Raw genomic sequence first — 72,089 nt, 5'->3', positions numbered from 1 at the left:
GGAAGTGGCATTGGGGGACCTTCAGCCCATCTGCTTTTTCCAGCCCTTGTCTTGACTCTAAGCACCCTTAGCAGGTGTCCTGTGATGTAGCATCGCTGTATCAAAATCAACGTATCTGAGAGAGCTCTGTCTTGAGCTTGGGCTGACTGGAGCTGTTCTTTCCAAACCAACCTCTCCATTTAAGAATAAGATTAGTTAAAGAACTATGAGCAAAGTTTGGTGAGAAAGCTATCATTTTCATCTTCCTGGATACTAGGTGATGCTCAAATTCCAGGCCCAGCCAACTGGAGTGAGAGCACCGTTCACTGGGCATCTCGGAGCCTTGGACCTTTTTCTGCATTTCTGTTGTTCTTTCACACCTTTAAATGGTACCCACCGAGGATCGAAATGTGCTTTTTAGCATTTATTGGATATATTGGCTAAAGGCTTATGTTTCTGCTCCTTGATTTTAGAACAGATGGTTAATGAATGTGCTTGTGTGTGCACGTGTGTGTTCAAACAGCTTTCTCTAAAATGTGAGCCCGAAATTAAATAGCTTCATTTAATTTATCTGTAGCTCTCAGTTATGTCATTACTTGTGCACCCATAGCTCTCCAAGAGGGCCATGATCTCTCAGATAGTTTTTAATTTCTCTACTATATTTAAATCTTATTTAAATACATGGCAAATATTATGTATATGGAAATATAACAATTCCACTCGGCTTCTGCAAAAGGCATCCACCAGAGGAATGATGTCACATACGGTCTTCCATCTTCCCCATTTCTTCTCCATTTTCCTCTCACTCTTCATGATCAGAACTGCTTCTCTATAGGTTTATTAGGAGAAAAAAAAAAGGACACAGTATGTCCTTCATACCTTCTTTCCCACTTGTACTTATCAGCATGAACCAAATTTATTGTTTTTATAATTCTAGTACCAAGGGACAGGATAATTTCAGCATAATGGACTATGTTTTATTGCTCCGTCCCCCAGGACTTGATCTAGGCTGCAAAGTTTCTAACAAACTGTTATCTGGACTGACAGGAATGTAGGATTTAAAAGCCCTTTAAAACCTCACTGGGAGAACCAAAAGCATCCCTGGTGACAAATATAGGAGAAGAGAAATACGTTTTTATTTCACATTTACATGCTTCAAGGTAGTATTATAGAATGATATATTCTTCCCAAATGTCAATATGACATTGAGGTGTGGCATACATTGTAGCATGTATTCTGTCACACTTCAGACACTTTTAGGATTATCACAGAGATGGGGGGATGTACATAGATAAAGAGACAGCGAGAGAAGAGCAGATAGGTAGTCCCTCACGGAAGATATGATAAGTCCACCTGAATAGAAGCGCTCACCTGAAAACTGGCCAGGAGGCATGTTTGTGGGAGAGACTTCTCATCATCCTGTCCTTGATGCACCCACGCCACTTGTACCTTGAGATCTCATCACCCACACAGTAAACATTTTCTAATATGTTTTCTTCTCTACGTTCCTGCCTAGGAAGGCGCAACCTGTGAGGGCTCTGTTCTTCTGGTGTTGATTTTCCGTAATTCAATTTTTGTCTTGGCAAGTGTTATCTGCAGGTTTTTTTTTTTTTTTAAACCTAAACTGAATACTCAGTGGTGGGAAGCCATCCAGAAACAACACAGCAGGCACCAACCAACACGAGAGCCGAGTACGCCTAAAATGAGTGAATTCAACCACTGGAGGGCGCTATTGCAGTATTTTACAATTGCCATTAAGAGTGGGAAATAGGCGACACCAGCTCAGCTGCCATGGCAAATGAAAAAAGTTACCTCCACAGTTTACTAAGTTTCTGTTGTATCTCCAGATCTGTTATATCAATTATACCAAATGCACATGAAAGCTAGTATTGCCTATATAGAGCGTATTCCAAGTTAGCTATCCCAAATTGGTAAGGTATAAATGTGGGTGGAACCAGCAGGACACTCCCTGTCTATCATACATTTTCATAGCTTTAAACCGTCTCACTGTGTAGAAGATGATGTATATATTTAAATGCAGGATTATTTAGAAGTGACTTTCTTTTTTACTTTTAAATATTCCTACTCTTTCTAAACAAGACATGGGTTGGTAACTTAACATAAGAATAGTGACAGACACTGTGTCTTATTCACACTGATACCCCCAGCCTGGCTCCATGCCTGGCATTCAGTATAGTTTACTGAACAAAAACATAAATGAATGAATTCATGAATAGATGAGCGAATGAAAGCTAATGAAGGAAATCACAGGGAAGTTAGTACAAAAAATTAGAGAAGATGTACTCTAATGAAAAGCTCTCCCTCTGCAACAATTTTAACACATGAAAGTCATGGGGATCCTTGCTACAAAACTAGTTTTATTTATATAATTCTGTAAATGTTTCTCTCGAAAAACGACGGCAGAAACATCACAAGATGGGGAAGTTGGTACAATCGCTGCGACAATCTATAGTTAATTAAGATACTTATCTAAGATTAAAAAATATAATCATTAGGGCAAGGAGAGATGTTCACATTCAGGGAGCTGGCGAGGATGGGCTAAACAGAAAAGCATCAGTTTACGCCACGTAACAGACAAGCCCCAAATCTTAGTTCCTTAACACAACAGAGGGGAGAAATTATAAAGAGTTTTCTGCTTTACGTCTTCCCGTGCTGGAGTCTGACTGATGCAGCAGCTACCATCTCGAATGTGACCAGTCACCATGACAAAGAGAAAGACAGCTCATTGCGATGGCAATTCAGTGCTCTGGGGCAGAAATGCACCATCTTACTGTGCATCTAGAAGAGAAAGGAAGCTCAAATACTTCACGAAGGACGACTGACCACCACATTTAGAAAGTAAATCCTGACTGATTTCCATTAAAACAATAAAATCCTGTATACATCTTAAAAGCATAATGAACTAAGATGTATTTAAACCCTAGAAACTTCCTTTTCTTGGTTTGTAAGTAGGTAAAAGGCACCTGAAGGCTCAGCACGGACTCTCGCGCCTTCTGTGATGCATGCAGTGCGGGAGGGCCGAGCGCAGGCAGGGTCTCAGTGCCCACAAAGAACGTGCAACTGCGAATACGGGGACTTAGGGTGCACAGGTTTTTGCAGACTACAAGGGCACAGGCATTCCTCTAAGGGACAAGAGTTTAAATGTTAATACAGATGCTCAAGGCTTTCTAGAAGGGAGAGTGCTATGTGTGTGTGTGTGTGTGTGTGTGTGTGTGTGTGTGTGTGGTGTACATTCACAATTCACCTGGCTGCCCTTTCAAGGAACCGAGAGAGATTACGTACAGCCCAGTAAAGAGAGAGAAGAGGGTGGCCTAGATTGTAAACTCAAGGAACTTCTGGAAGGATATTTACATATTGAATATTGACTATCTCTTCGCAGGAGTCCAAAAAGATTGTTGAGGAGACAGTGTGAAGGGGACAGGACTTATGATCGGTGAAGGTTTCCAGCCTCCACCCACCCCAGTGAGGAGAACGAGAGCCCGCCCCCTCCCCCGCCTCTGCCTTCTGACAGACTAGTTCAAGGACTCTCAAGAGGCTGAATTAGGAAATGGGCCAAGAAGGACTGAAGCTAAGAATGCAAAAGAGGAGATGGAGAGAGAGTCTACGGAGAGAAGGAAACGTAAGTAGGAGGGTGAAAAAGAGACAAAGTCCGGGGTGGCGGGGGAGAAGAGAGCAAGTGTGAGAGGAGAGTAAGTCGTAGGGTTTGGAGAAGAAGAGGGTTTATTCTGTGACCTTTCGCTATGTGCTGGGAGGGCAGGGTTGCAGGCGAGGGGCTCCATGTAAAGTGATATGAAAAAGGATTGTGAGAAAGAGAAGCAGAGGACCTGAGAAGCATCCCCTGGGTTTATGCCTTGCATTCCCTTTATTGTTTTCCAGAGGCTGAATGTTTTCATTACTTTTGGTTATTTGGACATGCTTGTTTGAATATTACTCTCTAAGGTTTGCATGGGGTTTTTTTTGCTCATTTCTTTTTTTTTTTTAACATCTTTATTGGAGTATAATTGCTTTACAATGGTGTGTTAGTTTCTGCTTTACAACAGAGTGTATTTTAAAAATACAGATAAGAAACTGCTCTCCTTAGAAATGCACAAATTAATATGCCAGAGTACACTGAAGAAACATCGAAGTTTTGGAGTCTTTTGTCAACCGGAAAAAAAGGTTGTTTGCCAGCATCTTCTTAAAGGCTCTCCTTTTGCAGACAGGAAAGAGCCCCGATCGTTTCTGCAACGCTCTTCACCGTTCCTGGCCTCTGTGTCAGTTATCAGTCTATTGCCTCATGAGTCCGAACACACCCTTGAATATAGTGCTTTATGACCACGAATTCCTTTCAGCATGTCTCCTTTGCAGTTAAGCAAGCGGAAGAGGCTTCTGGCAATTTCCAGCGCAGGTCGGGAGGCAGGCCACGTCTCCCGCTGTGGAAGGAGCCTGCCCAAGCCGCGGGGCCAGACCACAGTCCCTCTGCAACCTGGCCGCTGTGGCCTGGTGAGAGCCTGCTCAGGACCCCGTGCATCCCACCCTCCGAAGGCCTCTGCCCCCCTGGCATCCAGACCCGCAGTGCACCCATCCACGACCTGCTCCCCACCTGCACTTGCAGGGCTGCCTGCTGTTTCCCCCAAATCCACTCCAGCCAACCTCTCTGCTACTGGGCGACCGAGGCACCCTTTATCCAAGAAGTCTGCACTCCTTCCATATGCAGCCTTCTTTGGGTTTTCTCCCTCAGCCCTTTGGTACTAGATAGAGTTTCCTTGTGTCTTACAGTTACTCTTTAATTAGAGTTAAAATTCTTATACTAATGTCGACTGAAAAAAATGCATAATCTGAAAGTCGAGAATTATATTTTATTTGGCTGACAAAACTGAGGACGTAAGCCCAGGAGGCAGCCTCTCAGATAGACTGCTCTGCAGAGGTCAGGGAGGGGCCGGGATCTATAGGAGGTCTTGCAACAAAGACCAGGTAGTCACAGTTCCAAAAGATTACTCTTAATTAAAGAAGACCAGACATCTCAAGTTAAGAAATTTAGTGCTTTTCTATGTATGGGAAGATGCAGGTCTGGTCTCACTGGTACCATTCCTTGGATATGCACCTCAGCTCTCTGGGGCCAGTATCCTGTGCTTTCCCATCCTGAATCCCCGCAGGTGCATCGTCTGGGTGGCTGCACAGCGGGCAGCCCGTTTGTCTCCATGCTGAGTCCCCTTAGGGCTCAGAGTCCCCGGGGCAGCTGTAGTGGCTTGAGAGCTGCAACATCCTTTGGTTACGGACATGGCAGGCAGCATTTTTCCCTTCCCTTGTTTAACCCACTCTGCGGTTTCTGTCTCCCAAATAGACTCAGGCTGCTACAAAGCCTTCCAGTGGTTTGGTGGGCCAGCTCCACTCCTAATACCATGTTCCTCGAGGGAAAGTGTGACGGGCTCGCCACTTGGAAACATCCATTTTATGAGTGACGAGAAATGGGCAGATAGAACTTACGTAGAACAACAGGGGTCTAAAATAGGTTCAAAATTAGACGTTAGATGGCTAAAGAATTCCCTTTCGTCCACCATTGAGTAAACAGTAAGGGATGAGTCTTAGATCCATAGCAAACCATGTTCTATGGAAGTCAAAACACAGAGATGAAATGACATATCCAAACACGTGATTGGGCTTTGAGTTTGAGTCTTGTGACTTTCACTAAATCCCGAGTCTGGAGGACACACCTCCGTGGCATCAGTATGTTTGTCAGCCTGTCACCCATTCCTAGGAAGTACTCAGGCTCTGGTTCTTTTTTCTCTAGGCATCCTGTCACCGTTGCTTCAGAAATTTGATGTTTCACCCTGAAAGGTTAACAGCAAAAAGTTCAAATGTCCTTTCTCACCCGCATCCCCATCACACACACGCACAAATGTTTTGTTGTGTTTATTCCTACACCCTATCATTTTTTTTTCCCCTTCTCTCATTTGAAAATACCACCATTGCTTTTGAAAATCAGGCTATAATTTACTAAATTCAAAAATGTCTTAATTGAGGGTCTTGCATCCTCCCTAGTCCGTATCTCCTGGGCAATTATCTGAGGGGTTTCTCCATGTTTGCCATGCACATGCCTAAGATTAGAATTTACATGAACAGCTCCCAAGCCTACGAGTCCCAAACTGAGAAGAGACCACAGTTACATTAGCTCTTGATAGATAAAATAACATCCTATCGCAGATACTTTTGAATCAGATTTGTCATGCTCTAGAGGGCCCATTTCCTTCAAAAGTGCAAAACCCAGAAGGCCAAGGAATGGAAGGAGAAAGTGTGATCTTGAGTGTGAAATATCTGATGGCAATGACACGTTAAATATTCATACATTTCAAAGCAAATGAAATTTCCCTAATCATCACCTGGTGGTCACAAACTAATATGTATCTTGTTAATCTCTTAACAAGAACGGGAACAAATATAAATTTGAAACATACTAGTCGAGTTATTGTCTGATCTGCTTTTCTTAAACTTGTTAAAGAACATAACAAAAAAAAATTCAGCATAGGAGAAAAAATAAGCATTTATAAGCAAACATAGGCTGAGTCAAACCCTGGAAGATACTATCAATTGAAAAATATTTAAATGCATTTTCAGCAAGATGTATGATGTGACAAACGGAAATCAAGTTACCTGAAAGGCACCAGATGTCGAAATCAAAAAACCTACTGCTAAGAATGTCAAAAATGGAAAAATATTAAACACAGCAGAGCCAGGTGAAATTCCTGTGTTAACGTATTTGTCAATCACTAGTTTCATACCAACCACAAATCTCTGTTCTTTCAAAATTCTCTACAATTCTGACTATTTTTTCTGAAATTTTACTGTTGTAAAAATTTCCACATAGTCTGTGGGCAGCCTATTTTGAAGTTCCCATCCATTCACTAATTTTTTTTTTTTTTGGTACATTCATATAAGCTTCCTCCCCCAAAGCCTCGTTCCTTACATCAGTCACTTGGAGACAACGGCTTGGCCGTCTTCCCCACTGTCTCCTAAACTGCTCCTAAACAAGCTCCCCTGCCTCCTCTGTTGCTGTTGCCCTGGTCCTAGTTCCAGTAGATTCTGCAGTTGTCTTTTCCCTCCCACCCAGTCCTCCAAATTACCTCCAGAGTTATCTTTAACACTCTGATTGTGTCAATTCCCTGTCAAAATATACAAGTTCAACATATAAAAATGAATGTGATAATACTTCCATGTACCAGCAACAAACAATTTGTATGTGTGATCAGAACTTCCCAGGCTCATGGTAGATTTGTATGGGAATGGAAAAGACCAGGAACTGCTAAGACTCTCTCTTGAAGACGAACTAGGTGTGAAGAGATACACTACCAGATATCAAGACTTAACCATAAAGCCATGAGAATTAGGAGAATGCGGCCTTAGTGCCAGGATAGACAAGTTAACCGGGGAAGCAGAATAAGAAGGCCAGAAATGAACACATGGGTATCTGAACACTTGAGTTACAACTGAGATGGCAGGACAGGGCAGAGGAGAAATTGTGTTCTTTTCAATTAATGGTTCTGGAGCAAATGTGTCTCCATATGGAAAACAATGAAATTACAGCTTTATTTCATACACATACATGAATTAACACCTGGTGTGTTACACACTTAATGTAAGAGACAAATCTGTAAAGCTTTTAGGAGCTGATATACGAGACTATCTTTGTGACTTCAGGGCAGGGAAAGTTTTCTTAAATAAGATATAACGAGCAACCAGAAAAAAAAGACACATATTAATAAAGAAGAAGAAAAAAAAACCCAAACAGGAAAAGCTATTGCAACACATAAAACTAGACAAACTTTCATATTCAAAACATGTTTTACAAAGCATTGAAAAAGGTCACACGATAGAAAAAAAAAAGAAAACTTGAACCAGCACTTCACAAAAAAGAAATCCAATGGCTAAAAACATATTTAAAAATGCTCAGCCTCATTAATAATTAAAAAACGCAAATTAAAATCGTAAGGAAATTTTACCACACACCCACCAGACTGGCAAAAATTAAAAGTCTGACAAAATCAAGTGCTGACAGGGATATGGAACATTGGAAACACTCCTGCTATTAGCCTGCAGCCGAAGTGGTCACGCCACTTTAAAAGATACTTTGGCCTATTCTACTAAATTTGAAGAGACATTTATCTTATGGCCCAAAAAGGGCACTCCCTCGAAAAATGTGTGTGCACGTGCACAAGGAGATGTGTAAGAACAGTCACAGCAACACTGCCTGTAAGACCCGAACGTTGGAAACTACGGATGTGTCTCTCCACACAGTAAGTTCTCTGGCGTATGCGTAGAATGGAATACTTGTCAGTGAAAATGAATAGACTACAGCTACACAAAGCAAGGAATAAAGAGCATTAGGCAAAAAAACCAAGACAAAAAGGAATATATAGAGAATGACTTCAATTATATAAAATTTGAAGCAGGTAAGATTGAACTGTCGTGTTTCGGGATACACACATAGATGGTTAAACTCTGCAGCGGCGGTAAAACTATCCAGTTAAGCAGGGACTTGACTGCATACAGGTCAGGGTTGTGGTTAACACTGGGTGTGAATGGGGTGGGACGCTGGTGTGTGAGCAAGCCTCCTCTTCGGACCTGAGTGTGCTCACAGAGGTGTTTGCTTTATAATTTTTCAATAAACGGTACCTCTAGGTTTTGTGCACTTTTCTCTATACGACCTATATTTCACAGTAGCACCAGATTATGAAAAAGTACTTGCTCACTCGACAAACGTGAAACAACACACACAAATCTATCACTGACAGACCCAATTGGGTCAAGCACATGTCTAGCTGAGGAAGAATTTTCCCCCGTTTTGAACATTTCTTGTTTACGGACCTTGCATTCCTTGTGTTGCCACGGACTAGAAATGTTTTTCCTTATCTCTATATTGGGCTCTCAGAATTTTTTTTATTATGGACTCTATGTCTATTCCCATGCAACTGATATTCAGAGAGAATCCAGATATGCTGAGTATTTTTAAAAAGAAAGAGAGGATAAAAGTCAAATGACTGAGATAACGTTCATGTCAAAAGGAAAGACAGCAGTTGGCAGTGTCCTTCTGACCATGGCGAGAAACTCGGGGGAGTTTCTGCTGGTCAGCCTCAGACACGAGAGGCCGCCGTCCCGGCCTCCACCCACCCAGGGCCTCTGCCTGCTGCCCCTGCCCCACCTTCCTCCTCTCAGCTCTGCCCTTCGGAGCCTTGCCGGTCACAGCGCGGTCCTCAACCAGCTCTTTCCAGCAAGGCCATGGGGGTAGGCATGGCCTATGTTGTTACTGATCGTTTATGATTTTTAATTCGATTTTGCGTCTGTTACCTTTTGCTATGAACAGCCCACCCCAGACTTGGTGACTTAAAGAGACAACCATTTATTGAGCTCTAATTCCGTGAATTAGCTGGGCAGTTTCCTCAGCTACTTTTAGCTGGACTGGCTAGTGAGGCAGCCAGCAGCCGCTGACTAGGATGACCTCTCTCATATGTCTGGCCCAGACGGCAGGACACCTGGCCACGCATACGTCATCGCCCTGCGGGCCAACCCGGGCTTCTTCACCTGGCAGTCAGAGCTCCGAGAGCAGCAAAGGCAAGTAAGTCGCATCTGCACGTCTGCAATGTCCCCTTTGCTCAAGTCCATCATTCAAAGCCAGGTGTGCGGTCCAGCCCAGGACCAGTGTGGGGAGGTTACGACCAAAGGATGTGAATGCAATCGATGGAGACTCTGGCCATCTCTGCCGTCCACACAGCAGCAGAGTGCCTCTCCTAGGTCACGCAGTCAGTGTGTAGCACTGGAACCATGGCCCACGGCTCCCCACGTCCAGGGCAGTGTTCTTTCCACCAGGGCAAATAAACACAGGGAGGGGGGACCGGCGAAGGTGACTAGGGAGTCACACTTTATTCAATTCAGGGGTTTCGGTGGTGAAATTAACTGAGCAACTGCTACGTGATTGCTCTGCTTTAGGTAATGTGAATCACTGTTAGAGTATTCAAATCACCAGCAACAACAGTGTGAAAATAGACATTCACCTCATCCTCTCATATCCGTTCACCCTCTTCCCATCTCCCAGGGTCACCATCGCAATATAACTTTCCAGACCTCCAACAGCGATCCTTTATTTCTCTTGCGAGTACACGCAATATTTAACCGAGCTTCGCAAAGCGGATGTCCTCTAAATTTGGTTGACTAAATGATCGGTAGCACAAAGAACACGTTAAAGTATCAAACTGTTGCCCCGGGAATGTTTATTTTGTTAGTAGCACTGTTAATGCTTCAGAGTGTTCAGTCCCAGCAGGCCAGGAGGCTTCCTCGTTTGTAACTTCCGTTTTTCATTACAGCCACTTCACCCTCAGGCACTGCAGTCCACCATTTGGAAAAGCCAGCCAGCCAAAGGGGGTGGGGACCATGTCTAGCTCGGCTCACACCCCTGCACCTACAGCGCTTTATCCTTGAGCAGACTGTTAACTCTGGGGTGCAGCATCCTCACCTAGTGCCTGCCCCGCAGGCTATGGGAAGGATTGAACGGGATCGATCTACATGCAGCACGCTTGTCACGGAGCCTGGCTCCTGCGGACACTCTGTAAATGATCATCTGTCCCATCGTTAATCATCTGTCCCATCGTTAATCCCTTGATCATCGTAAGACAAAGATTTGATTTAAAGAGTGATTTGTTCACAAACTACGATAACAGGGGACACTAGAAGATCTATCGCTAGGTAATTCCCAGATTTTTCATTTGTTTCCTGAAGTCGATCAAATCTCTCACAGCAAACCAGAGATGCTATTTCCTGGCGTCCTCCCCTGAACGGATCAGCTCGCCCCCACCCCCGTTTCCATCACCTGCGTCTCCCTGACCCTATTCAGGGGACAGATGTTGCTGACCCTCCTTCACTCCCAACAGGAAACGGCACTGCACTCTTCTCAGAGTCACTGACCATCTTTCTACGTGTATTTAAAAGCACCACAGGGGTGAAAAAATCTTGCTGATAAAGATGCAGCCTAGTTCTTTATTTTTTTTAAAAAGTCATCTTTCTGAATAAAGTTTAGAGATTTCAGTGCTAACACTTTTCTTGAAAAAAGTCGTGTTTTCTTGCAGATGTAAGGAAGAGAAGGCAAACTCTTTGCCAGGGACGAGTCTTCCTCCTCCTTGGGCCCCGTTGTTTACAAACAATAATATACACACATGCCAGGAGGTGAAGATATTACAGTAAAACAATAAATGGCTCCTAAAAACCTCAAAGTGCTTTGAAGACATTGCTGTTAGTTTCCCTGGTCACCACTTAGCAATAAAAATCTCAGATTCACAGAATTCAAGTGAGATCTCAAGAGTCAGGTGGCAATTGCAAAGTAATGAGGTCCCAGTGGTTTATTTTCTGAAAATTATTTTGGTCATTTCCACGAAGGGTTATTTTGAAAAATGAATACCCACAGTTCAAAACCTTTGTAAGCTATTCTGAAGAAGACTTTTCAAAGAAACTAGACACGTCTGAATTTCCTTTCAGCGTTATTTGAAAAATTGACTGGAATGGATCAGAGAAAAAATGTGGAAAAAATAAAGCAAGATATGCAAAAAAAAATTGTTAGAGCTGTGTCCTCCTAACACATAAGCAATAGATGTGACCTCGTAAAGAGATGGGGATTCAGACGGTCTTCTACGTAAAATCGCTTGGGTGTACCAAAAGGTCTATTCCAATGAAAAGTATTTTCTTCAACAATTCCTACCATGTTTCTCATTCGTTTACATTAATTCACCAACTCCTATGATAATGACTCTGGGAGGGGTAACACAGTAAGTCACTGTTAGTGTGAATATTTTCAGTGAAAATTAATTCATCCAAAGAAAACTAAACAAACTACTTTTTTTTTTTTTTTTTATGTCAGAGGGTGTGGAAAGAAGAATTCAGAGCATACCTGCTGGGACATCAAGTCCTAAGCAGGCAAGTAGGAGGATGTGGACACAGGGCATATTGTAGAACAAGATGCCCAGTCTGTAGCTAGGCAACTTTCTCTAAGCCTCAACTTTCTCCTTGTAAAATAGGAATAATTCTGTCTTGCTTAGCGTACAGAGTTACTGTGAAAATTGAATTCAATAATATTCTTGAAACATTCCAATGTTTCATTCAAATATAGAAAATGAAGGAATGGGTCCTAGGGGCAGAGGGTCACAAGGACAAAAGCCTGCATTATGATGGGAAAGATTGATGACATAAATAAATGAATGTGTAGATAAATAATACAAGAGATGTCAGTTACTACATCCTGCTTGAAATTACTCTGGGAAAACAGTGTAGATATTTTATTCAAGGACATGATATAAGGAGGAAAAAAAGACAAGTTGCTGCATTAAATGAAGATTTTCTAACATTCCTAAAGAACCCTGGAGACATGAAAATCAGTCTCTTCCCTTGATCTCTCCTTAAAGAAAAGGCAACTGCTAAAAAGAATGTGGTGGATTTTCAAGCCCTGACATGCACAGGTGCCCATGAGATATGAAATGGAAAAAAAGCAAACTGCTGAACCTTTTCGTAGATTCCATTATTTATATGTATGTTCGTAAATGCAGATAAAAAGATCTAGAGAACACACTGAACTATTAACAGTCCTACCTTGAGGGAGAAAAGTGAGAAAGGAAATTACACTTGTATAACATTTGGAAAGTTTCCAGCTACGCACTGCATGATTTCAAAAATTTACTGTAAAAAATAGTGTGATAGATATCCTGACTGACATATGCACATTTTCTTACCATGGGGGATGAGGTCAGCTGAGTCCTAACTAAGTAGGAATCAGTCAGATGAAACAGCAGACAAAAGTCGTTTATGGCGGACAGAGAGCCTGTGCAAAGGTGCAGGGGCCGGGGAGAGGGGAGGTTCCCAACGTGCGCAGTAGTTCGGTAAAAGTGAATCCCAGGTAGATGCGAGAGAAGAGTGGGAGGGGTGGTGGAAGGCTGACCCACGCGCCCAGTGTAAGATGTTGAGGAATCTGAGCTTTATTCCGAACCCCTAGAAGCCATTGATGGACTGGGGGCACGGGAGTTATATGCTCTTGTTTGTGTTTCAGGGAGATGCCTCTTGCAGTGGTGTGGAGAGTGGCCAGGGTGGAAGAAAGGCAATTAGGAAGCACCTGCCATGAGAAAAGACAGAATTATTGAAGGCTTGAACCAAATAAACTAAATATAACTGAGAGTGGTCAATTAGACTACTGGCTTTTTGAAACTGAAGTTTAGGAGGGAGAGCTGTTCACGAGACACGGCTTTAAGAATCATCAGAGTGAACAGCATAAACCAGATTTTCCCAATTCCATTATTCGTGTTTCCTGTCACAATCCAAGAAAAACCCATATTATTATTTACTGAATAATTTTTTATTGACTCACATTAACCCTCATCTCGAAGCAGTGAAATCATAGGTGGGATGGACCACGTTTTTCTAGTACACGTTAATATAAGTACATAACAAAATTAAAATAGTGTCCTTTTTGTATAGCATCTAAATCCTTCTCAGATACCACCAGTGAAAACCGTACTATGCTTTAGGAAACACAGGATCAGTTGTTTCCAACTCTAAAAAATTATGAGTCTATGATATGTAGTCAAAACCTTCCTTTGAAAATTGAGCCCCAGACAATTTATTAGTAATTAGCCCAAGACTTGGCTTAGATCAGATGTGGTCTCTGGACCTAGTTACTCAGAAATGCAAATTCTTAGACCCTATTGAATCAGAAACTCTGGAGATGTAAGGCTATATCTGTGTTTAGAAAGTCTTCCACGTGAATCTGACGTCCTGACCCTGAAGTTTGGTAACTGCTGCTTTGGACCACCCTCAAGATTTCTCCAGCAGAGACACTGAGGCACTTAAGAGAATCCAAGTCAGTGCTCTTACATCTAACAACACTCTGTAACTCTTTGTATTATCAGTATTCATCCTCTGCATTTCCGAACTCACGCTCCACTCATTGACAACCAATAAATACACCGACTGAGGATTAAGATACAGGGGTGGTTTCCAGATCTCTGTGTCCTGTGTATCAACTTGGTGGTACTCTACACCACAGCTCCTACCGTCACGATTCTGCTCCACCTGCCCGTCACATACTATTGATATTACGTGCTTAAAGTTTTTCTTTAAATAAATTTTCTTTTTCCACTTTAATACATTAACTTAAAAGAAAAAATTATATTACTGCCACCACCAGAAAGTCAGTATCACGCCATAAACAAAAGCTAACTATAAAAATAAATACTATGTTATTAAATTATATCTTTGCCTGTTAAAAGTTCTGCTCTTGAGAGTTGCATTCTCTGTCACCAAGTGTGGTTAGCCTGTCTTACGGAGCTGTTCAAGTTTCACGTCTAACTGGATGTAATCTGCATAGAAAAAGCATTGAAATGGACATGACATTCTCGTCACAGGATTCAACTTCAGTTAACTGTATGAGCATGAACCCCCTAAAATCGTCTCCCATTCCAGAAGTGGCTCACGTCTCATACTTCGGGAAATGCTGTGTTAAACCATATGTATACGATAAACACTGAGAATCCGTAGATTTTGACCAGGGAAGGTCCACAATAAAACCCTCATATTCAAGAGGTAAACAGAAAAAGAAGGGCAAACCGTGGAGACCAGACCACCACACCTGGACGGAGCTGAGAAGGAGACCCAGCAAGAGCAAGGGCCAAACACAAGGACCCGCCTTCCAACCAACGGCAAGTCCTAAGCGATGACACAAGCAACTTTATTTTACCAAAGTCCATGCTTTTATAAAAAGCACTACCAATGATACAGGAATTTTAAGAAATTCCTGAAAGAAATCAGGTGACGTCAAATGCAAGGCAAAACAAAACCATTCCCCACGTGCACAGTGAAAGAGGCCTGACAGGTTTACCAAGGGTTAACAGGGATTATTTCTAAGTCGAAACCATTATATATATACCCCACTTTGCTCACCTACATTATAATTAAAGTTATCTACATTATTTTCACTATAATAAAAGTTGTATTGTAAAAAGGAATGTTTTGTGATCTTGAACCAACTTTTTAATTGAACATGCATATTCATTATTTATTGTTGAGTATCAAATTACCCCAAAACATAGCGTGTTAAAGCAACCACAGTTCCTGTGTGCTGGAAATCTGGACACGGCGTAGCTGATTCTCTGGTCTCTCGCGAGGCCGCCGTGAAGCTGTTGACCCAGGGTCTGCAGGCTCGACCGGGGAAGGGTCTGCTTCCAGGGCCACCAGCAGTTGTCGGCAGCCTTCAGTTCTTTGTGGGCTGTTGGACTGAGGTCCTCAGTTCCTTGCTGTCCTCGTCTGGAGGTGGCCCTCAGTGCCATGGCTGGGGGCCTCTGCAACAGAGCCTCTCTAAATCGAAGTGCACGAGCCGACAGGGCCATGGAGAGAGGCTGCTAGGGAGAGAAAGGGCCTGATATTGCATAACCTAATCATCGAAGTGACGTTCCCCTGATGTTGCCATGAAGAGCAGGGCGCAGGGACCATTGGCAGCCGTCACAGAGGGTGCCCCGAGGAATCTTAACCCACCCAAATAATTACCTTTAGGCCTGGCTAGACGCTAAAACCTCACGCACGCTTTTCGTTTTACATATGAGCAAAGTGAGACCCGGCGCGACTCTGTGGTCCACTAGAGGCCAGCCTAGAGTGAGGATCAAGGTCTCCTGAGTCCCACCTGGGTATTCTCCATCCACACTGCAGTGGCTTCTCACCAGCAACATGAAGTCTCCGTGCTGCTTACATGGCGTTTAGTCAAATAGTGCCTGAATGACGGTTCAACGTTCTCGAGTGGCTGCCTTGCCTCCCCCGACAAAATGGCATCTAAGCAAGACCCATGTTTCCTACATCCTTATTTCCCTTGTACAGGAAGTTCTAGGAGCCTCCTACCTACAGAAGGGACTTAGAGAACAGTTTGCTGACTGAGAAAACTCAAAAACCGCAAGGAAGCAGAAATGTTGGAGTAGGAAGTGGTATAATTTGCTGTAGAGTCGTGTAACATCCTCAAGCTGTCAGATAAAAATTTCCTTAAGTAATTTTTACGGGACAATGTGGGGATCAATGAATTAATAGGTGCAAAGGTCAGCACTGCCCGTCTAGGAGAGCTCACCTCGAGGAAGCGTGGAGACCGAAGCTCACCCCCTCTCGGCCTTGGCCCTGGGCTGGTTGGCATTTCCACTCCTTTCTCTCTGCGTTTGCATGGGGAGAACCTCAGCTTACTTTACACGATTGTGAAAGACAAAACTGACAGAGCGGGCTTCCCTGGTGGCGCAGTGGTTGAGAGTCCGCCTGCCGACGCAGGGGACGTGGGTTCGTGCCCCGGTCCGGGAAGATGCCACATGCCGCGGAGCGGCTGGGCCCGTGAGCCATGGCCGCTGAGCCTGCAGGTCCGGAGCCTGTGTTCCGCAGCAGGAGAGGCCACAACAGTGAGAGGCCCGCGTACCGCAAAAAAAAAAAAAAAAAAAAAAAAAAAAAAGAGGGCAATCCTCTAATAGAAAGGGCAGAAATAGAAAGAGCTTCAGGTGCATGCTTGACTGTTATGTAGTTCCTTGGGAGATTGGGTCATACCCTGTCATTTTCTGGAGACGAGTTGACATCATCCAGACCTTCAGAAGGCTCTGTTTATGTTTAAATATCCATAGTCCATCAAAAATCACAGAAGCTGGGACTTCCCTGGTGGCGCAGTGGTTGGGAATCTGCCTTCCAGTGCGGGGGACACGGGTTCGAGCCCTGGTCCGGGAGGATCCCACATGTCGCGGAGCAACTAAGCCCGCGAGCCACAACTACTGAGCCCGTGCGCCACAACTACTGAGCCTGCGCTCTAGAGCCCGCGAGCCACAACTACTGAAGCCTGCGCACCTACAGCCCGTGCTCCACAACAAGAGAAACCACCACAATGAGAAGCCTGCGCACCGCAACGAAGAGTAGCCCCCGCTCGCCGCAACTAGAGAAAGTCCGCATGCAGCAACGAAGACCCAACGCAGACAAAAATAAAATAAATTAAAAACAAAACAAAAAAAAACAAGATTACTCTTTAAAAAAAAAAAAATCACAGAAGCTGTTGATGGTACTGGACGGGGCCTGCCATCAGAGAGACAAACTGAGGATCAGGCTTTCATGTGTCCTGCCTGGCTGCTTTCAAGTCATAAACAGCAGGACAGAGGCTGATGAGCCTCAGGTGTCAAAGGGAAACACAACTGTTTGGCTGCCCTGCGAAATTCTCATAGGAAAGAAAACAGAAAAATTCAGTGTGTGATAAGGAAGAAAAGCTGAGGAAAAGGGAAAGTATTAAGGCTGATCTTTTTATCTTCCCGTCTCCTGAAATCACGTTGTCTCAAGCCCAGATCACTGCACACCTAGGCAATGGTGAGACTGGTCCAAACCCCTCATTCCCACGCCTGGCTCTCCCCATGCAACCTCCCTCCCAGGCTACCAAATACTCTGAGCATCTGAAGCATCGCTGTGATAGCTTTTCTTCTTTGCTGCAAAGTCTCTAATCCTCAAGTGGTCCCCGTGGTCTAACAGTTAAATTCAGCATTCATGGTCCCCAACAGTTCAACCCTATTTGAGGCCTGGTCCGACACCGGGAAATCAGCCATGCCTTCCCTCCTTACGGAAAACCACCCTCTGTGTGTGTGTCATAAACCGCTGTTTGATGTGGACGCTTCTACTGTAGCCTTTGGGGAGAGAGCAGAGACCAAGAGAAGGCACCGCAGACAAAGTTCCATATGGATCACTCAGCAACATCTTCTGGAGGAAAGAATCAATGGAAATTAACTAGTACTATGGCCAAGTGAAAGATTCTTGCATTCAACACAGGATATCCCATGAAAATGGAAAATTCCCCAACTAGTTAGGGATGTCTATCATGTTTATGAACTATGAGAGGATATAAAATTCGAATCCGCTCACTTTTTGCTTCTAGTAATAAAATTGAGCCAAACAGAAGGAGAAAACAAGCGATCGGTGGGAAAGAAAACTCAGCCATCTAGGGATGTCTCTTTTGTTTATTTGCATTCTTATGCAAACTCCACACAGCCTCTCTGCAAATCCTTGCATCACAGAATTATGAACCACACTCCTCTGAAGATCACTCACTGTGTTTCCTCACCATAGATGGAGCCTGGGTTTTCCCTGGGGACACAATGTCCCTCTTAAACTCTTCCAGTGAAAGTGGACAGATCTCTGAGCCACTGAACAATAGGAAGGGATTCACGCATATTTTAACACCCACCTCTGGCTTCTGTGATGGCTGTTGTCTTGTTTAGGCTTATTAAGGTCTTTTTGTGGATTTATGTCAACCTCTTCTGTCACCGTTGCTCTGTCCCTTGACCTCCAGAACCCTCTGTCACTTGCCTGGATTTTCTTGTGTACGTCTCCCACCCAGTCCTTGTATTTTACTCTTGGGCCTTCATTAATATATTTGGAACTACCTTTTGGACTGGAAATAGAGAAAAGTGATCTGCAAAAATAAAAGAAGAGTAAAACAGATACACAAAGGGGGCTTCCTGCGTCTCCACAGCACTCCAGTCCACTATCGCCCTCCAAAGGCCACGCAGAACCCCCACTCTTAGAGTCAGGAGACCCTAGTATCCTCCTTTAACTCAAGTTAGTTCAAATTGAGTTCCTATTCTAACAGAACAACACTTTTCAGGGATTATTTATTTGCCTAAATTGAACATGACTTTACTTATGGCATGAAATCAATGTCTTACAAGGTCTTTGTCTCATCTTTCCCTTTAGCAAGATGAGAGGTTGTATTTAACTGCTTCCTGGAGCTATCAGAAGGAACAAGGAATCAGTCAGGATGCTGTCTTGGAGGAGAATGTGGGCAACTTTCCCCCGCTGTGTGGCCCAGGGTTCTTTCAGGATCACTGTGACTCTCTAACTGGAACATTCCTCACCAGCTCTTTAACTCAGGGCGGAGAAATCCCACTAGCTTTGGATTTGAAAATCTAGTAAGGCTGAATCCTCATTCCTTCGAGCTAGCACAGGGTGAGGGCTTGGAAGTGGCTCCCCCTTAGGTGGGAATGTTCAGTCCAGATCCCCATAACCCTTATTCCAGGCTGGAATTCTGGGCTTATCCCACACCCGGAGTCCCAGGCACCACTGTCAGGCTGTCTGTGTGCTTGTTCTTCCTAGAACAGAGCTAAGAGAAAAGTGAAGTCTTTCTTACACAACAGTCTCTATTAAAAGTTGGAAAATGAAAGCTACTAAGAGGAGTATTTCACAGAAACAAAACTAATTCTTACGCTTGTTCCACGTCATCATTGGGTTATCTGTCTAGCACCTAAAGGCGTTTGACATTGTGTCCTCTGACTTGGTTTCTAAAGATAATTTGAGCTACTGTCATGATATTCAGCTTGGAGGTTCATCGCCCAGAAACTCTGCAGCAGATGGCTCTCTCATAAAGCTACAGTGGTCTGGGGGTCAAATTCTGTTCTTCATTCATCTTGATCTTTGTTGCCTTAGCAAGCTGTTTTCACATTCTTGGTAGTTGGTGGTAAGTAATTTATTTATAATAGAATTGTGTGTATTGATACTCCTTTCTGATGATATCAATGATGAATGCAGATTAGACTCTTTAGTGAGGAAGCATTAGTCATGAGCTAAAATGAAGTCATGCTTATTTTAGCAACTATAGGGCTTGTTAACTTTCAAGAAATGTGGCATAGGCTTGTTTACAGAATTCTGAAACCTCCTTAGGTTGAGCAGTAAAGCATATTGCATGTGCAGTTTCATGGATTTAAAAAAATCAACAACAACAAAAAAAACAAACAAGAATTTATTCTGCTTCAGCGCAGGTCCTAATTCTGCCACAAACTTGTTAGTCTTTGGACAAGTTAATTAACTTTTCTAATTTTTCTATGAAGTCGGGTTAAAAATAGTTGAATAATCTACTCTCAGAACAGTGGGAACTACTATGTAAAATGGTTTATAAAGCCATATATAACATTTTACAGATTTTAGTTGCGGTTATGTTTTCTGCTCATAATATAAGATAGCATATGTTAAATCTGCCTCATGTTCAGTCCACACTTTCATCAGCTTTCTTCTGGTTTATTAAAACTGCATTGGTAGTTGAACTCATTAGTAAAACTGGAGACTTTTCACTGGCGTTTGATATATATATGAAAGAAAAGTGTTTTCATACTGAATTGTCTTCAGAGCCGTCACTTTTCGGCTTCCCTTTGGTATTCCTTAATGCTGACTTTACATCTAGTAATTTGATACATTTTTCTGAAAAGCCTGCCCCTCAGAGGATGGGAGTTTGTGCAATTTACTAAAAGATTAGTAACAACCACCAGCATTGCAGGTGTCAAGGCGGTGAGAGCAGAGCAAGGGCGCCCTCTTGTGAGGATGTCCTGCCAGTGCACCTCACGGAGGGATGTAATTTGCGGCTCCAGGAGAGGGATATTCTCAGCACTCATTTGAGGTAGATGATTCTGCTGCTCTTTGTTTTATTTGCTTAAGAGACCTTCATACGTGGGAGTCATTGACCGTGATTTTGTTTTAATTTACATGTATAAGTGAACTCACATATTTTATCTTTCTCTGCTGACTTATTTCACCGAGCATAAGTACCCTTTAGGTCCAACCACGTTGTTCCAAAAGGCAAGATTTCATTCTTTACATGACTAAGTAATATTCCATTGTGTGTGTGTGTGTGTGTGTGTGTGTGTGTGTGTGTGTGTGTGTGTATACACCACATTTTCTTTATCCATTCATCTATCAATGGACACTTAGGTTGCTTCCATATCTCAGCTATTGTAAGTAATGCTGTAATGAGCATAGGGGCGTATGTATCTTTTTGAATTAGCGTTTTTCCTTCTTCATAAAAATACCCAGAAGTGGAATTGACGGATTGTATAGCAGTTTTATTTTTAACTTCTTAAGGAACTTCCACACTGTTTTCCTTAGTGGCTGCACCAATTTACATTCGCGCCAACAGTACGTGAGGACTCCCCTTCCTCCACACCCTCACCAACACTTGTCTTTTTGATAATATCCATTCTGACTGGTGTGAGGTGATATCTTGTTGTGGCTTTGATTTGTATTTCCCTGATTTTCCTTTTCTCTCTCTTCTCCTTCTGGGACCCCTATAATGTGAAAGTTAGTACACTTGATGTTGCCCCAGACATCTCTTAAAATATCCTCATTTTTAAAATTCTTTTTTCTTGTTTATGTTCAGCTTGGGGTCCCAGCATGCTTGGCCATGGAGCCCGAGTCTCCTGGGGGTGACGCCAGCCCACTGGGGGCCAGTGTCATGTCCTGGGGCAGCTAGCTGGGAGGCTGGGGGCGCCCAGGGCTGGTGCTGACCTGCTTGTGGCTGGGACTGAGGCCCCTGGCTGCTTGGCCTGGGGGATCCTGGCCTGGGGGGTGCCAACTGATTGGGTCCCAGTGCTAACAGTCTAGAGAATGGACTCCAGAATGGCACGCGCCAGCCCCACTGCCCACGTGGTAGAACAAGCTCCCCAAAATGGCTGCCTCCAGCATCTATGTCCCCAGGGGAGTCCCACATGCCTCCTTCATCTGCGGAAGGCTCTCCATGATCAGCAAACGGCTCTGACCCAGGTTTTTTCAAACTACAGTCTCTGGGCTGGAATTCAGAGCATGTGAGATTTTGTGTGCACCCTTTAAGGGTGGAGTGTCTCTTTCCTACAGCCCTCCAGCTCTCCTGAATCCAAGCCCCACTGGCTTTCAAAGCCAAACTTTCTGGGAGCTTGTCTGCCCAGTGCAGGACCCCTGGGCTGGGGACCCCAATGTGGGGCTCAGACCCCTTGCTTTCTGGGGACAACCTCTGCCATTGTAATTATCCTCCTGTCTGTGGGTTGCCAATCCAACAGTGGATTTGACTCTAAAGCATCTCCACCCCGCCTACACATCTCATTGTAGTTCCTTCTTTATATCTTTAGTTGTGGAAAACCTTTCCTGCTCATATTCAGGTCATTCTGATCAATAATTGCTCTGTAAACAGCTATAATTTTGGTGTGCATATGGGAGGGGGAGAGTTCAGTGTCTTCCTACTTCACCACCTTGGTCACCCCTTCCTGAGCCATCTTTCTGACTGGACCTGACTCTTGGCTTGTGGTTCTTGACCTGTGAGCCTACTTTAGCAAGAACCCCCTGCCCTTCATATCTAATCAAGTTCCTCATCCCCTACACTATCGATACACAATCAGATTCTCTTCCTCTCCTCCTTGGTATCTAATCAAGTTTCTTTCAGTAATTTTCCATCCACTGATTCCCTCACTTTAACCATTGTAATCCCCAGCTGCCCTTGTTTTCTGACCTGAGTTCAGTTTTACACTGAAGTCTCTCTACTTTATGCGGTAGTTCAAATAAAATCTGTCTTGACATTTTTAACAGTTTCTGGTGTGATTTCTCTTTGACAAGTCCTAAAAAATATTAGACAACCTTTCACTCAATAATTTCATCTCTGAGAGTTTGTCTTAAAGAAATAAGTCAGAGTCCAGTAAAAAGATTTATTAATGAATTTGATGGTAGTCAGTAAAATAGTAAAGGAATAGAAACAGATAGTCAATTTAAAATATCCAGCATTAGGGGAATGAGTGAGCAAACCAAGATGCAGTAATTCAGTGGTATATACCGTAGCCACAGGTTATAAAGCAACATGAAAAAAATTAATTGTATTACTGAAGTGCTTTGCATAAATTTATAAACACTGTAGTTTTAAAGTATTTTTAAATATAAATGTGGTTTTCTCTAAAGTCAATGACAATTTTTAAAATTGGGGTTATTAAATATGAAAATAAATGTAAGAGATATAATAATCATATGCAATGTGTAGATCTTGTTCGGGATCTGGTTTGAACAAAATAAATGTAAAAAGATATTTTGGGAATAATGGAATTTTTAATATGGACTATGGACTGGCCTTCGTATTACGTAAATATATATTACACTTTACATTATAGGAGAATATGGTCCTTAATTTTTAGGAATATAAAATGAGCTAAGCAGAGAAAAGATTAAAAAAATGTATAGGGCTTCCCTGGTGGTGCAGTGGTTGAGAATCTGCCTGCTAATGCAGGGGACACGGGTTCGAGCCCTGGTCTGGGAGGATCCCACATGCCGCGGAGCAACTAGGCCCGTGAGCCACAACTACTGAGCCTGCGCGTCTGGAGCCTGTGCTCTGCAACAAGAGAGGCCGTGATAGTGAGAGGCCCGCGCACCGCGATGAAGAGTGGCCCCCGCTTGCCACAACTAGAGAAAGCCCTCACACAGAAACGAAGACCCAACACAGCAAAAATAAATAAATAAATTAATGAACTCCTACCCCCAACATCTTCTTTTAAAAAAAAAAAAATGTATAAAGCCTAACTCCAATTCCCCATAGCCTGGCTGCTAATTCCTTTCTGTAGCTAGCATCATATTTACCAATATATTTTAAACCAAGGCATGAAAAATAAATAAACAAAAATAAAATGAGCAAAGGATGAAATATTACAATGGCTGAGATTTTCTTTAAAATTCTTCTGCAAAGAAAAGAAATTAGATGAACAGATACGGAAATCTGTTTATAATTTTATATCTAGGTGTTCAAGTTATCTATTGCTTTTTAACAAACCATCTAGAAACAAGGTCTTAAAGTAATAACAATCATTATTTTACTCACAAATTTGGTGGTCGCCTTGAATCCAGGGCCCATCCTGCAGTTGTAGTCAGATGGTGGCTCTACCTGGGTCGTTCTTCATACAAAAGGATGGGGGCTGGAAGAGCTGGACTCTTCCTCTCCTTCCCTCACCCTTTCTCTTTCTCTCTCCCAAGTGGTTTCTATCCTTGGTGACCTCAGAGAAAACAGACTTCTTACATGGTAGCTGAGGCTCTCAGAACAAGGTCCCAAAAGAAACCAGCAGGAGTGTTGTGTTCTTTTTTTACCATATAGAAGTTACACAGCATCACTTCACTTCTACTGTAGCCAATTGGTCCACTCAGGTCAAGTGGAAGGATCATAGACTCCAGCTTTTGATGGTAGAGTGGCAAAGTCATATTGTAAGAGTAGCATGTGAGATAGACGATACTGTCCCAGCCATCTTTTAAAAATAATATCTGCCACACTAGGTGATGGATATTGGAGATTTGTCATCATATTGTCTTTTATATATTTTGAAATAGTTATTTTTTGAATTGAGGAAAAAACTAAAAGGAAATGCATCCAAGTGTGCACAGAAAGCCTCTTAAATAATTTTTCATCCTCTTAAATTGCCTATAATGTTATATTAATTCTATAACTTAATACAAAAATATAATTTAAAAGAAATATTATCTTAATCCCTTCCCAATAGCCAAAAGTAGTCAGGATGTTCTACTATTCTAAAATTAAGTCATAATAAACATTATTAATGAAAGCTACTGCCATTTCTTATTTCTTTTACATTTTTTTAAAAACTATTGTTAGGCTGGAGCAGAGAGAGGTTAGGATTTATATCCCAGCTTGGATAATTTGCAGATTGTATGTAAACCAGGCATCCAGGGACAATGGATGAGTTAATATGTGAATCATCTATAAAATAGTGTGCAAAATGTGGTGGATGTGCTTCAGTACATCTCATGCGGGGAGAAGATCCATAGATTTTATCAAATTCTGGGATCAAAAATTTAAGGATCACGATCGTTATTCTTGTTAAAAAAGTGTAACTTTTTTCTAGCTCTGTGGATTCACTGAAAACATACATCACATTTCTACCTCTCTAATCAGTTATCTTCCCTTCATCATCCCCTACTTTGTTCACACCTACCTGCATAAATTATACTCTCCAACTTCTCCCCAAAGCCATAAGATTAGAGGTGGACATAAGCTCTGGCCATCCTTTTAATAATATCCAATGAATATTCACAGGTCTGTGACTCTATACCTTTAAATCTGAGTATTTGAGGAAGAATATTTCTGGATGCTACAACCCTCTACCCAATGATACATTAGACTATATTTTGTTAACAGTTGGTGCTACTAAAAAAAAAATCACCAGATTGGCATTTTACCATCTTCTCTATGTTTTTTTCCAGGAGAATTTGGGTCATATTCTAAATCAGCTTTTTTTTAGGCTTGGATACTCTGTTCAAATTATTGGCTCTATATCTTACTAGGTTGTCTAGGCAGCATTTTTGTTGTTTTGCAAGAGAAAACTTCAGCAATTGATTTTAGTTGTTTTCTCTTATTTTGGAAAAAAAAATCTCATGAGGAATGAAAAAATGAAACCAATGAGAAAACATGCAAACATGCGATTTTTAATGAGTGTTCTAAGAAACCCAGCAAGATGTTTCCCAGTCACTTTGAGTACCTCCCTGAGCAAGTCCATTCACTTCTGCACTCCAACAACTAATTACTAATTCTTTGGAGGTTCCAAAGGAGAGGTTATTGATGCATGACACACACAAAGAATTCAAACACAAAGAAAGTGTGCTGGTCCACAATCTCTTATTTGCAATTTCAAAATCCAACAACTCTGAAAATTGAAAATTTTTTCCATAACTCATTTGGTGCTGAAACATGATCTGACTGGGATTCATTTGATAATAAAACTTGACTACGTTTAGTCATTTTTCATTCCTCTTAGCCATAAGTTTTACTGTAGAACTGTTAATAGATTGGATAACTGTTCATAGATTGGATAACCTAGCCCTCCTCTGAGAGTGTTATATAACACAGAGTACCTGTCTGAAACAGAAGATTCTGAATACAAAATCCATCTAAGTCCTTGGGCTTTCTATAAAATTGTAGATCTAAGCTAACATTTATTTAATATATTAGTCTAAATAATTTCAAACATTAAAGCAGTCCAAAGACATTTTAACAATATAATAAAGACAGAAAAACATATCAATTAACTTCATAGAGGGAATGCTTTAATGAAATAACACTCTAATGAGATTAAATGTCTTTATTAAGATCTAAAAAATCTGATAAAGAAGAGTAATAATCATAGCTAACATTTACTGAGCCCTGATAAAGTGCTAGGTGCTCTATTAAGCAATTTACATACATTATCTCATTAATTCCTCTATACAACCAAATAAATTAGGTATTTTTTATTATACTTTATAAATAAGGAAACTGAGGTACAAAACAGTTCAATAACATTCCAGGATACATTTACAAGAGGTTGAGATAGACTCTTGAGTCTAGTTAATGACTGTGGAGCCTGTATAGCAAACCCACTCGTTCTGGAATGATGGGAAACTGACCCTACGATGTATTATACAATCGTGTTGAGCAGTTTGGTACTCCCAAAAATAAACAGGCATGCTAAAACTAATGAGTAAAAGTGTAAAAACGAGTGTTCCACTTTACTGCACCACAAACAACCATAAAACGTAGTGGCTTAAAACAGTTATTACCTCTAATAATTTTGTGGCTTGACTTAGCTTAGCTGGGGGGTTCTTGTTTGGGATTTTTCCCATGATTACAGCTCAGTAGTGGCTGGAGCTAGAATCAGCTGAAGTTCATCTGGGATACATGTCCAAGGTGGTCCACTCACATGGTTAGCAGCCGATACTGGCTATTAGCTAGGGCTGTAACTGGAGCACCTGTACCACACCTCTCCGTGTGGCTTGGATTTTTCACAGGATGGTTATTAGTTCTGAAAGGAAGCATTCCAAGAATAAGCATTCTAAGAAACCCAGGAAGAAATTGTAAGACCTCATAACATAGCTTCATAAGTCCCAGAATAGTTTTCTGCCACATTCTGTTGGGCAGACAGGTCACTGAGTCCAGCCCATATTCAAGAAGAGAGTAATCCGACCCCACCTCCTGATATGACGAGCAGCATATGCACCGAAAAGAAAGTAATGGATGGGGGACATTTCTGGATACTCTTTGCCATAGTTCACCTTCTGATCACCACAATTTACATTTTTCTTTTTTTTTTTTGCGGTACGCGGGCCTCTCACTGTTGTGGCCTCTCCCGTTGCAGAGCACAGGCTCCAGACGCGCAGGTTCAGTGGCCATGGCTCACGGGCCCAGCCGCTCCATGGCATGTGGGATCTTCCCGGACCGGGGCACGAACCCGTGTCTCCTGCACCAGCAGGCGGACTCCCAACCACTGCGCCGCCAGGGAAGCCCTCACAATTTACATTTTTCTTATGTGCAGAATGGACTCACCACCACTCCCAAGATCCCCTAGAGTCTTATTTTACTATGGCATCAGCTCAAAGTCCAGGATCTCCTCATTTAACTTACATTCAGATACAGATTATATAGTTTCCTGGGTACAGGCATATCTCATTTTATTGCATTTTGCTTTACTGAGCTTCACAGATATTGTATTTTTTACCAATTGAAGGTTTGTGTCAACCCAGAATCAAGCAAGTCTATTGGTGTCATTTTTCTAGCAGCATTTGCTCACTTCATGTCTCTGTGTCACATTTTGGTAATTCTTGCAATATTTCAAACTTTTTCATTATTATTATATTTGTTAAGGTGATGTACAATCAGTGACTTTTGATGTTACAATTGTTATTGTTTTGGCATTTTTTAGCAATAAAGTATTTTTAATTAAGGTATGTACATTGTTTTTTTTTTTAGACATAATGCTATTGCTTAAACATAACTTTTAAACATAACTTTTATATCCACTAGGAAACCAAAAAATCATGTGACCTGCTTTATTGCACTATTTGCTTAGCTGTGGCCGTCTGTAACTGAACCTGCAGTATCTCTGAGTTGTGCCTACAAAGGTCTTCAAGTATGGTTCCCCTCAGTCTGGAGACCTGTGAACTAAAGAGACAAGTTATCTCCCCCTCCCCCCAACACAGCACAAACCCTACATGTAGTGGTGATACAGGAATAGGAAAATCAAAATAAATATTCTCACGAGAAACAACCGGATGGGTGTGAATGAACTAGTCAGGAGGCACAGTGCAGTCCCTAGACCGAAGCGGTTCTGAAACTGTGGCAGGCAGGTGTCACTAGTTCCTTGTCTGGGGCCAGCCTTCTCTGTGGCAGTGGTTCTCCATGACTTTTGTTTCTAGCCTCTGGACTCTCTGCTCTTCATTGTGAGCCAATCTTCCTTTTCTATAAGAAATGATCCATGTTTAATGGCTGAGTAGTTTTCTCAAAATGTATCCTGCCTGAATCGGCTGGGGACTCTTGAGGCCCTTTTCACCTTGAACTACTCCTGTCCTTTCAATCCAAGCAGACGGTGCTTCTAAAAATGCGTCTTAAAAACTTAACATGCTCCCCACTACTCTTATTAGGGTTCACTCCTTTATACAAAGGCCACAACTAAAGCTCTTTGGGAAGCACCTACTTCTCTACCTTGGCCTGAGAGTCAGGTCACTGTGGGAAAATGTCCTTGAGATTCTTAGAAGCTCCTGTCCACCTCACTGGGTCTGCAAGGCACACCCTCAAGTCTTTCTGACGACTCAGCGATGGGGATTACAGCTGCACCCTTAACTATGTTTTTACCTTGACACCAGTGTTACTATTAATGTCCTCGATTTGGTCTTTACCCAGAGGCCCTTTCTTATCTTGAGAAAACTTGATTCCCCGGGAAACTGTCCCCAAACTTAAGAGCACCCCTTTTTAGTTTAATTCTCTCTATCCTTTACTTTTAGCATATGTAGCTGCAAGAAACAGGAGGGACTTTCAACATCCTACATGGAATCTCCTTGGCCAAATCCATTAGCTCATTTCCACCTGCCACATTTCTGGAGGCAACATTATTGCCAAACTTTCTGAGACTACATAGCAAGAGTCCTTACTTCTCCAGCTTCCAATAATCATTTCCTAACTGTCCCTCAGATTTCGCTGTGTCCTCAAGGGCCTTCCAGTATTTGCTTGCTGCCTGGTCCCAAGGCCAATGCCGCAAGTTTTAGGTCTTTATTACAGCAGAAACCCAGTTCCAGCTAACTGTTGTTGTATGTATCTATTACCGTGCAACAAATCAACCTAAACTTAGAGGCTTAAGACAAAAAATTATTATTACCTCTCATAGCCCTGTGGCTTGTCAGGGCCCAGCTATCTTGTTCTTACTCAGGGTCACTCACATGGCTGCAGTCAGATGGCATCTGGTGTTGGAGTCGTCGTGTGGACTGAACCCCTAAACTAGCTCACTTATAAATGATGCTGACTGGGAGCTGGGAGCTCAGCTAGAACTGTGACCCTGGGCACCTGCACAGAACCTCTCCACATAACCTGGGCCTCTCACAGCACGATAGCTGAGCTCTAAGAGGCGATAGCCAGGGAGCAATGCTTTCAAGACATCCACGTGGAGGCTGGGAAGCTACTTGCGATTTAGCCTCTGCGACACCAGAACATCCTTGCCACCTCATTCTATTGGTGAAGCCGTTCGTCACTGCCAGCTCAGATTCAAGGGAGGAAAATGAGATTCTACCTCTTGATGTGAGAAGCAGCATGCAACGTGGTACAGGAGGATTTGGTGGTGGCTGTCTCTAGACTCTCTACCGTAATAAAAAACAAGGTGTTTATATAGTCTCAAAATCTCCTTCCAGTGGAGAACCTGTCAGACACTACCTTAACGAAATGATCAATGTTAATATCACTATGAAGGATTCAGCATTACTCCGTGTTCCAACCCAAAAAGCATAAACTGTGTCTAATCTCGAGGTAAGGTCAAACAAACCTCAACAGAGAAAATGTACTCTTCAAAGTGTCAAATCATAAAACACAAAAACGGCTAAGGGCTTGCTTCAGATTATTGACTAAGAGGGGATGACATCTAGCAGAGCACATTCCTGGGCAGATCCTGGGCAGGGGACTTCTTTTCCTTGTTCCTTATTGCTATAAAGTAAATTATTAGGAAAATAGGCAAAATTTGAATAAGGTCTTAACTCAAGATGGATGCATTAAATCAATACTAATTTCCTTCTTTTGATGACCACAGTGAGGCTATTTAAGGTTGAGGAAATACACAGTGAAATATTTAGCAGTAAAGAGTCTTTGTGTGTACAACTTACTCTCAAATGGTTCAGAAAATAACAATACTAATAATAGAAAGATAAAGCAAATGTGGTAGAATATAAATATTCGGGGAGTTTTTCGTACTATTCTTGTAAACGTTACGTGCTTATTGCAAACAACAAAGCTATACATAAAACAAACAAACACAAGCAGATCAAACATACCAGAGAATTCAGAAATGGAACCAAAGAATGAAGACAACTGATACATAGGGAAAGATGTGATCGAACACAATTTCCTGAAACAGCAAGCACACAGTCATGCAAAGTCCAAACTAAACAACCTTCTGAGGAAAATTTTTGCAGCACAAAAGCCAGAGAGCTCATATTCTTAATTTACAAAAGAAATCACAACCAAGCCGCAGAAGAAGAGCAGCCCTAAAGAAAATTGAGCAAAATGCATAAGCAGGTGCTTCACAAGACAGCACATACATGTAGCCAGAATAGGTAAAGCAATGCTTTAGGATTCCTGCTTACATTCCACGAGCTGAACACATGACTTTCTCCATCCTTTCCCAGACCCCTACGAAAATTACAGGGGAGGATTTTTCATGACATCTGTAAAGACAAAGAGAGCATGAAATGAGACAACAAAAGACCAAAGAGGTCACAAACCTTTAGAATCAAAAGGCAGGCAAGAAAGTGGCAACTGAGTTAGACCAGAGACGTCTAAAAATTCAGTGCCTGTGGGAAGCAGCAGGTGGAAGTGGGGCAGCTAGGAAGAGTCAAGCCTATTTGCTTTGCTCTGGAAAGACCCAGGAGTCGAGGCGCCAGCTGCTAGGAAAAGTGCAAATGCAGGGCAGACATGAAACGCAGACCATTCTGTTTGCCAAGCGCTCCAAGCACTCCTGAAAAGTGTGAAATAAGGAGGCCAAAAGGCCTGTCCTCATGAAGCTAATCTTCTAATGCTTCTAATAGGGAGTTTATATTCTAATTTATATATATATATAATTATTATAATATATAATTATTTATATAATTAAATATAATATATATTAAATATATAATAATAATATTATATATATATATATATATATATATATATATATATAAAATGTCACAAGGGCTGTGGAAAAAGGTCAGAACACAGGTAGGTAGTCGTGATCTGGGGAGTGTGTCTTAACGTATGGGGATCTGGAAAGCCCTTGCTGAAAAGGTGCCCTTTGAGCAGAAACTGAAGGAGCTGAGGGACCAGTCGTGCAGGGACCTGGTGGAAGACGGCACAGCAAACGTAAGTGTCCTGAATTGGGACTGTGCCGGGCTTGTGGGAGCTAGTTTGGGGAGGGGGCTTAAGGACAGGCATTAGGAGGTAACCAGGAAATAACTAGGACACCATTGCAAGGTTTTTGGAATAAGACAAGGAGACTTTCAAGTGTTTGGAGCTGAAATCTGGAGAATTAAATGAAAGTCGTCTTAAAAGAGCAGTTTGACTTCCAGAAACTGTTCCTCTTCCAACACAGCTAGGAAAGAACCTCCCTCCAGCTACAGGGGCCGACGAGAGGTTTACATTCTTGAAAAGTTTGAACTACAGAGCATTTAGTCTCAGAGGCACAACAGAGAGAGCGACGCCCCTACTTGAGAACGGGGGAGTCCCGGAAGCCCGCGTACCAGCACTTTCTGCTCACCAGACACTTCTGCTTACTACGTCCTCTGCTCCAAACCCTGCTCCCCCAGAAGGGCAGACTCCCAGCAGCACATGGAGGATTTCTGTTTGGGAAAACTGGCCCGCCTACGCATAGCACAGGGAGATCAGCTCGGTGCTTTGTGACCACCTAGAGGGGTGCGATAGGGAGGGTGGGGGGGGGGGGAGACGCAGGAGGGAAGAGATATGGGAGCATGTGTGTGTGTGTAGCTGATTCGCTTTGTTATGGGGCGGAAGCTAACACACCATTGTGGAGCAGTTATACTCCAATAAAGATGTAAAAAACAAACAAACAAACAAAAAACTGGCCCGCCTAAAAAAAAGGGGCTCTCTAGGCTGACGTTTGGCAATCCCACGGTGATATGCTAGGTTCCTCTCCGGTCCTCCCACAGTAAACCCAGCGGCTGACAGACCCCACCCACCTCCTAGAGTATCCAGTCAGTACTCACAAATGTGATCAGCCTGTTACAAGACATTTGTGGAAAGCCTCCAACGCAAAGGAGAGACTAAAATAAGTAAACCAGAGGAGCTCAAAGGAAGCAGAGACAACACATAATACTATGAAAAACAAAAACCTTTAAAAAAAATCTTATAATTAATATTTGCAGAGGGAAAAAAACAATGATTGCAACTAAGAAAAAAGAAAAAGCTGCTACCAAAAAGGAATATCCAGAGGTAGGGTGACCGCCACCCTGGTTTGTCCTGGACTGCCTCCGTCTTAGCACAGAGTGTCCCCCATCCCAGGAAACTCACAGTCCCAGGTAAACCAGGAGAGTTGGTGACCCCACTAGAAAAGGAGAAAGCTCTGTAAAATTATTTTAAAATAATTTTATTTTAAAATTTAAAATCTGTAAAAATTGACGGCAGCAATATGGGGTGAGACTAGAAAACTCCAAAATCCCACAGGCTCACTGAATCATGCCGTGTGCCCTGCTTCCTCTCCTCCTTCCCTAGTCTTTCCTACTGTGACATCAAAAAACCAGCAAAGAGATGCTGCAGAAATTTATTCAATAGAAGGTAAGGTCCTGACCTCAGGTGGTGAAAGTAGGGAAAGAAAGGAAGGAACCAGCTAAGAGGTAGAATCCAAGGGGCTTAGAATCCAAGGGCTTTGGAATTTCAGAGGGAGGAAAACACCTCAGACACCGTCTGGTTCAACATTCTCTTCTTACAACCTGGTGCCTGACTCATAGTAATAGTTGAGTACAATATCTGCTGAATAAATTAATGAATAAATGAGGAATGAGACCCAGAGATGCGCTGACACCACTAATTATTGGCTTACCTGGCATAGGAATGTAAACCTCCTGACCCCTGAGCCAGCGCCCTCTCCGTTATGCCACACCTGGTCTCATAAAGCACCACGAATGACTAAAGCATGAATCTGAGCCTTATTTTAGTGCTGCGGCTTGATTCACCTCATTTTCATCCACAGTCTCATCTATTATACGGCACATAAGAATTAATACATTTTTAAAAAGAGATACGACTGCAGAAATAAAAAGCCAGAGGGTTAGAAAATAAAGTTGAGGACATGAAGCAGGAATAGAACAAAGAGACAAAGATAAAAAAAATAGAAGAGAACAATATTTTTTACAATGTAGACTCTGTCTGATAGGATTATTAATCTGAATAATAGGAATTCTTGAAAGAAAATGGAGGGGAGGAAATTATCAAAGAACTAATCAAGAACATTTTCTAGGAAGAAGGACTGAAGGGGCTCACTGAGGGCCCAAAACAATGTTTGGAAGAAAAGAATGGCACCGAGGGACATGGTCAAGAGTGTTCAGAAGACATGGTCCCTAAAGCCGAGAAAGGGAAAGGGATGGGCAGAGAGAACAGATCAGATTCCAAGGGTTTGTATGGAATCAGGAATAAGAATGGCACGTTTGACTGCTCAACAGCAAGGCTAGAAGCTTTAAGTCAAGGAGATCGTGCCTCTAAGCTTCCAAGAGAAAATGACGTCAACGTGGACTTCTACGCCAGCGCGCCAGGATAAACGCGCAAGGGTGTTTTCTGCACTATTGTTTGGAAAAGCAAAAATTCAGAAACGGCCTAAATGTCTATTATGAGCAATGAACTCAATTATAACAAATAACATCTCATGAAATAAGTATAATAATTATACAACTAAAATATCATTGTAACCTTTTATAATATTCTGATCCTTGAAAACAATTTTCTCGACACATTTTACTGAAGAATGAAATTAATTATATGTACTGGCATGGAAAAAACTCCATGATATATTATTAGGTTTAAAAAAGTAAGTTTCAAAATAACAACGTGTGTATGAGATTTTTTATTAAAGAATATATAGATAATTGAGAAATTAATATATAGATATAGATATACAAGTATGGATAAAATAACCGGGAAGAGAGAAGAGTTTCCATGTTATCATTGACTGCCTTTGGAGAATAGTACTTAGAAATTTAGCCTATACTTTTTGCTTTGTACAGTTTTATAGTAGTTGGGTTTTTTCCTTACAGTGTGCAAATTATTTTAAAAATACTATGTATATTTTTCATTTCTTTGTGATGACAGCGCCATCTAGTGGTCTATGTTAACTTTTAAAATATTTTAACTTTAAAATTATGTGATATTGAATAATATATTAATATTAAAATAAAAACAAATAACTACAGCAAGGGAAAAGCTTACTTTAAATAAGGCATTTTAAAGGAACAAACCCTCTATTATGCTAAGTGAAGTAAGTCAGACAGAGAAAGATAAATACCCTATGATTTCACTTATATGTGGAATCTGGAAAACAAACAAACAATGAAACAGAAACAGACTCATAGATACAGAGAATTAACTGGTGGTTGCCAGAGGGGGTGGGTGGGGACAGATGAAACAGGTGAATGGTAATTAAGAGTTAAAAACCTCCAGTTATATAATAAATAAGTCACAGGGATGTAATGTATACATAAGGAAATATAGTCAATAATATCGTAACAACTTTGTATGGTGACGGATGATAACTGGACTTTTTGTGGTGATTATGTTATAAAGTATAAAAATATTGAATTACGACGTTGTACACTTGAAACGAATATAATACTGTATGTTAATTGTAACTATTCTTAAAAAATGATAAGGAGTGGTCAGCCTTGAGTTGATAATTGGTTTGAGTCGATAACTGACCTTGAGTTGATAATTGTTGAAGTTGGATAGTGGGTAAATTGGAATCTGTTTGTGTACATGTTTTAATTTCTCAATTATCAAGAATTTAAAATAATTAAAAAAAAAATAAAAGAACAAACCCTCACAACTTTATCTAAAAAAATTATATCTTAGAATAATCTCCAAGATATATGAAATGGAAAAAATCGAAGTACAGAAAAATATATGTAGTAGTCTATCATTTGTATTAAAAGTAAAGCAGAGTATTTTTGCATATTTGATTGTATATGCATAAAATATCTCTGAAATCACAGCCCCCCCAGTGAAGTTGGTTGTCTTTAGTGAAGATAAGTAAACGGCTAAAAAATAGGGATGAGAGGAAGACCTTGTGTATGTTCCCTTTTGAACCTTTAGAATTTTAAAGCTTAATATAAAATGCTAATTAAAAACAAAGTCCTACCTAAGGAAAATTTGCCCTTGCTCTGTGTAACTTTCAGAGTAATGATGTTATAAACACATCCCTAATATTTATATATCTTATCTGCACCACATGTTAAAGTAGGATTTTCCTTGAAATGAAACTCAGAGGTTCACAGAACCAAATAATCTCTTTAGGGTCCAAGTCCAGAAGACAACTTAAACACTCTGAGAAAAACCAAACTACTGGAAATTCTCTACTCTGAAAAAAATGTCATAGTTTGCTCGCCTTCCTATATCCTCACCATAGTTTAGGAGGTCCAAGGTTTCCAGGTCCCTAATCAGCAGCTGGAAGTATCTCATCTCCAGAGAGGGTTCACTATTAAAGGGAGCAATTGGCAAACCCCCGAAGAGAAAACTCTGGTCGTCGAGACCACAGGGTATCATCAAGGACAATGGTCTTGGACCAAACTGATTTCCCAGAGTTAATTTAGAGTCATCAGCAGAAGACCATAGGGACTTCCTTGGCAGTCCAGTGGTTAAGACTCTGTGCTTCCACCGTAGCGGGTATGATTTCAGTCCCTGGTCGGGGAACTAAGATTCCCGCATGCTGCGCAGTGTGGCCAAAAAAATTTTTTTAATAAAAATAAATAAATAAATAAAACAAATAATGATTAAAAAAAAAAAAGAACATAATGGCTGTCAGCAAGTCCTTGACAGCGTCCTCATAATGATCTGATTAAATAGAGAAGCTTAAGTGGATGGCAATGTGGGTATAAGGATTAATAGTTAGTTGAACAACATAACCAAAGAATGTTGGGCGTCCCTGGTGGCGCAGTGGTTGAGAGTCCGCCTGCCGATACAGGGGATACGGGTTCGTGCCCCGGTCCGGGAAGATCCTACATGCCGCGGAGCAGCTGGGCCCGTGAGCCATGGCTGCTGAACCTGCGCGTCTGGAGCCTGTGCTCCGCAACAGGAGAGGCCACAACAGTGAGAGGCCCGCATACCGCAAAAATTGATTAATAAATTTAAATCATTTTGCAGATTTCAAGTGCTATCTTCAGCCCATGCTTTTCAAGAGTGTTACCAGCAACTAGACAGAGAAAACAATATGATTATCAATTTTGTGAAAGACACAAAGCTGTAGTATACATTTTACGACAGAAATAGATGGCCCTGACGTTGTGTGAGAACTAATAAAATGGAAATTAAGAGAAAGAGATGTAAAGACTTACACCTATTTTCAAAGAAATTGTCTTCACTAGTGGTTGTCGAGTTAATTGTTCAGCCTACATTATCCTTAAAGAAGCCTATAGAAGTTGACCTGTGCTCCCGCACTCACTCCTATAAACCACCTGCTGAACCCCCAGCGAGCGTCAGCTGAGGGCCGTCTCTGCTTGCTGAGAGCTGGATGTATAATGGTATTTGCAGAAGGGTGTGATAGAAAAAGTAAATAACTGAATTGCATTCGTACTGTTTCCTGTTTCCTTCTTGATTCTTCAGAAGGGCTTTTGTTTTCCCTTTAGGGGTGCAGATTCTCCTTGGACAAATATTAATTAAAACTCCAACTAGGAGATTACTAAACTTTGGTTAATGAAGGGGCACAAGGACACGTCTGTGTTTTCATGGACTAGTCGAGTTCAGTGAAATGTTTATTAACAGACGTGGCCCGGCCCGTCCTGACCCCAAGACACTGAAGCCTCTGTCTGAACCAGACTCATGGGTTTCTTCCTAGCCTTTCTCAGGGACAGGAATACTTCTGGTAAGTTTTTATAAACTCCACATACTTTTTAATCTCAAAATGAAACTCTTTTTTATTAGTCTATATTAACCAGTAGTATATTTCATCGCCGTGACTTTGAAATTCCACGTATTGTTCTTGCCTGGGGATTTTTTTTAAAGTAAAAGAAATATGGCTTAAAAGGTGGAGGAGAAATCGCCACTTTGTAGAACAGCCTCTCTGAATATTGTTCTTCTCCTTTGCTATGATTGGTTTCTTTGTGCGAGTTTTTCTTTTTTTCCAAATTAGAAGATATGTATTTTCATTTAATTCCAAGGTGGAATTAAGCAAGTTGAATGATTTCACAAGACCTCGCTCTGTTCCCATACTTTCCTTGTGTTGAAATATAGTGCTACATTTTGGTAAAAGCAAGAAATAATTTCAAGAGAAATATTTCTGAGGAACAGAGTTAAATAATGATTTATTTGTTTTTAATTTAGAATAAAGAAGATAAATAATAACATTTCTTTCTGTGACCAACGTAATTTTGTTCTAGATATTCAACCAGCAACCTGAGATAAAATGTTATGGGATATGCCTCAAAATTCAGGTTGGATCAAACTGATGTCATTGCCTGTTGTGCCGTGTAATAAGGTACAGAAAAGCCACCCAGGCTCACAGAACAACTGTCTGTTGAGACAGCAGCAATTACATTATCAACAATTAAAAACAAAATTTCCCTGAGCTGCAATATTTATAATCAACCTATACAAACACAGGCAAAATGCTGATTTTCATATCTACAGGCCCAACCTAGAGCCATTTAACTAAGATTTAGCAGCAAAGACTATTATGAAAATTTTCAAACATACGGGAAAAATGAAATAATTATACCATGAACACCCAAATACCTACCATGCAGATTCTATCATTAACATTTTCCTGAGACTTCCCCAGAGGTCCAGTGATTAAGACTCAGTGCTTCCAATGCAGGGGGCATGGGTTCGACCCCTGGTCGGGGAACTAAGATACCACAGCCGGGCAGTGTGGGAAAATAGAAAACAAATTTAAAAATAATAAAAATAAAATTAAAACATTTTCCTATATCAGCTTCTTCACATACTATCCAATATCCATTTATCCATCTATCAATTTGTCTTATTTACTTTTATGATGCATTTTAAAGTTGCAGATCTCAGTTTAAAGTGTACCCCTAAATACTTCGGGATACATATCACTAACTAGAGCTCAATACTCGTTTATTCCTTGAGGTAAAATTCACGTGCAGGGAAATGCGCATATCTTTAGTATACCATTTGATATATACATCTGTGTAATCCAAGCCCCTGTCAGGGTACAGAGCGTCACCATCACTCCAGATCTAGCAAGGCTCTTCATACCCCTGCTCAGTCAGTCCCTTTCCCCGCCCCAGAGGCAAACACTATTCTCCTCCTTCATACAGTATACATGCATGATTCTTTTTACATTCATTCATGCTTTTGAGTGTATCAGTAAGTCATTCCTTTTTTTTTTCCTATGAGTAGTATTACGATAGTATTCCATTGTCCGAATGTCCCACGGTTTGTTTATCTGTTCTTCTGTTGACGGACACCCGAGTTTTATCCAGTTTGGGGCTATTATGAAGAAACCTGCTATAGACATTTACATGTATCTTTCACTGGACTTATGTTTTCAGCCTCTTGTGTAAACACTTAGGAGTAGAATTGCTGGGTCATAATGTACTAATAATTTTAGTTTTATAAGACACCATCAGAGCCTCTCCAAAATGATTACGTCATTTCATCTCCCTCACTTCAATTATTCGACATCCCTGCTAATTTTGAGGTGGTCAGCCCTTTTAATTTTTGTTGTTCTGGTGTTTGGATAATGCTGTCTTACTGTGGTTTTATTTGCATTTACCTAATGACTAATGTTGCTAAGCATTTCCCCAGGGGTTTATTGGTCATTCATATATCTTCCTTTGTTGAATGTCTATTTATTTTTTTTATTTTTCTTATTTTTTGATTTTTTTTGTTTTCTTTTTTGTATTTTTTGTTTTTTTTTTTGAATGCCTATTTAAATACTTGGCTCATTTTTTAAAAAATTGTGTGGCTTTTCTTTTTATTATTGAGTTGGAGGAGTTCTTGTAAGTATGTATTGCAGCTGCAAGTCCTGTGTCAGATATATAATATGCAGTTCTTTTTATATTCTGAATCTTAACCCCTTATCAAACACATGATTTGTAAATATTTTCTACAGAAGTAGAAATATAATGTTGTACACATGAAACATATGATGTTATAAACTGATGTTACCTCAATAAAAATAAATCTAAAAAAAATTAAATGATAAGGCTTCTAGCGCAAAAAAGACAGAAGAGTATCTTTGCAACTTGGGAATAAAAAAAAGACTTTTAGATAGCACACGGAAATTAATAACCATACAAAAACATAGGTAATTAGACTTCATCAAATTTAAAACTAGTACTTGTCAAACTACATATTTAAGAAAATGAATGGGCGAGCCACAGACTGGGAGAACATAACTGCAAACAACAGAGGGGCCTGTTTTCATGGGGAGAGACGAACAAAATATGCAAGGGAGAAGAACTGTGGTGAAAAGAAAACAGGACAATGAACAGTGCTCAGAGCCTGGTTTAGCCTGAAGGTCAGGAAAGGCCTCAGTGCAGAGGTGGTGCTGGGACAGGAGCTAGACACAGGGAAAATGTAGGGAAGATGGCCAGGCCCGGACAGGAGGAGCTGTGTGGGGCTCAGCAGGCATGAGCTCGCTGCGACCAGAGATACAGACAAGATCAGCTCGAGGGAGCACAGGACGTGTCACAGGTGTGACCATCAGAGGGGAGGCGGGGCAGGTGATGCAGGGCCTCGCAGGGAAGGCCTGGGGATTAGGATTTTATTCCAAGGGAAGCCACTTGCGAGTTAAGCAGAAGAGTGGCGTGATGAGATTTACACTTATAAAGATTATTCTAGATGTTGAAGGACAGCAGGAGTGGAGGATGGTGGGGCGACATTCATTTACTGACCCATTTCCCTCCCCAAATCGAGAAGATAATGTCTGAAGTTAGTTGGTTTCTGGGGATCATCTAAGTAATAATGACAAATCAAGGTACCATGCTATAGTTACTAGTAAGCGACTGCAACTTAAGCTTAGATGCAATATGATATGATCTAAATACATATGATAAAAGGAGTAAGGTTTATTTTTATTATGTAAAAATGGATAGGATTTATCTACAGTCCGCTACTAAATTATAATTGCAGTTAATCCTACGACAGGGGACACGTGATTCCTTTATACACGGAGCAACCTGAGATGGACGAAAGCATCCAGAGATCAGACTGTAGGTACATGACCCAGGAAGAAATGCAGGTTGCACAACCATCTATGTTTCAGATGCTCCGACAAAGAATACTCAAGAGTGGGGAGAGGGCAAAGAGCTTCATCTTCTGAAGGCATCAGCTTTGCCTTCAGACTGTAAACGTTTGACTTTGAGACCCAGAAGATGGCCATGAAGACACCTTTCCTGGAATTGAGGGCATGGTGGTGGAGGGATCCTGGTTACGGGCTCTCTGCCCCAGCAGTCGAGAAGGACATAGTTAGGTTCCACGTTCAAGAGCCATAGATGTTACCGAGCCTGCATGCCCACAGCACAGAAGGCCAAACACTGGCAGTGGGAATCTGCAGCAAGGTAAAGGTTCATTGCAGGACACCAAGCAAGGGTGTGGGAGACAAGCCTCAGATCCACTCCCACTTGGTCTTGGAGTTGAAGGGGAAGAATGAAGAAGCTAGGATTAATCATCATCTTGTGACATTTCTTAGTCTAGCTCAGGAGTCAGAATGTCTCTGGTTTAGATTCTCTGGCCAAGTGGTCCACGGCTCAGGGTCTGTGAGCTCATCTTGCCCTGGAGAAACAGCCTGAGTCTGTAAGTTAACGATGATACCTACAACAGCAGTTTTATTACATTAACTATGTTATTGACGACATCAACTTTAGTCACCTGACTCTGGTTGACTAGCGGTCAGTTAGCACATGATTGAGGTCAGGGGGCACAAGAAAGGGCATAAAGTTTTGGACAGGGAGATTGAGCATACACTTGGTAAGGGAACTCGGTTTTAGGGGGACTTGGTTTCACAGATATCTAACAATACGTATTACCTACCACATCCTTGCCCTCAGCTTTCAAATTCTACTTAAAATCCAACAAAAACCTTGTGTTCGTTATGCCTAGGATAACAGCATCCAGTAGGCGGAGCTAGAAATAACTCACAGTACCTGATCTACATGTGTAGAAAATGCTAATGGATGCCTCCTTCTAGAAACAGCTACCTTAAAGTCAGTGGATATTCTGGGTGTGGGACAGCTGAAGGCTATGGGAGACTGTTTGCATAGGTGCGTGTCGGTTACCATGTACTGTAATGAAACGTTAGCGACCTTGGGTATTTCCTTATTTCTTGTTCCGACCTATAGCACTTGGTGACCGCTAGATGGCATCATTTCTTTTTCTTCTCTGTTATTTTGCTTCTACTTTTTCAGGAACAGTCCTCACTAAGATACTGGCAATAAAAATTATTTTTTGTTCTCTGAGCTGCTGTAACGCACAATTGTATGCTTAAGAAATATAAAAGAAAGTAGTGATGCTAGTTTAGGAAAGAAAGAAGGCTTCAGGGAGAAATCTGGACCTTAAGCTTGGCACTAAAGGAACTCCAGTTTTCAGTAGAGAAGAGAGGCAAAGTCAACCCAGAGAGAAAGGAATAAGGGTGGGTTTCGTTAGCTTGCTTCTTTAGTTGGTGGGTTGAGTGCCAGTATAGTACATTGATTAAGGGTGAAGATTCTGGAACAAGGCTGCCAGACTTGATAGTCTACCTCTGCCTACTTTTATGGTCTAAGATAAGTTGCTTTACTTGTCTTGGTACTTCAGTGCCCTCACTTATGAAATGGAGACAATAATAGGATCTACCTTATAGAGTTAGTATGAAGAGTCAAGGAGTTAAAAGCAGTGATGCTCCTAAAACAGTGCGTGGCCCCTTTTAATGCTAATTACATCTCACCTGTGTCCTACTCCTGCAGCTCTCTCCTCACATCACCTCACTTCACTGTCGTGGGCCAAGCATGGGTTGGAAAAGCATTTCCACACACGAGGCAGAAAGTAAGGAAGATAGAGCTTTATTAAAGAGAAGGGTCCCTACAAGAAGAGCGGCTGACTTCCTGGTAGCCAGGGAAAGTTGACAATGAGCATGGGTTGCTTGTCTGTTTTTATAGGGAACCTGCAAGTCATCTGCTGACTGGGCAAAGTAGGTATACTTTCAGTGTGCTGAGCGGGAGAAAAATGGGGCCGATACCCTTCCTTATGTGGGATAGGAAAGGGACAGGGCACGCTGCTTGGGAGGGCTCTGGGACATTGCCATGGTCACATTGTGACAGAGTGATAGGAGTCCTGTAAGTCTTTGTTCTGGCAGTATTGGCCCTTTGAGTTTATCTTGTTCTTTTTCCTTGGAACACACCACATTCACCACACAGATTAACATAATGCCAAGCTCAAAAGGCACGTGTTGAATGAATTACTCCTTTCTCTCTGGGTTGACTTTGCCTCTCTCCTCTACTGAAAACTGGGGTTCCTTTAGTGCCAAGCTTAAGGTCCAGATTTCTCCCTGAAGCCTTCTTTCTTTCCTAATTGTTAACACATTTATCTTTATTTGGGTTGAGTTTGATCCAGCTACTCTGAAGACTATGGTTTCTTCACTAAAAATTGCTTCAATTGTAGATTTATCACCTGGTTGGCAAACGCTGGGTAACTTCAGGCACAAGAACACTACTCTGAACCTGGGTGTGGTCAGTGAGATAGAAACCAACATTATTTTTTCCTTCACGATATGAAATATACTCTATCTTTACTCCCAGGGTTTTGTCCAAAAAACTCATAAAACATAAATTGACTCTGCCATTCAGACTCCCATGTTCTCCTCCAGTCTACACAGCAAAGTCTAAGTTCAATTACACCAATACTGATGTCAAATTTCAAAAAACGAGAGCACCCTCCATTTCTGCTAGTGCCAAGTGTATTGTTCCAGGTGCACAGAAGTATCTTTAAAAAGTCTTAGTAAATCTCATTCTACAATAAGTAATTACTCAAGAAGTTCTCCTGGACCAGAGTATACTAAGCCAGTGTTTGCTTTCCATTGCAGGCGAAGAAGTTTGTGGTCTTTCATGGAGCTTCCGTTTACCAACCTGGAAATGGCATTCATTTTATTGGCTTTTGTTATCTTTTCCTTCTTTACTCTGGCTTCCATCTACACGAACCCGGATGAGAGGAATGAAGGTAAACAGAGAGAGCTCTTCATAATAGTCCCCGTTTCCTTTCCCCACCCAATCATCTTTCTCTATGGTTTGGTTTGGTTTAGTTTCTATTCTGTATGTGAGAATGAGTTTGTTGTGGGGTGTGATGTGTGTGTGTATGAGAGAGGAGAGAGAGAGAGAGAGAGAGAGAAAGAGAGTTTTATTAAATAGCCTGAAATATCTACTGTGGCATTTTACCATTATTTATTAAGAAAGGTTTGGAAATGGAAACGATTATTCACATGACTTTTAATCCCAGAATTTTGCACACCATCCTCCCATCCCTGCCCCTCATCCCTGTCCCCCATCAGAAACTTAAAATGTTCAAAAAGCACAATATCTTTCAAAGTCGTTAAAGGTAATTTTCACAGGCTAAATGCAAGTCCTCAAGAAACAAATTCCATTATCGTATACATATATGGTGTGTGTGGGTGTGCGTTTTTGTTCAACTACAAATGGGAAGGAAAAGAATTAAAGGGTTTTTCCTAATGAGCTCTTGACAAAGCCCGAACTTTCAAACAAAATGTAGAAGCGTTTAAAAAACTCAACACCACATGTTTGCTCATTGCCAATAATGACAATTATTAGCAATAATATGTAATTCAAATGGCAGTTCTTGGTATTTCACTGTAGTTCAGGTCCTACCAAATTTCACACAAAATTAATGGTGACCATTTTTGAGGGCAAAAATTTTATATATATATATGGCATATGCCAAGGAAATAATATATATTTGTAGAGAATAAGATAAAATCATAAAAAGAAAACTGTGTTTCCTAAAATTGTGATACCTCTCCATCAATTTTTGGCTGTGAAAGAAGTGCTCTCTGTAAAAGACAATATTATTCTCTGTCTTATAAACATACTGCACTTACAGAAGCAGAAAACAAGAAGCCACAGTAAATAGACATTCCAATTCGTGCTGACATGAAGATTGGGAAGCATAACTGGAGTCCACAAGGTCTTTTTCATGCTCCATATTGTTTTAGTTTAAAATGGGTTTGGCTGAAAGAAAGAGTAAGACCAAAACTGCAGTTACTTTAACTAGATAATAATGTCTTTCTCTCACACATAAAGGAAGCCTGGGGGAAGTAAGTTCCCGCCTGACACGACTCCCTGGTGTCCTGGACCCAGGCCACACTGTCCTGGTTCCCTCCCATCTCCTATGGCGGCTCCCATGTCCAGCTGGCCCATCTTCCACTATCATCTATGCAGGCCAGTCAGCAAGAAGAAGCAAGAGGCACACCTCTGTCTTTTAAGAGCGCTCCCAGAATCTGCACTTACCACTTCCCTTTGGCCAGAACTTAGTCCATGGACATACCCAAAGGAAAGCTGGGAAATGTAATAGCTATTCTGGAAGGCATGTGCGGAGCAAAAACTTGGGGTTTTGTTCCTAAAGGAAGAGGGGTACAACCAGCAGTGTCTGCCAGACACGTAGACTCCTAACCATGCATTCACTACGGGGCTGGTAGTCATTAAATCGGGGAATATTTGAGCTAGAAGGAATGTTAAGAGAGCATCTAATTTACTGATGCTTAACCAGAAATGAATATCAGAAAGGCACCTCATGCTTGGGGCCCATCACAAACCCAGCAAATACGCATTTCTGGGTGTCCCACCTGGCCACGTGTCTTTAAACAAGACCTCCTACCCCCCATTTTTCTAGCTTTCTTCTCTGGTTAAGAAGCATTGACCAACTATTCATATTTCAGATGTGACAACAGAGACCCACAAATGTTTAGTAAGTTTCTCAGGTGCTCAGTTAATTAGCAGAGGAGCCAAAACTAGAGCACAGACTCCCAGTTCCAAGTTCCTGCCCCCTCTCTACACCCCCGTGACTCCCCAGTTATGACCCATGGACACGGAGAGCCAGAAGACGGGGCCAGTCATAGAAATTTACCTTTCCTTTACACTTCTGTATTCTGTTTTTCACAAGTTCCTTTTTCTTCAGCTCTACTCCTCCTATATCTGAGGTTTACTTTCCAAGCTAAAGCAATTCCTCCATTTGAATACTGTTAACTAATAGAACTAGAACCAGCTGCCCAAGAATTCTCATCGAAGAACAGCCTTGCTTCCCTTCGTGACCACCAGGACGGTGCCAAGCACAATTTTGCATGAAAGTACAAAATGTATACACTTTCCTAAACGTGATAAGACCCAGGAGTAAAATCTACCTTCATTAAAATTGCAGGACTATTTTAATATCCTTTCTGGCACAAGCAGAGAATTGCAGAAGCCACAAAAATAAACTTAAGAGAGGCAGATTTAATTTCACGTGTTTATTTAAAATCTAATAGACTCAGCTATGGGTAATGGAGAATCTAAATCTGAATGGGACTCAGCTCCTATGTCAGGGAGCTAGCTGATAGTCTCGTGGAGGATTCAGTTGTATAACCAGAGCAGACCCAGTGAATGGGCTACCAGAGTTTTTAACTAAGGAGGATGGGGTCAGAACGGAAGCTCTTCGTCAGGGGTATTGCGGTGGGCTTCACGGAAGTGGTGGCCACCCTGATGCAGGTGATATTGACAGAGTAGGGTGGGTGGGGTGTATTCCAACTAAGAAAACAGCTTAAGGAAAATTACCTGACCGAAAAAAATTAAATGTATAAGATGAAAAATCAACTATAGTTTGGAATGTACCTTAAGTCCAACAAGGAATTGAACAGAACTGATCATTGGCGAGAATCTTCTCAAGTCCTTCAGAGGTCAAAAGATGAACAAAGCATTTTAACAGGGAGGCTCTTAAACTTAAGAGATGGGTGCCTCTGACCTCAGCCTTCCACGTGAGAGCCAAGGCTCTCGAGCTCTAACTTGCACATAAGACACCTAGAGATTTTATGAAAAAGTAGACTACTGTTCAGTACGTCTGGGTGGGACCTGAGATTCTGCATTTCTAACAAGCTTCCAGGTGACGACCATGGTCTAGAAGACTAGCCCAGCCACAGATGTGACAGTTGCAGGCCCCAGGGGGCCAAGCTCATCTGTGTGCAGCAGGGGAGGTGGGAGCTTGGCTACATGGTTGGGCGTCCATGTTCCGTCCTGTAAGCAAGGCCCTACAGGGCACAGGGCAGACCCAGAGCTGGAGGGCAGGGCCTCAGCCTCCAGCGCAGTCTTGCCTCAGGTCCTAACGTGTCAGGAGTGGGTGGATTAAGGTTTAAGAAAATGTTTTATATGTTTAGAAGAGTTGAAAGTCATTGAGAGTTATTCTTAGTTTTTTAGGAAAAAAATTGTATTTAATTAGATTAATTAATTAATTAATCATTTTAAACGGAAGTATAGATTTACAATGTTGTGTTAGTTTTAGGTGTACAGCACAGTGATTCATATATATATATTCTTCTTCAGATTCTCTTCCATTATAGGTTACTACAAAATATTGAGTACAGTTCCCTGTGCTATACAGTAGGTCCTTATTGGTTATGAGAGTCACTCTTAAAAAATCAGAATATTTTAGTATTGCAAGATTTCTGCAGCTCTTAATAGTTTGTAAATCCACTATCTCATTTGTAATTAACATTCTCAATTCTCTTACTCTGTGCCTTTTTATAAGGGAACAGTTAAGACAACTTTCTTTGTTAAAAGAGGGTATAAGGTATGACAAAGCCCTGAGATATTTCAGAAAATTGTATTTATTGAGAAACTGACCAAGAACCCACATTTTTCCCTGTGACTGTAAGAAGTCTCCAGAGAAAGATTTTCAAAGACTGTCAGTTCAGTTCTTCTCACTGGAAGAAGTCCAGCCATTTTGATCCCTAACTGAATTTACATAGATCATCTACCTTTGACCTTTCAGAGGTACTTAAGAACACTGCTTTTGCTCTGGACCATATGATCTATTTTAAAATTTAAAGTTGAAACATAACATATAGTGCTTGTTTGCGAATATGAGTCCAAATTAGAACAGAAATCAGTCACTGTAGTAAAACATGTGGCCCAACAGAAATCTTGACGGCAAGGAAGCTTCACCTACCACCACCGTGATCAAAAGCATGATCCCATGTGGACTTTCTTTTATTTATTTATGTATTTGGCTGTGTTGGGTCTTTGTTGCTGCACGCGGGCTTTCTCTAGTTGCGGCGAACAGGGGCTGCTCTTCATTGCAGTGCGCGGGCTTCTCACTGTGGTGGCTTCTCTTGTTGCAGAGCACGGGCTCTAGGCGTATAGGCTTCAGTAGTTGTGGCACATGGGCTTAGTTGCTCCATGGCATGTGGGATCTTCCCAAACGAGGGCTCAAACCCATGTCCCCTGCATTGGCAGGTGGATTCTTAACCACTGCGCCACCAGGGAAGCCCCCCTGTGGACTTTCTAATCACACCAACAGGTTCTAGAATTACATGAGCACCCAGAATTAGTGATCCCAGGAGCGTCTTTCTCTCCTTTGAGAGTCATAGGTGCTTACATCAGTGCCGTATTGTCTATCTTCAAATTAATAAAATATTTGTAACTTGATCATTACAGAATTAACTTAGATGGTGCCTCTCCAAAGAAGTTTTAAGAATCCACTCAACCTGAAAAAAATAATGGTTGTCTCATCTTCGTGACTTAAAAATTGAGAAAAATAAATGTTACATAATGGTAGTGGAACTAGAATGAAGTAGGGCTGCTTTCTCCCAGCCCAGGACACTGTTTCCTGGAAGACCTGTCTCCCTGTCAGCATAAAAACGATGATGATAGAAATATTTATTAGGTGTCTTCCATGTAAAAGACAAGATGCCAAGCACTTTAGATGTATTATTGTGTTTAATCTTAAAATAACCTTATGAGAGAGGTAATAATAACTTCACTGTTTACAAGTGAGAACATTGGAGCTCTAACCTTGACCTCAGGCCACTCAGCTAGCGAGTGAAGATCCCAAGTGAGGCTCTAGTTCACAGGATCCAGAACCTTGTGCACTTTGTCTCCAGATTCCCTTGAAAAATTATTTGCTCTTTTAAAAATGCATACACCTCTCCTTTTTCCTACAAAGAATTTAAATTGGCTAAAAATATATAACAAGATAAAACTAAATTTCCAATAAGTAGATAAAGAAATCCAGGCAAAGGGAAAAATAAAAGTAGGAAAAATGGAAAGTGGGTCGTCTTGGGGAGGAGAAGGCTAGCATCTCGTTTCAGCAAAGAGTACAAACTGTGTTATTAAGATTCCTGCGTTCATGTCCTGGCTCTGCCATTGGTGACTGTGGGATTTAGGGAAAATTACACAAATTCTCAAAGTCTTCATTTTTCATGGACTAGGTATAATAATGACACCTGCCTCATAGAGTTGAAGTGAGAATTACACGAACTAAAGCACGAAAATGCAGAGGGGTGGCTGCTGTTGGAGATTTGTTGTGAAGTCTTCAACACTAGGAATTTAATAGAACAACGAGGTTCATCCTAAACTGAAGGAAAATATTGACTGCAGAACCCAGAAAATGTTTACTCAGTCAGTCCACACACTGAGTTAACATATTTGTTTTAAATATCCAGCAATACAACGTATTCAATACCAATCAACTACAAGATGACATCACATGGAAAAGATAAAAACCTGATGTCAGGGAACGGTAAGGACTCCATTAACAAATGAACATTTAATAGAGTTAGACTGCCTACCAAATGTAGAAGAGGATATACAGAAACTTCAAAAAGGAATAAAGTGAACATTAAAAGACTGAGACGTCTCAGAAAATTGAAGAAGTCTTGAATATTTCTTGCAGATGGTATCTTCCATAAAATCGTGCTATGAAAATTACAAGTAAAGTGTGTTGTATGAAGCTATGGCTTCAAATCAATGCCTCATCCATTCTTTGTGCTAAAATTAGCTTACAGCTGCAATTATAAATTGCCTTTTATTAAATAAGTGATTCAGCAAATTTATTTCTATTATTTTAAATGTGATTTTCAAGGTAAATGTCTATTCAAATGACTTTTTCTGTCTTCTATTAAATTTTGCCCTGAAAGGAGATCCACGTTAAATGATCATTTTCAGTATTAATTACTCTCAGATTAAAAAGAAGTTTCCTGTTACAGCATTATGCACTCACCAGCGTTAACCACCATCAATTATCATCCAAGAAATTAGCTGGATTCGCGCTCTACCCATTTGTAGGAAGTGGGTGGGAATTTGGTCCTGTGCTTTCTTTAAAGCCAATCCAGAGGAGAAAACTGACAATGTCGAAGTTTACCTGAGCTCTTAGGTAGGAAATTCCCCAAGCTTTTGTTTTCCAAAATCCTCACTCTTGTGTTCCAGGAAATGGCTGACCGCAAAGACCAACCTTTCCCACACTATGTCAGAAAGACTCACTGGCCATTCTTTCTCGTGACCCCCAGAGACTCTTGAGGACCCCGTTGTTTACCTATGGCAGGGACAAACACAGACCTTTCCCCTTTTACCTGCACATGCTGGCAAAGACAGACAGCTCCTTGTTCTTTGTCTCACGGATGGCTCAGCTGAGATTAGAACTGTTTGTCCCCCCTGAAATTAACTAGACACAGAGATAAACTTTTCCTGCACAGCTAACTGATGGAGACTTCCCTTGATGAGAGAACAATGCATAGGGTAAAGCATCCCACCTGGGGCGTCTCCACTCCTCCCTGTGAGCTAAGGAGAAACCAGCTGCTGAGGGTCCATGATCTCAGATCTGGGGCGCTCTCCCTATCGCAATAGACTGAATAAAATCAGTATCATTGCTTTCTCCGTTATTGTCTGTGTCAACACACAATCTTCTTCCTTATAGGATAATCTGATATGTATATGATAAAAATAGAATACTATTGTTGCTAGTTGGAATACAACTATTTCTGGTATGGAAGAAAGAAACAAGAGCTCTCTAGTAAAGAATCTCATGAGCGACTCTACCTCGGTGATTTTGAACTTTTTTTTTTTTTTTTTTTGCGGTACGCGGGCCTCTCACTGTTGTGGCCTCTCCCGTTGCGGAGCACAGGCTCCGGACGCGCAGGCTCAGCGGCCATGGCTCACGGGCCCAGCCGCTCCGCGGCATGTGGGATCTTCCCGGACCGGGGCACGAACCCGTGTCCCCTGCATCGGCAGGCGGACTCTCAACCACTGCGCCCCCAGGAAAGCCCGGTTTTGAGCTTTTTTGGCTGAAATCCACTTCCAGATTCCCTACCCACCCACTTACCCACATGTGCAAAAGTGAAAGTTTCATAAAAATATACTTAGCCTCACTACAGGCAATATGTTTTAATACTTTGTATTCTATTTTATTTTTCTTTTTTTTTAATGCTGATGGCAATCCACCTAATAGACTATGTGACCTATTAAATTCCAATTGAGTTCTATCATATTCCATTAAATTCTAATCATTTCTCAATTCTAAATTCAGGCAATAGCATCAAGTTTAGCAGGGAAGACCATTTTCACAAGCTACATGTCAATCTCCCAGGCAGAAACCTTCGCTCACTTACCATTGCCTAGAGTATACAGTGAAAATTCCCAAGGCTCTTCGTATTCTTCCAAGTGGGAGGTTTCCACTTACCTACTAATAATGTCCTCCTCCTTCTCTTCTGCCGGAATCTTATGCTTCAAACCTAAATTCATTTCCTTTCTTCTGTATTCACTGTAACGCCAAATGAGCTCTCTTCCTGGGGAATTTCATAGCACATCGTTTATGTATCATTCATATAGCGCTTATCTTTATCACCTTGTATCTCCCTAGCCTGGCCCTGAGAACTGTTCCCCAGTCCCTGGATCACGTGGCCAAGCAAGATGAATCCGCTCTCGTGTATATGTGAGGCAGGCTTTGCCCTGCAGGGAGTAATGCCACATGCCCATCCTTTCCCCTTCTGTGACACCCAGCATAAGTAGATTAAAACTCAGAGCTAGTTCTGATTCTCTGTGGAGAGATTTCAGTGTCTAAAAGGTGAAAACCATTAAACCAAGCCTGTGGTGCCTGGAAAAATTCATTATGTTTGCGTGTATAGGAAACGCAAGTACAAAATAATGAGAGAGATTTCCGTAATTTGTTTCTGAAATTGGTTGGCTATTCAGAAAAAGTATTTTTATTTCATGTTATTTACAAAAAGACACTACTAGGCATGGAATGAGAATAAAAAAATCAACCAATCTCCAGTCTTGCCCTTAAACTTTAGAGACTTCCAGGAGAGATGAAATAGGTAGAGAAAAGTAAAAAATAGTAATTCTTGTTCACATCAAAATAAAATTCTTTATTTCTATATGGATTTTTCATAGAAAAAAAAATAAGATCGTAAACCACCAAAAGCATGTTTTAAAGAGAGTAAGAAAAGCCACTTTGTGTGTCCCTTGGAATATCGGCTCCATAAGGCAGAGACTGGGTCTGTCTTAGTCACTGCTTCATTCCAGCACTTACAACACTGCCTGGGACATAGGTGGTTCTCAATAATTCATGACTGAATGAATTAATAAATACCTACAGCTGATTTCTTTAGACGGGCTCAACTTGAGTACCAAATATTATTAGCATAATACATCGTCTTTCTGACTCATTCTCTAGCTTTTCCTACTGCTACTACTGCTAGCTCATATTATTTTATGTATAGTCATCATTTAATCCTCATATTAAACTTACGAAGTAGATATTTCTATGGTACTCTATCTAAAATCCCCAAAGAATACCCCTTGGAAGGTTGTTTGTAAGCAGGGTCCTGTCCCATGAACGGGTGAATCCACAGAGCTGCCATGATGAAGCTGGTCTGTGTACAGAGACAGCCTCTGAAATATTTATAAACCTCCTTCTTGAGAACTCAGTGGTAACGCAGCACAGATGACCTCAGAAAACACAACTCAACAGAGAGAGGCTCTCCGAGCGCTTGATGTACGTTGGATCACCCTTCTATAATGTTCAGGTTTGATATATCCACGAATGGAAAATACATTTTAACCTCAGTCAAATAAAACATAACTAAGAGGGGTATGTCTGCCGGACAGAAGAAATTATTAATGCACGCCAAAGTCAGGTATGAAGCGTTTGTGGATTTCCACGTTGTGTATCACCCAGACAACGGCTTCCTTTTATCTCCTTGAATTACGAAGCATCATTTTCCACCCATTTTATCACCCCTTAGTTTTCAGATTGAACACTGTGAAGCTGGGGCATAAGTTTAGAAGAGCTAAGTGTGACGACCTCCTTATACCTTTAGAGAAGAGCACGGTGTGATGCAGCTATTTCCTGCCGGATTATATTGTCCACCTGCGCCAGGCCCTGTCTTTGAAAGCTGTCTGCTCTAATGACCAATAGGAAGTGATAAAATGTAAGTGACCCCTCAGGGAATGTTAAGGATATCCTGGGTAGGTAATGATCCTTCATCAAAGGTGTGTCCAGCCTCCTGACAAACAGGGGCTTCCAACCCTCCCCCCCACTACTCCCTCCCCGTGCCAGACCCTGTGGGAGCTGCCAGGTGAGAGCCTTGGTGACTCCACCCGTGATACAGGGAGCTTGAGAGAGAGAAATTAAGCCCAAGCCTGGTGAGCCACACTCCTCATTAAGAAAAATTTTAAATTATGTTGAAACCCTTTAGTAAGATGCAAAAACTTTGTTAAGAATTCCTTCAGCTGTTTCAGGTGCTGTTATGCAGCTGTGTCAACGTGAGCTAAAAGCCCTATGATGGATCCTTCCCACCCTTACATCCAAAGAGACTGGATGGAGGGTCAGTAGAAAACAATGGTTAGAATCTACGTGTTAGAGAGGGATGGATGGACTCCTGTCCCTGCTACTCGCTCACAGTGTGACTTGAGCAAACTGCATAAGTGCTCCAAGGCTCACTTCATCTATATAATAGTAATCGCCCACACAAGGCTGCTGTGAAAATTAAAATATGATGAAACATTTAAAACAAGCACTACCTCCCTATTTTAAGAATGAAATCGTAGCTGCTGCTTCCATTATTTTATTATTATGCTGTTGTTGTCCTGAATATTGTTTGGTTTGTGTCTGTAATCTGCTGTCTGTAGGGTGAACCTGTTCGTGACTCTGTAACTACCAGCCTGCTGCAGTTAGCGAGACCGCTGTCTGCTAGGTTGATGCTTTGCTGTTGTTAATAGAATACTCTTTTGGCATTTCTCCTATACATGCTGTCTATTTGCTCCACAGAAGCAGAATTATGTTGAAGTAAGACACTTTTCTACAGTGACTTATAAGCTATTCTGATTTTGTTCTCATTGTGGTTTTTTGTTTTGGAGATCTGTAGCAGACATGACCTTTCTTTTTTTCTTTTTTTTTTGCGGTACGCGGGCCTCTCACTTTTGTGGCCTCTCCCGCTGCAGAGCACAGGCTCCGGACGCGCAGGCTCAGCGGCCATGGCTCACGGGCCCAGCCGCTCCACGGCATGTGGGATCTTCCCGGACCGGGGCACGAACCCACGTCCCCTGCATTGGCAGGCGGACTCTCAACCACTGCGCCACCAGGGAAGCCCCCCAGTACATTTTTGAATTCTAGAATTTAGGTGGCTGCGTCTGTAGAGGAACACTGAATAGATCAAAACAGCGTTCACAAAGAGCAGTGGCTACAGCCCAGTCACGCCTCCAGCCCAGTCAACTCTTACCCAGCCTATAAAGGCCTCCATAGTTACTCCCCTGGACAGCTGGACCCGTGTACGTCACTGTTGATCAGACATCTCGCTGCCCTGACCACAAGCTTTTCAGATACTCATGAAGCAAAATTCCTGCACATTGCAGTGAACACATAATCTTTTCGTACTGATCTGATGCTAAGAAACTCCTCTTTCTTTTTCACTTCATCCCACTTTGGCCATAGCATGCCGTCTCACAGAAAGCCCATGCACCTAGATGTACCAAAGGCAAAATTTTAGATGCTGATAGAATTTGCCAGTAGAGCTCTGAAGGGCAGACTACGGCACCCTTGTTATCCGTTGTTAACTTCGATGTGGCAGTTTATAGACAAGGAATAGCTGAAGAAATCTTACAAGGTACTCATGTCCACATGCCTTTCCAGTGCAGTGAGATGGACACTCAATAAATGCTTGTTTTAAAAAATAACAAGAACATTTAAGGCATCAGAAAACTGTCATGGAATTAGCCTATACAGACTTTTGAGAGGAGGTGGATTTGGGGCTGTTTCTTGGGGGAAGAAAAAACATATGGAAAATCATAAAGAGAGAATTCAGGAAACGTGTTTAAGCAGGGTGGTAAAGGCAGCACCATTTAAGCGGTAGAGGCAAAAAGATAGATGTGGAAATTCACAAGCAGTAAACAGCCTGACTTTGCCTGAGCAGGTAGGCTACACCAGAGGTAACTCTGAAGCTGCCCCAAAGCTAGAGGTAACATGATAAAGACAACTTTGGTTCTACAGTTATACCATAAATGAGCACCAGGCTTCTGTCACGTGGCATGAGGTATAAGTGCAGAGTGTAAAGAGAGGAAACTATTCAGTCACTTTAAGCAGAGAAGGTAAGAAATCAAACTGGAAAGGATGTTTGTTGAAGCCCTGTTTACAGTGGTGAAAATGGAAACAAGCCAGACATCCACCAATATGGAAGTGACAAGTCATAGCAGGGGCACACAGGGGGATTACTACGCAGTGGCTGGGAAACCTCCACGTGCACTGTCGCTGAAAAGCCCACAATGCAGTAAGCGGAGCAGAACACTGCTGAACGGGATGAGATCTGGTTCGTACCTTTAGGTTTACATAGGTATTTGTGTGTGTGTTTATAAGTATATATATATATATATGTTTATCTGTATGTATATACAGATAAATCAGTCTATTGACCGTATTGACAAGGACAGGAACACACAGAAACTGGCAAGAGTGGGTAACTCTGGACGGAGGAATTGGGAGGAGGGGCTTTACACCCTTCTGAACTGATTGACTGTTAACAATTTTCCTCCTAACATGTTCTAAATGCTTTCACAGTTCAGTACGCAAACATCTAGAGCTGTTTGGAGTTTACAAAGTACTCTCACATTTTTCACCGGACTCGCATAAACCTGTGACATTGGGTGGGGAGGCAGGAAGAGCCCTGTGTCCTTCCTTAGGTAGGAAATGGAGACACGTGACTTCCTGAAGTTACACAGCCAGCCATATGGCGGCAGACCGTATGCCCTGACACAAGTGCAGTGACCTGTACACTCCCAGGTAAGCAGAAGTCTCCACCCAGAAAGCCCTGTGAACTGATGGTCACGCAGATAGGATCTCTGGCTCTCAGGCAGAAGATCCTTTCACTGTAATCCCCTGTCACTCTCTCCACACTGCGGTAGCTCCCCTTTTCCTTCTGAACAGACAAAATTTTCATTTATTCATTGAACAAACGTTTGTTGAGCATCTGCTATATACTAGACATTGACGGTGTGGTACTGAATGTGCCGTTCAATCATGCGTTTGACAAATATTCATTGAAAGTTTAGTCTGCGTTCACGAAACTAATGTTTGGTTTGGGCGGATGTTGACTCTTTCAATCAATGAAATTGCCGTCATAAAGCTTACGTACACAGTGTTGGGTGAATATCTAAACACTACCTATTTTGTTACAGCTATGATAAATGCTAGGTAGAAATACAAAGCGGCGAAGTGTATATATAATACGGAAATTTGACTACACAGAGGAGAGCCAGAAAAACATCTCTGGACAAATGACATATAAGCTGAAGGTTGACGGAGTTTAGCGTAAGGCAAGGGGGGAGGAGGAAAGAGAGCCACATTCTGTCTCTGGGGTCACTGAATGGGCAGGCGGTTCAATGGAAAGGGACACAAAGAACTACCCGGACGTCTAGTGTGGTTTGATGACAGAGGGTCAGGCAGGGTGGCTGGGACAAAGGAGGTCAGGGCACTGGAGGCCAAGTTCAGGATCTCTGATTTTACCCCAGGAGCAAAGGGACAGCAGTTAATGATTTTAAACTGGGTGGGTAGGGGTGGGGGGACGTGATTAGGTATGCATTTTTAAGAGGTAGCCTGGCAAGAAGTAGCCTGGGCAAGGAAAGGTCACTGGATGAGTTTCCGCTCAGCACCACTGGGACTTTGAAAGAAATGTCGTTGAAAAATAGAAATGAAAAAGAATAATTTCAAAAACCATGAGATCCGATGAGCATAAAGTGAATAGATTTCTCATCTTAGAACAAATTGCTCTGCCGGTTTCATGGATCTGCCAATCAAGAAGGGTTGATTTGAAGATATCTGTTTGTAAAGGAAAATCACCCCACAATTATTCCACGCTAATCAAACAGCACCGAGTACAGTACATTTATCATTTAAGAAAATTCCTGCATTTTTTTCTAGACCTGGCTCACAAATGAGAGTCAACAAGTAGCCAGAAGATACGATCCTTACAGCATCGGAAGCAGTGAGGCAACAACAGAGTGTGGAGCGTGCAGATTCTACCCATGTACTTTGACTTGATACAAGGTTATTCCCCTTTGTACACAAGTTGAGTTGTCTGTAAAATAACGCATTTGCAAGCATTGATGATATCTATAGAGCAAATAACATGATTTTGAGTGCTTACTTCATGCCAAGCCCTTGACATGTTTAGTCCTTGTTCGAGACTCATGACCACGTTGTAAAAACGGATCATCATCTCTGCTTGAGAGACGAGGACAGGAAACTCCCAGGAGCAACGTGCCCAGGGCCCCAGCTGGGAAGAGGCAGGGTCTTGGTCTGGTGCATGACTGCAGTTCGCGTTGTTAATCAGCACGGGGCATGCAGACATGCGTGTGGAAGGTGGGATTCATTCAGAACCAGCTGTGAGGTTGAGGGCAGCACGGCTAGCTCTGTGAGGGCGAGTTGGCAAATTAACCCTTACACCTCAATTCCATGAGCAAAGGCCATCCACCACTGTTTACTCTGAGCTTTCTGTGAATAAAAAGTAGCCTTCCACTCTGAGAAAATGTAAAAATATCAATAGTATTGAGAATGGGTGGTACCAGTGGGAAACCAGAGCACCAACTATATCATTTTCAACTGAGGGCTTCTTGACTCCCTTAAAGCCTTGTTCGCAATGACCTAAGTTTGAAAATAAGTTACCGAAATTGGAATGTAGATTAAATGTCTTCTGGTCCCAGGGAAGTTGAGCATTAGGCTAACAGTGGGCTCTTAAAGAATGTCAGTGAGGACAGTGTGGGCTCATTTCCGATTCTCTAGGAATTCGAGTTGGGTTGGTGTTTTGGTCACCCCAGGTTCACTCGTGCTGTGTGGCTGAACTACTGGCTGTGCTGAACTAATATCACATCGTGATACTGCGGGTGCCGAAGGCCACAGGCACCTAGGTTTCCAGTTAAATTGTTGGGAGTAAAATGCCAGAATGTGTGGATCCCGAACTGGACTCCTCTACGTTCACTTCATAAAAGTGAGGAAAGCCCCTATTAGCAAGAGACCACTGGAGATTGCTGGCCAGTCTGTAGAGTCACTGTTTTTACACATAGTGGTATTTCCTGCAATTTTTATGTTCCCACTGGACACCATGAACCTTGTGCTCTTACGATTCATATCCCAGGTTAAGAATGCATGGCCGCTGCGGGACTGGGGTCACCCTCTCTGTTCCTTCCACCTGGAAGCCAGGAGCCTGATGGGATGATTCAGTGCTACAGCTGCTTATTGCTGAGGGCAAATTTCAAGTTCGTTGTAAATGAAATCACAGCATCCTCTTTGCATCGATACTCCTGTCACAACTAATTGAGGGAAATAGGGGGATCAATTTAATATTTGATCAAAGGGATATTTTAAAAGAGGAAAAACATGCAAGAAAGCATTTAATAATCAGTTGTTAGAGGTGAGAATAAGAGCAGATTTTGAGAGCAGGTAGCGAATTGTTTCCTCTGATTTCTTAGGAGTACTTTCAGCAGCCAGCCAGTAGAGGGAAATGTTTTACAAACACTTGTATCCAAGAAAGCAGTCTTGCTGTGTTGCACTCAGGTGCTGCTTCTGTGGAATTCACTTTGTCCCTTCCCAGTGAACTCTGAGGAAGGTGTCCACGCAGATAGATAATCCCTTAGTTATACGTAAAAAGGGGATGGCTTCTGCCTTCTCCTGGGCCAGGCACGTCCTGTGAAGACCTGGTTGATCAGCACATCCTAATGTTGCAAAACTGGTCTCTCTTACAACAGAGGCTGTAAAAGGACCAGCAGCTCTACAGTGAGTGAAGGTCCACAGGCATTAATAACCTTGTGCTAATTATTCAACACCTCATTTACGTAATACTACTTTTGTAATCTCAGAATATGTGCATTAGATTATAAAATTCGAAAAATTAACCAAAACAGACAAACCGAAAGCCACAGTGAGATACCATTAAACACCTAGTAAAATGACTAAATTCAAACAAACAAGAAAAATACCAAACAGTGCCAAAGATGCAGAACACCTGGACGTTCGCATGTTGCTGGGGGGAATGCAAACTAAACTGGTGTAGACACTCTGGAAGACCGTGTGGGATTTCTTATAAAGTTAAACATACACTTACATATGACCAAGCAATCCTACCCCTAGTACTTTTGTTCACTCAAAAACTTCCGTAACTGCATAACTGGGAGCAACCAAACTGTCCTTTAACAGGTAAATAGATAAAGACTATAACACATTCACACAGTGGAATATTGCTCAGCAATAAAAAACAAGGGACTACTTATTGATATACGCAAATATGAATGAATCTTAAATGCGTTACGCTAAGTTAGCGTTGCCCAGCCTTGGCACCACTGACGTTTTGGACCAGAGACTTCTTTGTAGTGGGTGCGGACCCTGTGTTCTAGGACGTTTCACAACATCCCTGGCCTCTACCCGCTAGAGCGTGTAGCCCTCCCCCCCCCGACTCCTCCCAGGTTTTACTACCAAATATGTCTTCAAATATGCCAAATATCATCTGTGGGAGGCAAAATTGTTCTCAGTTGAGAACTACTGTGCTAAAGTGAAAAGAGCTGCATTTAAAATGTTGCACACTGTATGATTCCATTTACATGACATTTCGGAAAAGAAAACTATAGGGACAGAAAACTGTAGAACAGTGGTTGTCAACATGAATGGTGGGAGGAAGTTTTGCCTGCACGGAACAGCACAGGGAAATTTTGGAGTGAGGGTCTTTTTCTGTATCCTGATTGTGGTGATGATTTTGCCTTTTCATTTGTCAAAACCCTTGGAACTACCTAGCAAAAAAAGTGAATTGTACTCTGTGTAAATTAAAAAATAAATTTTAAAAAGCATACAAAACATCACCTTATCTCTAAAGCATATAAAATAAATACCATAGTTGAGATATGTAAACTTTAAGAGAATAATATTTAACTTAGCATTGAATGCCAGAGTTTGGAATTTTCATGTCAAATATCAAAAAACTTAATACACAAATGCCAATATAGCATATAAACAGTACTGCAAAGTTTAACTGAAGTTCTTTATCTATAACTAAGTGTGTCTATCTGTACATACAGGATAATTCTAAGAAACATTATAATCATTTGCTTATAGTAATCATTTAAATAAAATGAATTTATTGTCTATTTTGAATTAATTTCTGAATGAAAACTACCAATACAGAAAAGTATATTCTTCAGATTTTTATAGAAAAAAATTGAAAGTAATTAATTTTTCATCTGTACAGGCAAATGTTTTCACTTCACTTGAATGCATTTCTGTATAGCTACTTATACAGAAAAACCTTAGAAAATGTTAACTAGAGAAGCAGTTTTCTTTATGATGTACATTTTTATAACATTTTTATTGGAGTATAATTGCTTTACAATGGTGTGTTAGTTTCTGCTTTATAACAAAGTGAATCAGTTATACATATACATATGTTCCCATATCTCTTCCTTCCTGCATCTCCCTCCCTCCCACCCTCCCTATCCCACCCCTCTAGGTGGTCACAAAGCACCGAGCTGATCTCCCTGTGCTGTGCAGCTGCTTCCCACTAGCTATCTATTTTACATTTGGTAGTGTATATATGTCCATGCCACTCTCTCACTTTGTCCCAGCTTACCATTCCCACTCCCCATGTCCCCAAGTCCATTCTCTAGTAGGTCTGCCTCTTTATTCCCGTCTTGCCCCTAGGTTCTTCATGACCATTTTTTTTTTTTTAGATTCCATATATATGTGTTAGCATACGGTATTTGTTTTTCTCTTTCTGACTTACTTCACTCTGTATGACAGACTCTACATCCATCCACCTCACTACAAATAACTCAATTTCGTTTCTTTTTATGGTTGAGTAATATTCTATTGTATATATGTGCCACAGCGTCTTTATCCATTCATCTGTCCATGGACACTTAGGTTGCTTTGATGTCCTGACTATTGTAAATAGAGCTGCAATGAACATTGTGGTACATGACTCTTTTTGAATTATGGTTTTCTCAGGGTATATGCCAAGTAGTGGGATTGCTGGGTCATATGGTAGTTCTATTTTTAGTTTTTTAAGGAACCTCCATAGCGTTCTCCATAGTGGCTGTATCAATTTACATTCCTACCAACAGTGTATGAGGGTTCCCTTTTCTCCACACCCTCTCCAGCATTTATTGTTTGTAGATTTTTTGATGATGGCCATTCTGACCGGTGTGAGATGATATCACATTGTAGTTTTGATTTGCATTTCTCTAATGATTAATGATGTTGAGCATTCTTTCATGTGTTTGTTGGCAATCTGTATAACTTCGTTGGAGAAATGTTTGTTTAGGTCTTCTGCCCATTTTTGGATTGGGTTGTTTGATTTTTGATATTGAGCTGCATGAGCTGCTTGTAAATTTTGGAGATTAATCCTTTGTCAGTTGCTTCATTTGCAAATATTTTTCTTCCATTCTGAGGCTTGTCTTTTTGAATGACATACAGTTTTTATTGAGGTATAATTGACATATAACGTTATATTAGTTTCAGGTATACAACATAATGATTCACTATTTGTACACATTGTGAAATGATCACCATGAAAAGTTTAATAATATCTGTCACCATTCATAGTTAGAAAAAAAATTTTTTGTTGTGGTGAGGACTTTTAAGATCTACTCTCTTAGCAACTTAACATTTGTTAAATTAACTAGCGAGATATTGCTTTAGGAACTTAGAAATGACAAGGATTCCAGACACGATTTCCCCTGACCAGAGTAAAAAAAATTCTACTGCTCACACACCGCTTGCTGAAAATCAAACCAAGAATGGTGGCCCCAAAAATAAAAATGAGAAGTAGAGCTAAGTAAGAAGAAAGTTGGGGACAGAGGCCCAGTTGGGAGATGAGACACATAGTGTGGGAGCTGAAAGAGCACATCAATTCTTCCTCACCACTCCCTGGAGAGATGTAAAATACATGATTAGAGGACAAAGACATTCCAGGCTTGACTCCCAGTACTGCCTTTGAGTTATAGACTAACGACGGCAGCCTGGCTGCCACTCTGCTTGAACTCTGAAATAAACAACCATTGAATTTGCGGTTGGTAAATCTGTTAGATGCCATTGGTTCCCGATATTCGAAAATGCCACAGATACAGACAGCTTTCTAATGCAGAAAAGGATGTTTGGTGGGTATGAGAAAACTTTCAAAAGATGGCAAAATAACCAAACAGGTGGGATTAGCTATACCATAATAAATTTCATAAGAATGAAAATCCAGCACTAAACCAATAACTTGAAGGATACGGTTTGTTGACTCCTGTTTAAGAGAGGACAAAAGATTTTAGGAGAAATAAGATCCACAAACAGTTTACTTTCTCAGGGGTTGAGATGCAAATAAGAATAGCCTAGTTTGGAAATCTTGCATCTTATGTACACACCTGGGAATTAAAACAAGAAACAGCGTGGGGCCATTTCATCAAAGGGATGCGCCACACAGCTGGGCTCATTCAGCTGATTTTATAGAGTACGGTGGGCACCTCTGGACAAAAAGGTCTTTGCTATTATCAGCTGCTCCTCAGGGTTTGTTTGCTTGTTTGTTTGTTTTGGGGGGAGCTCTTCTTTTTTTTTTTTTTTTTAATTCCCTGAATTGTACTAATAGTCTTATAACATTTAGTAAAAGAAGAAAAGACTTTTTTCAGGACAGAAGCATTGAAAAATCACTCCAAAATGGGTTTCGTTAGCTGTCTTGGCTGTTTTACACTGCTTTACTTCTCAAAAACTGCATTAACTGAGAGTTAGGGTCCATAATCAAACATCTGTAGGCCTCAGTCTCCAACTCTGTAAAATGGAGGTAACACCACTTAACCACTTCGCTTCCCTGGTGGCGCAGTGGTTAAGAATCCGCCTGCCAATGCAGGGGACACAGGTTCAAGCCCTGGTGTAGGAAGATCCCACAGGCCACGGAGCAACTAAGCCTGTGCGCCACAACTACTGAGCCTGAGCTCTAGAGCCCGCGAGCCACAACTACTGAAGCCCGCTCACCTAGAGCCCGTGCGCCACAACAAGAGAAGTGATACAGTGAGGGTACAGTGAGATGATGCATTCAAGTGAACCCTGGAAACTGTCAAATACAAATCATATTCAAAGAATCATTTATCTAGGCACTAAGTAATATTTAGTTCATGAATGAGATAAATTCTTGAGCTACAGATCTGCATATTTTACATAAGCTTGTTATATATGTTTCTTTAACATATAGAAACTTTTGTTTCAAGAGTTATAAAAATCAGATACTTTCTTACAGTAGAAGCAGAATTTCATTTGGAATAGATAATTAAAAGTCATGGCTACAGATAGATCCTCTCAGCTCCATAAGCTCTATCCAAACTACAATTTGTAGATAGTAAAAATGATGTAGTGTGAAGAATACTGGTTATCCCTAAAGACCACATAAACTATGGTTTCCCATCTGAGATGGTCAAGAGACAAGCATTTTTTAAAAAGTATGTGTGTACAATAAATCAATATCAAATTTGCATATAAAATTATAACTCTAAGGAAAAAATCAACTTTATGGATTTGGGAAAAGTAACAGAATTTATTTGTATGACCCAATTTCTCAGGAATTGAATCCTAGTTGAAGGACTTTTGCTCAGTAAACCAGCTCTAACCACCAGCAGTTACAGCCTTTGTGGCTCCAGTTTCAAGTAATAATTATATTACTTGAAATTATATATCCCTGGAGATACTGAAAAATCCCATTCAGGAGCTGCCTGGAAGCTACTCCCAGGGCCCAGCCTATGTTACAGGTGAGACCCTACATCAGTGACATCTTCCTGGAAGTCTTGATAACTACACTTCCTTATGGGTAGTTAAAATTCTGCCACTCGGTAGTCAGAATTATTGCCAGAGACCAGAGGATTTAGAAATACAAAAAAAAAAAAGAGAGAGAAAGATTCATAATTGTTCATTTTTGAAAATATACTTTAGTTTATAAGTATATTTTCTGCTAGGATTCTAGGGCTTTCTTCCAGTATTCTTGAGTCAAAAACTGGTTATTTAGAAAACATTCTCACATTTCAGCTACTGAAGTTTTTCTTTTGTGCCTAAATGATAGAGACAAGTTTTTCTAGGTCAAGAATCCAACCCAACCCAAGTCAACAGCTGAATTGACTTTTGCCCAAAGTCAGTTGGGCAAAAGTCACTGCCCAACTGCCTTGTTTGAACACTCTGACCCACTAGGTTGGGTTAAGAGGCGTGGAGCCCACGTGGCTTCACCCAGATGTGCCTTTTAAAATATAAATGTGTATGTATAGGATGCAAAAATATATAAGAAAAAAGTTGTTGGATCTTAGATTAGCACACACAAACCAACAGGAATCATAGCTCAAACTTTGTTCTTGGAATCCCTAGTGAAACCATGAGGTTACAGTTGATACAAAATTCTTTGCATGAACTAAAGAACATTTTCCAGAAAATGTTGAGGACTGAAAATGAAGGGAAGAGAAATGAGAGTAAGTCCTACCCTCTGGGATAGGTGGTTATATATTAATAATGTTCAGTTTTCTTTGTTTACATCTCAGCTTTTTCATTGAATATTTCTTAAAACTACTTTTAACAAATAAGATATTGATTGGAATGAATGTTATTATTCCCTGGACAACATTAGGGGACATACTAAATGGTGTGTCAAGACTTTTATAACTATTATAAGGGGTTGAGAGAAAGAAATGCATATTTTCCTGAGGATAAACAGTATTCATCTGGTATTTTAACTTTCCTTTCTTTCTCCCTTCCTTCTTTCCTTCCTTTATTCCTTTTTTTTCTTCCTTTCTCTCTTGTTTTCCTTTCTTTCTCTACATTTTTCTTTTGATTCCAAGTTAAAAATAAGCATCTGGGCCTTTTTTTAAAGCCAAAACTAGTGGATAAAGTCAGAGCTGACCAGTGTTCTCTGTGCTCTTTCTTCCTTGACATTGATTCTCAAACGTCATGAACTAGACTCGCTTTACTTGGATAATGGAAACACTAGATCTCTTAATCCTGACCTCCAAATTCATACCTCTTTAAAAAGTACGTTTTACATAAACATGCACATTCTCAGCTGCCCCAGAATATAGGTCTGTTTTTTATTTTATTTATTTATTTTTTTCCGGTACGTGGGCCTCTCACTGTTCTGGCCTCTCCCGTTGCGGAGCAGGGGCTCCGCACGCACAGGCTCAGCGGCCATGGCTCACGGACCCAGCCCTTCCGCGGCATGTGGGATCTTCCCGGACCGGGGCACGAACCCATGTCCCCTGCATTGACAGGCAGACTCTCAACCACTGCGCCACCAGGGAATCCCTATAGGTCTGTTTTTCATCCTGCTCTCTAGTCTCTTTATGACTTAAGTCAACCATTTAAGAGAAGGCCTTTGAACATAGCATCAGGCTCTGGTTTAGACACATCCTTGTGTTTTAGCATCCTTGGCAGTTATTTATGTGATATGTATGAGCTTGGGGCACGTGTCATGGGCAGTTTTTCAGGCCTATAATACCATCCCCAGTCTAGGCGCCATGCTCAGCTCCTGTTCAATACCTTTTAAAGACTCTCCCCCCATCCTCAGTCTTGTACTGTTACAAAGACTTGGGATTGTATAAATATTGTTCAGGTGTCTTTTCAACTCCTTGCTTTTCTTAGGCAGTAATACAAATATCACCAGTGGTCATTGAACCCACTGGTCCTGATTTGGGACAATTTTTTAATACTGTGTATACGTATCTTACAGAAAAGTCATTGAGAATGGAATATAATTGCTCTGTCTACCTGTTTAGGTTCACTAGAGCTGATTCTTCTGATAAGTAACACTGTTTACGAAGATAAACGTTGCCTCTCCCCAAATATCTTATATATACTCTTTGTTTTCCTATGTGGCAAATCTGTGGCAAATATTAGGATTTCCACCGTGTAAAAAGAGGAACAGTCACAGAAATTAGTGCCTTAGCAATAATACTGAAGGAAAAATATTTCAGATCAACTAACTTCCAGTGTCTAGTCTTAACCCATAAAATTCTTTTTCTTTCAAATATTAAGTCCATTTCTTGAGCTAAGTTAAGGAAACACATACAATATATTACATCCCTTTTTTTAACAGAAATTTGAAATCACTTTCAAATAGTATTCTGTGGCATTCTTATATTATATTTCAGTACAAAATTTACCATTTTAGAAGGTAAAATTGTTTGATTTTATGTCTTAGCAGAAAATTTGGAGAGTTCTGAGGCATGCATGAAACTTGAGAATTAAGAAGCCACCAAAACAAAAAACCTGATTTGTGTGCAACGCTGAGGTTCTTGTGTGGAAAATTCTATTGACCTGGGGAAATAAAACATATCAAAAGAAACCATTCCTGGAATTTTTTTCCTGAAACACACAATAAGAATTGGAAAGTAATTTAATTATCATAAACAGTTCCTCAGTCAGCTTCAGTTCCAGCCTCCCAAAGTCTGTGCATTCCCAGGATCTGCGGAGAGTTAAGTGGATGGTTCTGGAATGCAGAACCAGATCTGTCAGAGCACTGGCGCTAAGCGTGTTGACGGAGAACCAAAGGCAGTACGAGTCTGATAAATCCACTTAAGCACAGACCTGGAGTCTCTCCTTTATATATACTGGCATTCCATAGGTAGTATTAAAAATTTGGTCAAATACCTATATGGGGGCTTCCCTGGTGGTGCAGTGGTTGAGAGTCCGCCTGCCGATGCAGGGGACACGGGTTTGCGCCCCGGTCCGGGAAGATCCCACATGCTGCGGAGTAGCTGGGCCCGTGAGCCATGGCCGCTGAGCCTGCGCGTCCGGAGCCTGTGCTCCGCAACAGGAGAGGCCACAACAGTGAGAGGCCCGCGTACCGCAAAAAAAAAAAAAAACCTATATGGATTAGATTAAGGAGTAACTTAATGATCTGAAACTTACATAAAAGTCATGTTGCCATTTAACATGAACTTTTTATATAATTGCACTTTCATTCATATCCACCAACTCTAAAAGAAACTCCATTGGGTAGAGGCATGATAGTCTCAGTGTATAATTGTTGGTAAGTTGACTTCTGGAGTCTCGCTCCTACCAATAAATTTAGGATTTATAACTAAAAGAGAGTGAAATGCAAATCAATTTTACCCCATAGCCATTACCAGATATGTAAGAGTTTAATTAAATCTTTATTAATCTGATGCTTTTTCACCACTGTGTTTGCATCACCACAGAGCATTTCTGCAACTCAGAGATAAGCAACGTGTGAAGATGGTTCTTATTCTTGAGAATAAGTTGTTTTTTCATCTTTTATTCTTCTCTGACAAAAACTGAAGTTAGTGTTTCTTTCCCAGGTTCCTTATTCTCTGTGCCCACTTCAGTATTTCCGTGATATGTCAGATCAGTCTAACTCTTTTATGCAGAATGTTCCTTCAGATGTTGCAAAGGGCTAGGAATCCAGGTCTGCTAGAAGGGGACTCAAAACATTGAGACACTCATGCATTCATTTGGAGACCACGTCAGCTTTCCTTTCTTTAGGGCATGCCCACTTCTCTCTCACAATAAATAAAAGGCAATCAGATAAGCATGAAACATAGTCCTTGGTAGGCTACACACAGCATCAGGATTCTTGCAGGCCCTTTTGCTAAGCAAAACCCTTGCTTTTAAAAATGTACATGAAACGCTATGATGCCTAAAACACCTAAACAGGAAATTTGAGAAACTTACAAGCTAAGCAGTTTCTTTAACTGGTATCACTCACTTGAATGACACTGTATTTGAAAAATCTTTTTAACTGGATTTCCACTCAAGTATTAAAACAATTCTGAAAATTGAGTTATTTCCCTATGTTACAGATTTTGAAATTCCTATTAAAGTAATTCAATAAATTTCAACATATGAGTCACTTTAAGTGATTTCACTCAATATTCATGAAGTCTTATTGTTATAAATGAAGTAAATAAGAATCAGGTTTTACTCATTATTCACTAACCATAGTTTTTGACAAATGAAAAACAGAAAACCTCAAAGTGACTAAAATCTATTTTATGTAAAAACTAAAACAAAGTTTTACTTTATGGAATATACAGGAGTAGATCTTACTCAACCTTTAGAATATTTACAGTTAATATGTTTCACTCAAAACACTTTAAGAAAAAGTCTATTTTCACCTCTACATTCCATGTTGAAAAGGACACATAAGTACATATATATATATATATATTTTTTTTTTTTTTTTTTTTTTTTGCGGTACGCGGGCCTCTCACTGCTGTGGCCTCTCCCATTGCGGAGCACAGGCTCCGGACGCGCAGGCTCAGCGGCCATGGCTCACGGGCCCAGCCGCTCCGCGGCATGTGGGATCTTCCCGGACCAGGACACGAACCCGTGTCCCCCGCATCGGCAGGCGGACTCTCAACCACTGCGCCACCAGGGAAGCACTATACCTTGCTTTTTTACACTGAAGACTGTGGAAATATTTCCTGCCTAGGCTTCTACTTTATCTCTTTAGGTGACTGCATGGCATTATATTGTATAGTTATACTGTTGTTTATTTAACTATTCTACTTATATTTACTGGCCTCTTTCATGCTCAGCGTCTCTACTTCAAAGCCTGACACTTGTTATTGATTTCAAACCCTCTTCTACGGGTCACCTTCCCTTCCAGGTTGTTGGCAACTCCACCTTTCCAGGGGCTCAAGGCACGTCTCTCTTTCCTCCATATCCACGTGGTCAGTAAAGCCTGTTGGCGCTAGCTTTAAAATAAAATATAGCCCAAATTTGGTCCCATCTTATGAAGCTCCCACTGCCACCACCTGGGTCCAAGCCACCATCATCTCTCACTGAGAGTTCAGCAGTAATTGATCACGTCCTTCCTCGGCTCAAAACCTCATCATGGATTCCTAGGTCATTCAGAGTAAAAGCCCACATCCCTACGATGGCCCACAGAGCCAAAAGTGTCCCCCACCCACCAGCCTTTGACCTCCAGTCCTATCTCTCTCCCCCAGAGCCCTCGGACTACACTGCCATCCTGGCTGTTTCCATAACACACAGGCTTGCTCCTGCCTCAGGGCTCTTCCACTGACCGTTCTCTCTGCCTGGATCACTCTGACAGCTAATGTCCACAAGGCCCCATCCTTCAGCTTCCTCAAGTCTTTTCTCAATGTCACCTTCTCAGTAAGGTTTACCCTCACTACCACATTTATTTTCAGTCTTCTCACTTCACTACTACAGATCCTTTTGGCCGAGTTCTATTATTTTTTATGTAGCACTTACCAATAGAGCATACATTTTCTTATTTTTATTGTTATTTTGTCTCTCTCTGTCTGCAAGAATGTGATCGTAGAGGGGATATGGGGAGAAGGAGGCAGGGATCCTTGTCAGTTTTATTTACTGATGTATCCGAGGTATCTAGAACAGAGCCTGAGGCATGGGGTGGTGGGGCACTCAGTAACTGCTGAAGGAAGGAAGGAAGGAAGGAAGGAAGGAAAGAAGGAAGGAAGGAAGGAATGAGTGATTAATGATGCTAATTCCCATCTGCCTTAAATAATAAACATGGACAGTACGAGTGATCAAGTTTGACAGAAGTAGAATTTCAAAGCCATAAGGTACTTTAAAGCTTTCCCAATACAACTCATTTAAAAATTTAGAAAACAGCACCAGAGAAATAAAACGATTTATCAGAGCTCATACTGCTAGTTCCTGGCAAAGAATAAAGAAAATCTAGCTCTTTTGGTTTAGTGGTCTTCTCCAATTCTTCACTGGTTCTCTTAGCTATTCCCTAAGTATAGCCTAGACTTCTTGAGTCTCTGCAGGACAGTCATAATTATATCTAAATTGTATTTAACTTATTTCTCCCAAGAAATGTTAACTAATGTCTAAAGAAATGGTGTCTTGATAGTTCATACACTAGCTCCAAGGACCCTCCCAATAATCTGAGACTGGCCACCAGACCAAATGACAATGACCCCCAGACTCATGGGTCAGAGCATAGTGGGCTCCCAGGATCTATCACCAATTGTCTTAAGCACCCAGCCCGCTACAGCTTCCTCTGTCCCATAGATGATGTGTTTCTCACACACAGTTAATTTAATTTAATTTTTAAATTTTTTATTTATTTTTTTATTGGGGTATAGTTGCTTTACAATGTTGGGTTAGTTTGTGCTGTACAACGAACAGCATCAGCTATATGTATACATGTACTCCCTCCCTCTTGGACCTTCCTCCCACCCACTACCCCCCATTCCACACATCTAGGTCACCCCAGAGCACCGAGCTGAGCTCCCTGTGCTATAACCCAGGGTCCCACTAGCTATCTATGTTACGCATAGCAGCGCACATACATGCAGTTAATTTTCACATCAATGCAAATGCTCGTATAGCTGAGAGGCAATTCACGTCTTACAAAGGACATTATGAGCCTTTGTGGTGTTGAATGGAAACATCGCCTGGGTAGAAACGAGTGCTCAGGAAGTTCTTCTCAGCGGGCTTTCTCTTTGCCTTGTCCTCTTTCCCTAGGTGCCATTCTTTTCCTTAGCCAACAGGAAAAGCCGTGTTAGTGAGTATCCAAGTCCTTTCATGACCAAAGTTAATTTCTGCTCTTCTAAATTGTTAATTCCCAATCCTTTTTTCTAAATTCTTTTTTATTATAGAGGAAGAACACCAAATGAAGGAAAAGAAAAAGAAAAGAAAAAAGTCTGGAAAGAAGAAAAATTGCTCGGAGGAAGAGCACCAAATTGAAGCTATTTAGGTTCAGAGATGCCACCTATGATGCCACAGCCGCAGACGTTTCCCACCGATGATGTGGAGGAAGCAATCCACGGGAGCCACTTGCCCACAGTAAATAAGACTAAGGGATGATCAAGGAAATTAAAGATGCACTTACTGTCGGACATGCTGGTCTCATAACCATGAATGAACTGAATACCAGGAAAAGAGTTTTGTAACCTTTTTGTGACTCAGCTTTATTAAAAAAATATTTATTATACTTATTAAGAGCAATACGTCATGGTGGGGGCAGTGAAATACACAAAGAAACATGTCCAAGGTGGTGACAACAATATGATAGTACAAAGGGTCAAAGAGCCCAAACAACATGTGTTAAAATTTGCTGAGAGAAAAGACAACACATTTAATCACTTTTTTTAAAACTTGAGACTCATAGAGTAAGGCATAAGCCTTAATTCTCCTAGCACGTGATGGTGGAAACTACAATTAACTGTGTTATTGCTTTTGTATCTGAAATAAACTTGAAATAGAAGGAACACTACATATTTTTACAGACTTAAGTCGGAACATTTGAACTGTTTACATTTAATAGAAATAATATCATTGCTTTAGTGGATTTTAAAACAGCAGTGTCAGGGCTTCCCTGGTGGCGCAGTGGTTGAGAGTCCGCCTGCCGATGCAGGGGACACGGGTTCGTGCCCCGGCCTGGGAAGATCCCACATGCCGCGGAGCGGCTGGGCCCGTGAGCCATGGCCGCTGAGCCTGCGTGTCCGGAGCTTGTGCTCCGCAACGGAAAAGGCCACAACAGTGAGACGCCCACGTACCGCAAAAAAATAAAAAATAATAATAAAAAAAAAACAGCAGTGTCTAAGTTCTCCAAAGCTATATGGTTTAAGTGGCATGAGTCTTTGTAAACCTCTGATCCTAGTACCATGCAAATTTATAATGTGTAAGCACTCAGGGAAAAGTGTCATTCCATGTCTATTTTTTTCTAAAGTAAAATCAGTGCTGATAGCATTGTAGTAACAGGAAGGACTCCACCATACTACCAAAGATACCTAACCTGCAACTAGTAAGGATCGTACCTTAGGTCTATATTGCTTCTTGCTACTCAGTTCCAGTCTTGTAAAAGACCCAATTCATCCATACTTGTCCCTGCCCTGTACATTTTCCTCTCAAGCAAATGTCATAGGTACGTAGGCATATTACTATCAACATACTGTTTAGAAAAGTTACCCAAGCAGTCACCCAGGGCATAGGTCAGAATACTAAAAATCTTAAAGGGTGAATTAAGTTAGAGAGGGATAGAACAGATGCTTTAAAGACAAACAGAACTGGATTTGAATATGCTGTAGGTTTTCCTTATTACATGTCCTTGAGCAAATCACTTCATTTCTTTGAGCCTTGGTGCTCTCCCTGGAAAATGAAGATTAAAAAAAAGAACTTCTTTGATGGATTTTTTTAAAAAAACAATTATTGGAGTATAGTTGATTTACAATGTTGTGTTAGTTTCAGGTGTACAGCAAAGTGAATCTGTTATACATATACATATATCCACTCTTTTTAAGATTCTTTTCCCATATAGGTCATTACAGAGTACTGAGTAGGGTTCCCCATGCTATACAGTAGGTCCTTATTAGTTATCTCTTTGCTGGATTGATGGATGGATAATAGACAATTAATTCAGCGCCTGGGATAGTTGTTCAGTGAGGCTAGCTGTTATTATTAGAAAGCATTGATATTCCCTCAGACCTTCAAGTTTCCTTAATTGCATTGACTCAAAATGGGAAGCACTTAACAATCAATCGATAATATCTTGGGCCAGATGGCAAAGCAGAGACATGAAATAAAATATCCCGATAGGTTCGTAGAATAACTGTCAAACCCCCAGGCCATTATTTTGTTACCTAGAGCA

General features: G+C 41.2%; 1 protein-coding gene across 1 annotated transcript; it reads left to right on the top strand.

Annotated features, from left to right (window-relative positions):
* Nucleotides 1-43,077: 43,077 nt before the first annotated feature.
* SMIM31 (small integral membrane protein 31) lies at nt 43,078-70,196 on the top strand (the record flags this gene model as incomplete). Its single annotated transcript, XM_079919849.1, has 2 exons — nt 43,078-43,189; nt 70,099-70,196. 2 exons carry the CDS (start codon nt 43,078-43,080, stop codon nt 70,194-70,196), a joined length of 210 nt encoding a protein of 69 aa, XP_079775975.1.
* Between the last annotated feature and the right edge of the window lie 1,893 nt (nt 70,197-72,089).

Source organism: Stenella coeruleoalba (genome assembly GCF_951394435.1).
Source record: "Stenella coeruleoalba genome assembly, chromosome: 4".
In the NCBI taxonomy this organism is placed as follows: domain Eukaryota; kingdom Metazoa; phylum Chordata; class Mammalia; order Artiodactyla; family Delphinidae; genus Stenella; species Stenella coeruleoalba.
Note: the sequence above shows the minus strand (reverse complement) of the source record. Positions and strands in the feature narration are given on the sequence as shown.